This window comes from Microtus oregoni, unplaced genomic scaffold (genome assembly GCF_018167655.1).
Source record: "Microtus oregoni isolate MIOR12 unplaced genomic scaffold, Mior012 000109F_ref0000275, whole genome shotgun sequence".
NCBI lineage: Eukaryota > Metazoa > Chordata > Mammalia > Rodentia > Cricetidae > Microtus > Microtus oregoni.
Genome location: NW_024544727.1, coordinates 2,960,307 through 3,028,162, shown reverse-complemented (window position 1 = coordinate 3,028,162; position 67,856 = coordinate 2,960,307). Strand labels below are relative to the sequence as shown.

General features: G+C 50.0%; 5 protein-coding genes across 8 annotated transcripts; 3 read left to right on the top strand and 2 right to left on the bottom strand.

Moving 5' to 3' along the window:
• Positions 1–9,541: 9,541 nt before the first annotated feature.
• Positions 9,542–26,010, top strand: LOC121443576 (sterile alpha motif domain-containing protein 11-like). 2 transcript variants are annotated; one of them, XM_041645389.1, is made up of 14 exons: positions 9,542–10,449; positions 11,482–11,573; positions 14,464–14,645; positions 15,236–15,286; positions 18,691–18,815; positions 21,728–21,817; positions 21,982–22,098; positions 23,272–23,434; positions 24,241–24,356; positions 24,452–24,530; positions 24,608–25,119; positions 25,275–25,393; positions 25,540–25,650; positions 25,754–26,010. In XM_041645389.1, exons 1-14 carry the CDS (start codon positions 9,933–9,935, stop codon positions 25,994–25,996), a joined length of 2,517 nt encoding a protein of 838 aa, XP_041501323.1. In that variant the 5' UTR covers positions 9,542–9,932; the 3' UTR covers positions 25,997–26,010. The 2 variants fall into 2 exon arrangements, with proteins under 2 accessions (XP_041501323.1, XP_041501322.1); XM_041645388.1 differs by having other exon boundaries at positions 21,964–22,098.
• Positions 26,011–26,193: 183 nt separating this feature from the next.
• LOC121443577 (nucleolar complex protein 2 homolog) lies at positions 26,194–38,337 on the bottom strand. Its single transcript, XM_041645390.1, has 19 exons — positions 38,181–38,337; positions 37,912–38,070; positions 36,903–37,080; positions 36,692–36,820; positions 34,825–34,945; positions 34,648–34,738; positions 34,350–34,428; positions 33,987–34,097; positions 33,428–33,541; positions 32,415–32,603; positions 32,105–32,244; positions 31,061–31,172; positions 29,984–30,097; positions 29,265–29,366; positions 28,110–28,253; positions 27,888–28,001; positions 27,537–27,672; positions 26,738–26,827; positions 26,194–26,490 (listed from the first exon to the last, which is right to left on the bottom strand). The coding sequence occupies exons 1-19, from the start codon at positions 38,204–38,206 to the stop codon at positions 26,390–26,392; spliced, it is 2,250 nt and encodes a 749-aa protein (XP_041501324.1). The 5' UTR covers positions 38,207–38,337; the 3' UTR covers positions 26,194–26,389.
• Positions 38,338–40,329: 1,992 nt separating this feature from the next.
• Positions 40,330–45,848, top strand: LOC121443556 (kelch-like protein 17). 3 transcript variants are annotated; one of them, XM_041645342.1, is made up of 12 exons: positions 40,330–40,600; positions 41,134–41,393; positions 41,482–41,603; positions 41,749–41,970; positions 42,458–42,574; positions 42,795–43,008; positions 43,254–43,398; positions 43,483–43,650; positions 44,046–44,134; positions 44,248–44,321; positions 44,534–44,715; positions 44,952–45,848. In XM_041645342.1, exons 1-12 carry the CDS (start codon positions 40,500–40,502, stop codon positions 45,178–45,180), a joined length of 1,923 nt encoding a protein of 640 aa, XP_041501276.1. In that variant the 5' UTR covers positions 40,330–40,499; the 3' UTR covers positions 45,181–45,848. The 3 variants fall into 3 exon arrangements, with proteins under 3 accessions (XP_041501276.1, XP_041501274.1, XP_041501277.1); XM_041645340.1 differs by having other exon boundaries at positions 44,534–45,144; XM_041645343.1 differs by lacking the exon at positions 42,458–42,574 and having other exon boundaries at positions 44,534–45,144.
• Positions 45,849–46,640: 792 nt separating this feature from the next.
• Positions 46,641–54,168, top strand: LOC121443522 (probable pleckstrin homology domain-containing family N member 1). Its single transcript, XM_041645272.1, has 16 exons — positions 46,641–46,832; positions 46,925–47,024; positions 49,682–49,828; positions 49,931–50,011; positions 50,091–50,163; positions 50,287–50,414; positions 50,495–50,608; positions 50,713–50,793; positions 51,438–51,513; positions 51,653–51,801; positions 51,886–52,026; positions 52,403–52,549; positions 52,695–52,835; positions 52,989–53,216; positions 53,423–53,471; positions 53,556–54,168. Exons 1-16 carry the CDS (start codon positions 46,750–46,752, stop codon positions 53,657–53,659), a joined length of 1,842 nt encoding a protein of 613 aa, XP_041501206.1. The 5' UTR covers positions 46,641–46,749; the 3' UTR covers positions 53,660–54,168.
• Positions 54,150–58,704, bottom strand: LOC121443521 (PGC-1 and ERR-induced regulator in muscle protein 1-like). The gene is made up of 3 exons (XM_041645271.1): positions 56,298–58,704; positions 55,638–55,763; positions 54,150–55,397 (listed from the first exon to the last, which is right to left on the bottom strand). Exons 1-3 carry the CDS (start codon positions 58,423–58,425, stop codon positions 55,285–55,287), a joined length of 2,367 nt encoding a protein of 788 aa, XP_041501205.1. The 5' UTR covers positions 58,426–58,704; the 3' UTR covers positions 54,150–55,284.
• Between the last annotated feature and the right edge of the window lie 9,152 nt (positions 58,705–67,856).

The following is a 67,856-nucleotide window of genomic DNA, read 5'->3' as shown; positions in this document are numbered from 1 at the left end:
ACTCATGACACGCTCCTCTGGGATCCTATCAGGGAGGCCAGGTCTATGTCTTCTCTCTCCCCCATGTCCAAAGCCTTGCCAACCACCATATTGAAACTCTTTCTCCTCATCCTCCCTCTCTTGTTTCATTGTCTTCCCTCTGTACAAGTCAGGAGGCCCCCCCTCTGAGCATCCCTCTTAAAGAGAGAGGTAGCCAGGCAATCATCTGCCCTGGCTCCCTCATCTATCACCCTGAAGTGTGTTTCATGATAAAATTACTCATACTCAGTCAGTGATAAATGAAATCAGACTCAAGGCTACCACACAGAGTGAGTGTGAGTGGAAACTCCCTAGTCAGGATCTCCAAGATAAGCGAGGGAAATCCAGGTGAACTGTTTTTGTGTTAATGCACAATCAGGGTCATATTAATGGATCTGTATATAAGTGCCCTTTATGGTCTTCTGGGATGTGTGTATGTTTGTGAGGGCTGGGGGTTCAACCCTGGAAGAAAATCCATATAAGATACTTGGGTATGGGGACTGGAGAGATGGCTCAGCAGTTAAGGGCATTGACTGCTCTTCCAGAGGACACAGGTTCAAATTCCCAGCACCCACATGGCAGTTCCGAAGTATCTACAAATCCAGTTCCTGGGCAACCTGACACCTTCACACCATTGCACATAAAATAAGATTGAATAAATCATAAAGAAAGACTTTTTAAAATCTTTTAAAATTAAAAAAAAAGATATATGGGTATGGTAGTCATGGAGGGGCTAGACAGGGTGAAAAGTGAAAAGGTTGACTATGCAGAGAGGAGGCTGAATCATCCAAAGAAGAGGGTCAAGCCACAAAGCAAGACTAGCACTCTAAAAGCCCCAGCTGGTATCCAGGGAGAAAAGAAGGCAACTCTCAGGCACCTAGATGGGTAGCAAAGACCCGAGTCTTTGGGTAAACAAGCAGACAGAGGAATCCTTAAAAGTTAAGAGGGCCCTTGCGTTCCATTTGGAGCCTGTGGACCTCGGAGTTCTGAGATCAGGAACCCTTGGTGCCCAATAGACCTTGTGTGTCACAGATCCCCTACTTCTGCTTTCAGTCAAGGGATCAGAAGAAGTCCATTGGAGTGTCAACAAGCCTAGAACAAAACTGAGACTGTATTAGGTTAGTGAGAAACAGCAGGGCCCGAGAAGGGCTGATCAATCAGTAAGTAGGGGAGATGGAACAGGAACTTTCTTTGATAAGCAGTGACATCTCAGAGAGGACTCCTGTATGCAGCACACTTCGAAGACAATGACTGGAAGGCAAGGAACCCAAGGAACCAACAAGGACTCCTGGTTACATTTAAAGATAGGACCCTGGTCCAGGGCCAACAGGAGTCTGCTGCTTTCATTATGAAGCAGTCTCAGCCCCAATCATGGTTAGTATGCTTCAGCAAACATGCTCCTTCTGGTTCGGCAATAAAACCAAACCCTCATCAGGTCAACCTGAACGTGCCAAGATGAGGCACCACAGGCGCTGTCCCTGACAGTGGAGTCCGTCTGACCCACTCCTTGGATGAGACTTGGGTAAGATTTGCCTAACCAAGAGACAACTAGACAGCTGATGAGCTAGCGATCTGCTGCACCACACATTCCAGGAAGCATAGGAATTACCCACGTAGTATAAGCAGGTACTTTCCAAGAAGCTCCTTTGTGTCAGGTTGTACTCTTGGTATATAGTGACATTAGAAATAACATGCAGGAAGAACAAGGAGCTCAAGAAGGAATACAAATGTTGAGCCCTGACTCAAAAGTCTCTGGATTGTAGTACCAAAAGAAAGACCCAGAATAGTTTAGAAGGTCTCTCAAGGGGCAAGACACAGAACTGGGAGCCCCACTACCATCAACAAGTCAAGATCAGAGATGGCAACACAAAAGGCCCAGAGACAATCAAACATAAGAATAAAAAAGAGTCCTGTCAGGAACTACGCAGCTTCCACAGACAATCTGTAGAACTTTATCCCACAAAAAGGACAAAGCAGGCCCTTAACAAAGTGATGTGGGACTATCACTGTGAACTAGATGTTCATCCTAGATGAAATACCCTTCTGAACTCCCAGCAAGACTTTAAAAGCAAAATACAACAGAATCAAATGGTTTCCAAGTAACTTCTTAATCTCCAGAGCAAAGTAAAAATTTATTTTTTAAAAAAATAGTACACACTAAACAAAATCCATAGCTCCTATTTCCCAATCAAAACTCACCAGGCAGATGAGGCAACAGGCAAACACAAATCAAAAGGAGAAGGAAAATCAGTCAATGGGAGATGAACCAGAAACAATAAAAATGGTAAGGATTGTAGACACACAAGTTACAAGAGTCCTTGGCACTGTATTCAAACAGCTAGGTACTTGGCCAGGGCTTGATGGAATGTGACAGGTAGGAGCATTCTGAAGCTGAGCTGTGAGAAATGAGAACTCTCGTGGCCCAGAGGGTATTCCTGAGCTGTCTACACACCCCGGAATATCTGAGACCTGTACACCAAACACCAGGTTTGCCTCCTTTGATAGCCAGTCCCATTTTACAGATAGAACTCAGGGTTAGGCTTGCATGTCTTTCTAAAGCCACACAACCAGAAAGTGGAAGACAAACAGCCCTGGGCATGTTAACTCCAGGCCCCTGTGCCGTGCAACACTGGCCACCAGATATCACCATTCTTACCAATGCAAGGCAGAGCTTGGGTGACTCCCAGCACCGGTAATAAAAGACGGAGACAGAGAGGGGTTTAGATCTAACAACATTCCCCGGTAGGAAGTTGAGGTTATCACCATCCTTTCTTTCTCCATAGCCACTTCTGGCTTTTCAATCTTGTTTCAGCCCCCTCCTTCCATAGTTTGAAGGTGGAAACAAAGATTAACCCCAGGCAAGCTGGGATCCTGCCCCACCACACTTTTGTCATGTCCTAGGCTAGAGCTCTCTGATCTATAACATTTGAGTTCAGCCTCACCCATCTCAGCCCCTGCAACTCAAAACACAAACAAAAAGCCTAGGAATAGAACTCTTGAAAGGTACCAGAACCACAAAAGGCTATTTGAACCTGCTCTTCGTGGGTGACTAAGTCCCTCAAACAGCACCAATCCCAGGGTGGGCAGACTTCTCAATGCCCCCAGACCAGGAAGGCGGACAAACATTACCTGCATTAAGTACAGGTGCTCTGAGCCACCACCAAGTCGCCTGCCCCCTCCCCCAGTGTGAAGTCACATAGCTGGACAACTTGGACAGAGGCGGTCTGTGAGCTTCTCTAATGAAAACATGGTGACAAAATACTGTCTTTTTCAGAACAGGTGTGTACCTGGGTTTGGGGTTTCACAAATGAAAGGTTTGTTTTCACTTAGCAAGGGTTGGAGGTTTAGGGAACAAGCCCCACCCCATAGTAGCCACAGCCTCTAACTCTGGGGTCACAGCTTGGGGCACTAAGGTGTTGGCTGAAGTGACAAAGGGCACTGTTCTGAGATTCCAGTACTAGCAGTTGCTCAGAGCAGACTCTGAGTAGGACCTCTCCCAACCCCCATCAGACCATGGCAGCATGAGCTATGGCAGCCCAAGCGATAAGAAACTAATAATTTATGTTTCCAGCTCCCACTGCTGGCGCCAAGGGACGGCTGAGCCACAGCCTCCCCCTCTCTGGAACAGCCTCAATCCTTTATTGCACAAATTATTAACGACCAGAAAATGAATGACTGTAATCAGATCAGGGCTGCCAGCACTCTTTATTTCATTTATTTGTATAAATCCTGCAGTCAGGGTCTGCCAAAAGCTCAAAGCCCCAGCCAGCCTCCTAATGGCTAGGCACCCATGACAGGGCCATCTCTCTACAACCCTCACCTAGTGGCAGAGGGCATAAAAAGTCAGGAGAGCTAACCTGAACCCACAGCAATCTCATTTGAAAATGAATGCTGAGAATCTGAAGGATATTGAAGCCTGATCTCTAAGTTAGAGCTACCTGTAGGAGGGAGGTATGAGACAAAAAGGATGGGCTTCCCAGCCCAGAGTGATAGACAGCCTCAGCACCATTGTCATCTTCATCTTTAACATGAATGGTTATCACTCTAAACAGGGACAGTCTAGGTCAGCTCTCTTCCTTTTCATCCTTTTCTGTACACACCTTTCCAACAGAACCTTACCTGTCCTTCCCAGTGTCTTCCAGCCAGGCCATCACTCCCTTTGAGCAGGAGTCAGGATCTGAAGATTTCTGTGCAGTATTACAGAGGAAGCCTTCAATGGTCCACTTTCAATCTCATTGACCTCTTGTTATATTATGGTGTGTAAATTTAGATTTGGAGATCTTATGTTCTATCATAAATTGGGCTGGCAGACTTCCGATCGACAAGATAAAGCTGTCTCCTTTGAGGTGAGTGTTTTATTAGTCTTAAACTCAGTGCTGCAGCAGGGGCTTAGGTGGGGAGTGGAATCTCTGCTCTGGAGTTCTCCTGCATTGTTAAGGGGCTAAATGGTGCTCAGAATAAAATGGGCATAGGTAGCTCCAGACTGGGCACTACTGTATTCAAGGTTAGGGTTACCCAAAAACGTCACCTTGGCATCAGAGAAACTTTACTCCCAAAGAAAGTAGCCATGCCAGGCCTCAGGATGAGAACCCAAGGGAGCCTCATGGGAAATAGTCTTAATTTAAAACCATGGCCATGTCGACATCTGAGCATGTGCTGTGAACATGTATGCCTTTCCGCCCATAGTAAACTGGTGGAAACCAGACCACAGGCTTCTGTGTACATTTTGTGCAGGGCATTCACACACTCATTTCTGAGGCTACTAACAAAAGTTACAGTGAATGACTCCAGAGTTACATAGCACAGACTCTCTTTTCCATTCTTATCCAACAGTATCAAGGGATTGCCTATTGTGACCCCTTGGCACAACTCAGGAAAAGAAATGAACCCAAGTGACTTGGTTCTGACGCCCACATAGTCCTCACAGAACACCAAGACATCAGTGCACTCCAAAAGTACCCATTGTCAGTGGGAGCCCACCAGTATCCCTAGATGCTCCCACCATCATTCCAGGTACTATATGTAAGGTAGTATGTTCAATGTCATGCCATGTTACATATCCTGACTCCATTACTGTTCTGCAATATGTTTTTTCCACACACTGCTGATCTATATCATGTGACTAAATCTTGCCCCATGACATATGCCACACTGAGGCAAGGGCATGTGACACACAGGGTGAACTTGGTTGTTCTGGAATCTGCCCCTGGGATATTGCACATTGATCATTATATCAGGCTCTCTGAGCTGGTATTGCCTTCCTGCAGGTAGCTATCAGTTTCTTCCTGCTCAGTGGACATTACTCAGCCAATGTTGTTACCAGGCAACTCTAGCTGGTTTTATGTCTTGAGGTTCCATTGTTTCCCTTGTACCAAGTTCTGTTTTCTAGAGACCCAGAAAACAAAACTGCCACACAAACTTAGGGCACACAGGAAGCCTGAATAGATGAAACTTTGTCAGCATCGAGAGACTTAAGTCAAGCACCTAGAACTTGAGATGCAGAAATCTTAGGCCAACCTGATTTGCCCCTAGCCACATTCTTGCATGCCTACGTACCACCTTGTTAAGGCCCTCCGATAAGAGCACCACACACCCCCAGACTACCAATCTAGGTAGTTTCTGATAATGGCAATAATGTCAACCCTGACTATTCTAGAATTTTCTCTCAGGTATATCTTTTTGATGAAAAGGGTACCTATAACCAAACTCTAATAATATTTTGGAGATAAGAAGATACCTAAAATCCCACCAGGACAAGTGGCAGAAGAAGGGAACAGGTAAGCAATGGAGCTACCACAACAATGGGAAAGCTGCCATAAGGCAGGGACCAACCCATCCCTGTGATGGCCAGCTATCTCTGTGCTGCTCAAGGGCTGAGCATGCAGGCCAAATGGTAACAGAAAATCCCTGCAAATGATACCAGACCAGACTCTAGGAGTTGTGTTGGAGTCACTGCATGACAGTTTGAGACCTGGTAAGGCAGTGCGGCCCACACATCCATAGGAGTGGTACCAGTCTAAACTCAGGCTCATCTCCATTTCTTTAGTGAAAAGGGTTAGGGTCAGTCGACAGTCCAGCCTCAGAAATGTCTTCCTTTCTCCTGAGAGACATAACATGGCCTATCGCCAGCTCATAGCAAGCCCCAAGCCAGGCGTGTCCCAGCAGGGCAGCTCCTCTGTATCTGACCAGGACCAGAAACAGATACATTCCTGGAGGGTCTGACTCTTTGCAAAACTGTCTGAAGGAGCCCTAGATAATTTACCACTAACCTCTGACCCTGAAAGTTAACTCTACTGAGGAAGTCCAACAGCACTACCAACTAGACACTTGGACCAACTATGCCGACCTAGCGGAAGAACATGTGGAACAGAGTCTGTCTGGTACTAGTGACTGCAGGTCCAGTATTTTGTGTACAGGTTTTGGTCTATCTGTGGGCTGTCTGCACTGTTTGTGGTGAAAGTGCCTGCTTTGTATGGACACTTGAGGGCATTCCTATACTTTGTGCACCATCCTACATATTCAAGTTCAGGAACTTCAGAGTCAGTAATGTAGATGCAGATTGCAATCCACCTATGTCTACTTTGTGCTTCGAGCATGCATACATTTCCTGGTGTCCACTGAGGATTGAGCCTACAACTGTAAACCTATAGCTCTGTACTCTGGGAGGGAAGAGGATGCGTGGCATGCAGCCCATTACCATAAGCAGGCAGACAGCCTAAGGGATGGACTAAGACTGTTCAAAGTACCTCCTCTAATCACATCTGTGGTCTCACACATTTCTCTTCCAAGAGATTCTACCACATCTGGGCTTAGTAAACAGATTATTGATGGAGAAATGAATAAAGGGACTCTAAGAGCAATCTAAATTGACAGGCAAGCCTTCACGGGACAGAGGGGTCTGCGACCAGACCAAGCCCCTCCTATATATCTCAGGTCAAAACCACTAGAGTTATTTATGACTCTCCTCCCCCTCCTGCAGTGGCACTCTAGTCTCAGCCTGAAGCAGAGGGCCCCCAAACAGGGGGCCCAGGAGCAGCGACCAGGCCATGCCAAAGCCAGAGGGTGGAGCCTCCTGAGTGGAGGAGGGGCTGAAGTATAGGTGTAGGCAGCCTGGATGATTCTAGTGCAAAAATGATTTCCCTCTAGCCTCTGTTCCAGTCTAAGAAATACAGAGAACAGTGTGGCCAAGGAGTTTCAGCCTAGGATACAGGTATAGCAAGTATAATATCCCCAAAGAGGAAGCCTGATCTCTGGACAGTGATCTTCATCTCAGGATAAGGAATAATTGTAATGAGACTTCCTTGCCAAACCCTGGAATGGCACAATGGACAAAGGGAAGGGTCTTCCAGCCTTGGACCTAAACCAGGGTCTTTCTTTTCAGGAAGAGATCCTAGTACTTCAGGTATGACCAAACTGGCATGAAGTTAGGCTGGGTATTTTGGGCAGCCCTCTGCTCTTCCTGATCTGAGGCCCTTGACTTCTTCTGAATGGTTTCTATGTATAAGTATGATAAGAGATGGTAAGCAGGGCTAGAAGCGACGCATGGGCAAACACACACACACAGTAGTGGCCTTCTCAGATACAAGCCCATGCTTCCCAATTCCACAGAAGGTCTTGAAGCCAAAAGCTCTGCACACAGATGCAGATTAACATAAGAAACCCTAGGTTGAGGGAACGTCTTTGGAGGCAAGATTGGGGTTATGCTCAGGTAGTGAACACATGAGGTCCAACCTTTGACCTTAATCAGAAGCCCTAATGTTCTCTCCATGTGTGCCACAACTACTCACCAACATGATGGCCTCTTCAAGGTAAAGAATTACAGGCAGCACCTATATGCATTAGACATGGAGGCATCATACCTTAGACAAGACACAGGCCATAGAGAGAGAGAAGAAGAAGCACTATTGTCTGTCAGGGACATACTAGTATCCAGGATCTGGGCAAGGTAATGGAGCCAATGTTGGTGAAGAAAGAAGTGGTCACCCACTTCCGTCTATCTCCTTAGGCACCGACAGACCATTATATGGAGAATAGTATTATTAAAGAGAGTGCAAAGGCTGGGTGGTGGTGGTGCATGCTTTTAATCACAGACCTCAGGAGGCAGAGGCAGGCAGATCTCTGTGAGTTTGAGGACAGCCTGGTCTACAGAACGAGTTCTAGGACAGCCAGTGTTACACACAGAGAAACCCTGTCTTGAAAAAACAAAAGAAAAAAAAAGAAAAAACTAAAGAGTGCAAGGGCTGTCCAGACTCCTAGCACATTCCTCACACAAGCAGAGCATGTGCAGAGCTCACTCTCCAAGTCAACCTGGGAAAGGATCATGGACGAAGTGGGCCATACCAGCTAGTGCTGGGTCACTAGGGGAGGTGGCAAGAGGCAGCTTCCTCACTCCTCAGCCCTACCTTGAAGAAGGAAGGTTATTTGTACAGAAAAACTTGTGACCCAACTCAGCCCCCCAGGACAAAGTCAGAGAATGCCAGGTGTGTTTCAGAAAACTGGGGAGCCCGGAATGGCCCACTTTCTAGTGTACCCAACATGTCACACAACAGATACACCCCTCTCACAAGCTAATACCAAAGTCACAAGATATCTCAGTTTCTCTTCACTCTGATCTTGATTCCATACAAACATGAAGGAGGGGGTCGGAAACCAGACACGAAGCTAATCTGCTCCCTCCAAGGCATCAAGGTGAACAGAGATGTGACAGGTCCCTCTCTCCCAGACTTGCAGCTCTTGGGGATAGAAATGTGTTGGTGTGCACATTTGTTAAGCCAACTGTCATCATCCCCTACTCCCACCCTGATTCTATGAATGCCTCCTTGTTCCATTCCGTGGCTCTGACTCTTCTTGCCCTGGGAGTAGGCATCATAGTAAAAACAGCTGTGTGTCACTCAAAAACTGTTCAACCTGTCTCAGGTTCTCATCTACAAAGTGAGAATATGCAATAAGTGATCCAATGTATCAACTCGGTGAGAGATGGGTAGTGAGAGAAAACTGACAGAGAACTGCTATTCTTACTTACGAAGAGAACTCAAACACTCCACAATCCACAACCCAGCCCCTGCAGATACATAGAGGCCATCTGAGGGGAAGGAGAGCAGGCTCACACTCAAGGGGGAAATGAGATCATACCAGCTCCATTTCAGCAGAAACCCACTCACCTATCCTGCAGATTACCCTACATTCCTTTAGACCACAGTTGGGGTCTTGCACTCAGCACTCACACCCCAGGGTCTCCTTTCATTTTCTCCACTGTGAAGAAGTCAGGGCTGTAGCCTTGTCCCGCGACCTCCGTGTCTTCGGAGTCCAGTCGGCCTTCACGCACCCCCCACCGGAGCCCGAGCCCGCCCGCCGCGCCAGGGCGGTTTAAATGGGCCAAGTTGTGGCGGCGGCTGCGGCGACGGCGGCGGCGACGGAGGCGGCGGCGGCGGCGGCGGGTCTTCCAAGTCCTCCAACAAACGCAGTGTGCGGCGGGGCAGCTGGGGGGCGGGGAAAGGCGGGGCTGAGGCTAAGAATCCCAGGCTGGACTACGAACAGGACAGGCGACTCTGCAACTTCTCACTGCCGGGATCAGTCCAGCTCTGGTTAGTGTTGAGGAAAGGACTGGCCCTGGACACGAATGTAGTTAGACTTCTGCCGCTCTGCAGAGACCTAGGACCCAGGAGCTGCAGCCCAAGATCTTAGGCAGTTCCAGGAGCACCATGCCTCAGGCGATCGAGGCCCAGCTAAACGTCCAGACAACTGTCCAGGGAGGCCTGGCGGTCAGCAAGAGGGCTGCATCTGCTGCGAACACTGAGGCATAGTAGCCCGCCGAGTGAGTGCGTAGTCAGGCTCTATCCAGGACTTCCCGGCCCAAGACCCAACTCCAACCAAAATAAATCGCGCAGGCAACAAAAAGCCTTCATCTGAGTGCCATGCCAGCAGTGAAAAAGGAGCTCCCGGGCCGCGAGGACCTGGCCCTGGCCCTGGCCACCTTTCACCCGACCCTGGCCACACTGCCGCTGCCACCACTGCCCGCCTACTTGGCGCCTCTGCCCGCTGCAGCAGCCCTGCCCCCGGCCGCCTCTCTGCCCGCCTCAGCTTCGGGCTACGAGGCGCTGCTGGCTCCTTCACTCCGCCCCTCGCGCCCTTACCTTAACCTGCACGAGGCCGCGCCTCATCTCTACTTGCCCCGAGACCCGCTGGCCTTCGAGCGCTTCTCAGCTACTGCAGCGGCGGCACCGGATTTCCAGCCGCTGCTAGACAACGGCGAGCCGTGTATCGAGGTGGAGTGCGGCGCCAACCGCGCGCTGCTCTACGTACGCAAACTCTGCCAGGGCAGCAAGGGCCCGTCCATCCGACACCGGGGCGAGTGGCTCACACCCAACGAGTTCCAGTTCGTCAGCGGCCGCGAGACCGCCAAGGACTGGAAGCGCAGCATCCGCCACAAAGGTGCGGTCACGGTGGGGGCTCGAGCCGCTTGTCCCTCTTCTGTGCCCCAGGTTCCTCATTCTGCCACCTGGGACACCTAGCATTAGCCCAGAGGGGGCGCTGTGGCTCCAGGGCTAGTGCTGGGGATACCCTTCTCTTTCCACCACCACCCCTCGCCAGCCCCTTCTGTCCACCCACCCACGCACGAGCGACTTAGTGGACACAGCAAAGGTTTCTCAGCCTCCCTGATCTCTTCAGCCCAGGTCAAAGGGTTCTGGGTCTGCGAGCCGTGAAGGCAGGGGAAGTTTACGGGAACTCGGGAGAGGCCAGTGGGAGGGGAGCCTCTTCCCCACAGGCGCCCAGCCAGCGGTTCTTGACAGGAGTGGTGGGGTGCACTTGAGGCAAGGGTAGGAGTGCGCATTTAGTGGATGCTGTGTCAGCAGGTGGGGGCAGCGGAACCTGACAACGTTGACGATACTGCCGGCCAAAGCCTGTTTGGATACGATATGGAGGCTCCTGAGCCGGGTTCAATAAGCGCTAGCGCTGCGCGGGGAGTTAAAAAGTTAGAGACCTGAATGCGTAAGGTTTAGGGGGTCACGCCTCCCATTAGCTATCTCTTCCTGCGAGGAAGGGAATGCAGAAGCAGGCCTGATTCCCTTCTCACCTCTCACCTCATCTGCCTTTGTCATGAGTTCCCTTGGGACCGGTTTGGAAAGGGTGGAGCTCTAGAGAAGGGCAACGAAAATGGGGACGGGGGGGGGGGGGGGGGGGGAGTAATCCCTTGGTCAGGCAGGGGCACTCGCTCAGAATTTGAGTTTTAGAGACCCTGCATTTCCCGCATTTCCCAAGCAGCTGCCACAAAGGTGAGAGAGAATTTCAGATGAGAAGTTGGGCACGGTGGGTTTAAGAGATCATTGTGAATTTCGTGCACAATTTCATGAATTTTTGCGGGGAAGAGGGAAATCTGGCCTTGCAGCTATACCCCCTGAAAAGCATGCTAATGCTAAATGCACCTGGCCTCTCCCTCACGTGTTCTGCTTGGTCTCCTGGCAGGGAAAAGCCTGAAGACGCTTATGTCCAAGGGGATCCTGCAAGTGCACCCCCCGATCTGCGATTGTCCAGGCTGTAGAATATCCTCGCCCGTGGTGAGATATGAGATAAGCTGGAGATTGTTGGGCAGAAGGGCTGGGTTTCAGCTTCAAAAGTGGTGGCTATGTTGTCTGGGAATGAACATCCTAACCTCAACCCTGCTGGTGTGCTAGAGGAACCTGAGAAAAGTAAATAGGTCAGTAGGTTCCTTGGCACCCTCCCAGACTGTAGCTGGGAAAGAAAAGGAATCCCGGGTTGGATACAGGGTGAGCTGTTGTTTAAGAATTATTTTTGTTTTATGTGTGTGTCTGTTTCATGCATGCCTGGTGCCTATGAAGCCAGAGAGACCCTGGAACTAGAATTGAGTATGGTATTAAGCCGCCATGTGAATACTTAGAACAAAACCCAGGTCCTTTGCAAGAGCAGCAATTGTTGTTGTGGTTTTGGTTTTGGTTCTGGTTTTGGTTTTTTGAGACAGGCTTTCTCTCTGTAACCACCTTGACTGTCCTGGAACTCATTCTATAGACCAGGCTGACCTCAAACTCACAGCAAGTGAGTTACCTCTTTCCAATTCTTCCATCATCGGAACTGTTGTTACTCAAATCGTGGGAATAATGCATAGCCTTATTCCTGGATCATGTCATTCCTCTTGGCCTAGATCTGAAGGTCACCAAATTATCTGGAACACCTGGGAGTGATGCTGATTGTGGGACTGGGCTCATTCTGAGGCATGGCAGTACTGACTTGCTTTGACTGTGATCTGGGATAGTCCCAGGCTTGAGGGTGAGCAACCTGTGTCTCTGGGGTGCTGAGTTGGAATCCTGCCTAGTATATGACTAAATGTCTGAGTGTCCTGATGGGATAGCCTAGTCAGAGCAGGCTGTATAAGCATCTAGTGAGCTAAAGTTGGGGACTGGTTACAGAATCCCACCAAAGGTAGACAATGTATCTGAGTACTTAAAGAACAAGAGAGATTAGGGATCAAGCATGCATGCCCTTATGCAAGAAGGGTTTGACAGATTCATTTGAAAAAAGAGATTACCTCAGGAGAGGGAATAAGAGCACCTGGGGGAGAGCAATAAGTGTCTTGATGTTGAACTAGAGCTGTACCTGGCTTCACCCAACATCCTGTCTGCCGGGGCAGAGTGAGGCAGAGAGATGCCACGATAGGACCCAATTGTCCACCTTAAATTTGTTTCATTTGGGCTTGTGGTGGAGCATCCTTATTGGTTCCTTATGGGCCCTGAGGGCCATGCTGGGAAACCACAAACTCATGCATTTGGGGCAGATGAATGGAACCACATGCAGAGCCTGCCAGATCTAATGCAGGCCAACATACGAGGTTCACAAAACATGTAGGTGAATACAGGCATCATTCCACTAACTGCTGGAACCAGAGGTCAAAGTCTGCAGGTAGCTGGTGGGAGAGGGGTCCTCATTAGATTTACAGAGTTCTATTTTCTGTTTGGATGGGAGGAGTCATGCTGCTTACAAACCAAAGCACGTTGAGCACCCCCACAAGCCTGGGGGACAAGTAGCTCAGTGCCTCCCTCACTTCAAGTGGGAAATCTGCAGCTCAGAAAGGAATGGGCCTGCTGTTTATCTAGACCTCCCAATCCCTACCATGGGTGGGAGACAACTCAGGGCTGAGGCCAACTTTCCTACTCCTGGTTCCTTTTTAGAAAGACTTCCCCACCTTTCCCACCGTACCCCACAATCAGGATCACAAGTATGAATCAGTATCACAGATATTCCAGTACTTGAAAACAGTGTGCACATAAGTCAGAGGCCCTGAGTGACGGCACCCCTCCCACTGTATGAGCAGGCTAGCTCTTGGTTAGGTTTTCAGATGTTTTCAAATATGTTAAGCTGTAGGGCTGGCTGACATTTTCAGCACACAAAGGAAGGTATATTCTCAGTTCTTGGGTATTATCGGGACAGCCCTCTGGGTCCTTTGTACCATTTCTCATGGGTCATCCCCCAGGTACCACCCAAGACCCAACTCCTGGTACTCTTAGGGTGTGGAAGGTGCAAGTAGGTCCCTGTGCCTACTGTTTGTGTCGTGGGGTTGAGGCTGGCAATAGCCAACTGGCTCTGGCTCTTTCCAAGTGACAATCTCATGGCCCCTGTGTCCCATTGTATGTAAGAAAGAAAAAAAACTTGTTTCTGTTATCGAGAGACAAGCAAGCGCTCATAGAAATGATTCCCCAAGCCTGTGGGATGACAGAGGCCTGGGACACAAGCCTTGTAGGTATAACATCTGTAGAATAAATCCCAAGTGTAAGAAAGGGCTTTACCCTTTCAGCCTAACCTTCACTCTGCTGTCCCTAGAACAGTGAAGGACAAAAGTCAAGTAGATCTTAAAGGGAACCATAGAAATAACCCTCTTGTCCTGGGGCCTGTCTTCAAACCGTAGTGATTCACACCACTGACTTGGTACTACAGAGTCCTTATTACCTACTCTGAAAAGTAACCAAATGTAGGCCCCAGAAGACTCCTGATGGCATATGCAGCAGAGACTATGGCTCCCAGAACCCAGAGTGGGACACTGTTCAGACTGCAGAGCTCTTGCCTAGCATGCCCAGTATCTCAGAAGTGGGGGCTGGGGTGGAGAGAAAGAAATTAAAAAAAAAAAAAAAGACAGTTCATTGATGTTTCTGTCTGACAGTGGATAGCGAGAATGGGGCTAGAACTCTGCCCCGCTCCAGTCCCATGAAATGAACTGGGGTTGAGAGGCATTCTCTAGGATGTGGAAGGTGGGACTTACCATGTAAGATGAGCCATCACTGAGGCTGTGCCTACAGAGAAGAACTGGACTGGAGCCTGTGGGTCCCACACTATCATCCTTGTGTGCTGGTCTATAGCAATGGGGCTTCTGCACCTTGGTCTGAACTCTGGAGGCTGAAGGCCTGACCTAACCTAACCCTCCTCTTCCCACCTTCTCAGAACCGGGGACGTTTGGCCGACAAGAGAACAGTCACTCTGCCCCCTACACATGCCCTAAAGAAAGAAAGAACCCCCAGTTTCTCAGCCAGTGACGGTGACAGTGATGGAAGTGGCCCAGCTTGTAGGCAGCAGCCAGGCCTGAAGCAGGAGGATGATCCACACGTCCATATCATGAAGAGAAGGTACTGATTCCACAGCCAGGCTAGGAGGCTACTATGGGGGTGGGGGTGGGACAGCACAGTCAAGGTCTGCAAACACTGTGAGTATCAGGCACAGGCAGGAACCTTTCTTGACATCTCATCCAGGCACTTTGATTCTCTGCAGGGGTCACTTTTAGGAAATGGGTTGGTAGCAGTGAGACCCAGAAGCCTATACCAACCTGGGCTCATGATCTACGTCTCCTTCAAGTGACTGCTGTGAGGTTCTTCTTGTGTGATCTCACACTGGCTGAAACAGCCCCGGCAACTAGAAATTTGATTTCAGTAGAATACCATGTATAGGAAGACTCCGGACACTATATTCCCTCACCGACTATGCAGCCAAGCTACTTTAGGTGCCCAAAGTGAAGTGAGGTCAGGACTGTTGTAAATCCAGAAGCTGACTCTCACCTGGCGAGTGGGAGCTGAAGCACATTTAACTTGGCATGGGGCATTGCCTCTTAGCCACTGCCCTAACTACTGGTACAACAGGATGCCAAAATCAGATTCATGTATATCCTTCTGCCCAGGTATATTCCCGGAGCCATGCTGACCCTCTATTTTTCCCTTTTCAGAGTCCACACCCACTGGGATGTGAATATCTCCTTCAGAGAAACATCCTGCAGGTAGGAGTCCAAGTCTGTGAGGCTCTACACACACATCACAGGCAGCAGGGAGTTTTATTGCTGTGCTTCCCCTCGGGCCCTGCTTATGCTATGCCGCCTGCCTCTTCTCCCTCTTCTGCTGATGGACCTGTCTTGTTCATTTTCTGACCAATATAAACCAATGTGAGCTGAGTATCCACCAGGTTTTCTATGTCTTTTTGCACAACCCGGGTTGTGGCAAACTGGGTGGCAGGATCCCACCTTAACCAAGCACATCCCACATGTCAAGTAGCACAGGCAGAGGTTCTGAGAAGAGAGGTTCTAGAGTCTGCGTATATGCTGTCCCTGATGGGACTGTCCATTTGTATCCATCTGCTCAGAGATGAGGCTATAATATTCTCTGCTTAACCTACCAGAAATGGACCAGGAGATGAGAATGGTGATATATGAGTGACGTCTTGGAGGATATATGAGAGTTCACTGGGGCAAAGGGATTCTGCAAAGTTGTGTTAGAATGAGATATGAGAGGCCAGTTTGGCCAGGTGGACGCTAAAGATCTGGGCCTTGAATGCTGGACCTATTGGGTTTTATCTTCAAGAAAGAAGGCACAGAAAGATTTTCGCCAAGTAAGCATGTTTTGAAAGGATCCTTCTGGAGAAACCCTCGCCCATCAGGTCATGGGTTTTCTTAGGAACACATAGATTCATAATATGGAAGCATGATGGGGGCTGCAAATACAGATGTCGCAAGAAGATGAAAATGAAGTCACCATATAAGGAAGCTGGAGTGTTGGGAAGATCCAGTCTCCCTGTTTCTGAGGAGCAAGGAATAGGTCTGTGAGCATGCCCCGCTGTCTTACCCCAGGACCTACAGGGCATACATCAGGAAAAGTCCAACTGTGGAATGTGGCCTCGGGAAGAGACTAGCCTTCTGTGGCCAGGCTCCAGGCCAGTCACATTTGAATGTCTGTCCTGGCTTCTTTCAGATGTGTTATTATTTGTGTGATTGACAAAGCCTGCATCCTGGGGTTGCATTGCAATAAAAAAAAATCTTTAAACTTATTTCTACCTAATTTTGAAGTTACCAGCTCCACTGATCATTTGTATGACCCATCATGAACACTGATGACATTTCATGAACTTTTTACTATACATGCTGCAGGATAGATTTGTCAGCAAGACCAGTAGGGAAGCTGGTGCTTATGCCTCTCCTCCAGGAGTTCTTACCTCCTGTGACCCTCCTCACATTCCCAAGGCTTTAGTGAGGATGTGTCCATACAAGTTCATCACAGTGTCAACAACTGCAGCCTGGTGCCCCTCAAGAAGTCCCTTAGTTCCAAGAGTCAGGATTCTATCGGAAGGGGTAAGAAGGCAGGAGTACTGACAGCCTTCAACTTACCTACTGGTGGATCCAGTGTCTAGACAGGAAGGGGCACAGGTGGCCAAGACCAGCTGCTTGTGCTACCCCCACCTGGCCCTTTGTTTTGCCTTGTTGGCTTGCCTACTCGTTCTTCTGTCTCTAGTTCCCTGTCTATGAATCCATTTCTGTGGTCACTCTCCACTTGTCTTTTCACTTGTTTCCGCTAATCCATCGTCCATCTGTCTTTGGTCCTCTGACAAACCATGTAGGGAACCACCTGTCTGCTTGGATCAAGCAAGAATCATAACTCACCCAAATGCCTGTGAAGCCTTTAGCAGCATAGCCTCTGAACCCTCAGGGTTCCTAAACTGACAGGGAGGGGAACAAGTCTGGATTTCATGATAAGACCAAAGGAACAGGATGGAGACCCCAGAAGGTGTGCTAGGCCAATCTTTTTCTCTTTCTGGCCTCCTCATGATCCTCCCCCCGCAGTGTTCTGGCTCTACCAGGACCATCCATCTCTTCATCCATGCCTCAACCTCCTGAGGTACTCCAGGGCTTGGTCCATAACATGTAGTAGAATGCAGTGGGAAGCAGAGGGTGAGTTGTGGCTTCAAGAACCTCATACCATGACGCTAAGAGCATAATTAATGCATTTCGGCCATGTATGCATGGAATTTTTCAGTGTATAAAATCAGCATAATTTGTTCAGTGAATGACCAAGCTATAGGAACTGGTTTTCAGAACTGCATCATCTTTGAGAACACAGAACAAACTACCAAGGCAGAATGGGAGGTGGATGCTAAATTCAAGTCCTGTTCTGACCTGCTATCACTCCATGGAATCATGCTATCCAGTACCTAGTGACTCTGAAATTGTCACCAGACTTTTCCAGATACAGGTCCAGGCAGGAAACCTCACTTTCCTTCTGTGGGCCAGGCTGTGCTCAAAGAGAACAGACTTCTGCCCACTCCCTGGAGCTCCTAGAAACTGATTTACCTCCTAACTAGAAGGAAATCCTCATGGGGACCAGTCTGTAGCTGTTCCAGTCTGTGCCTAGTCAGCCCACAACCCCCCCCCATGCTGAGATAGCAATTCTCTCTGACACCCCCACACTGATGAGGATGCAGGGGATGAGCTTCATGCCAATTAATCCTATAACGTACTTACACCCCCACCTGCCCTCTGGGTCTGCAGTGCTGAGATGGGAAGAACACATCTGGGCCTCTAGGCTGGGGCCCTCTTGGGTGTCTGCTGATGAAACTGATCTGCTTAGGTGCCAGCCCTGGATTAGCCCAGCTACAGTCACCATGGTCAGGGGCTGGGAGCTATTTAATGAGGTTCAGAGTTGATTCCTAGGTCACTTTGTAGAGGCACTGCCAGGATCTGAGGCTGCTCTGTAACAGGTGAGCCATGGAGGGCTGAGCACTGGACACCACTGCTCCTGCCCTGACTTTGGCTTCCTGTGTCTTCCTTCTCTACTGATGCTTACAGAACTCCAGGGTAAGGAATTCCTACTTATATATCCTCTCCTCTATGGGGCTCTGTGGATGAGGACTCAGCTGACTCAGCAGGAATGACAAACACAGTTAAATGCTGTTATACCGAGTCAAAAGATCCTGTGTAGAAGTTCCGGACCTACCCACGCCTGGTGGTGGCTCTCTGCTAATGAGCTCTGGTCAGAACTTCAGTTTCCTTATTTAAAAGAACTAGGAACTAGGGAGTATGTTCCATGTTCTTGCTGCCAGAGCTGGCGGTATATATGGCAGCTTACTCTCTCTTCAGGCTGCTCTCCAGGGCAAATCAGGACACACTTTTCTCTGCAAGAAGGATAGCTGAAGGGGTTGTCTTAGAACTGCAATTAGGTCTAAGTACCAGGTCCTGACTTCCCTTTGGTCTGCTTAGAGGGTATACACGTGTGCTGTCAGTGGTCTCACACAGGAGTGTGCAGCTGGCTTTGCATACTTAGTGCATACTGTCCACAAGTCATGTACCCTCATACCGACAATGCCAGATTTCCAACTAATGAAGCAGCTCATAGCTTGGTCTGTCTTGCTCTTCTGCAGCCAAGACAACGATCTCCCCACCCTTATATCCAGCGTACATCAAAGCCACCACCTTGTTATGCCTGAGCATCCAAGCCACTGTGACTTCCAGAGAGGCAACGTGGAGATTGGCCTTGGACCTGCAGGTGAGGAATCCAAGAGATCCCAATGGTAGAGTGGGGCTCTGGGGCCACAGCTATCCTGACTAGAGACTGTCCTCCCCAAGTCTCTAATCAGCAGCTCTGGGCCCTGAGCACTTTGGCTGGCAGCCAGAGGCCAGCAAGGGGGGTGGGTTGTGAGACTGGCTTTCCCCTGGGGCTACATGTGATGGTAATTGTGTTAATCCCAGACAGCCAGGCAGACATGGCTACAGCAGAGACTGCTCCATTATTGCTTTTGGTGGAGTGGGTTTCGAGTGGCCAAGACCCACCAACCCTTCCTCAAAGGGGCAGATACCATGTAAGCCTCTCCTAAGCTCAGAACTGCCCACTGTAGAATGACTCGTGTGTCAGAAGAATGCTCACTTCTCCTACCCACAGAGCATGTACAACCCGAGTTCTGCCTTCCAGGGGTGCTGAACCTGAGCAAGGTGAGCAAAGAATGCTAGGGTTCCCAGAACCACCATGAAAACTGACTACTGGAAGCCACAGGAGTTCAGAGAGGCAACTGGCAGAGATCGTGGTACTCCTCAGAAAAGCAGGCCATAAGGCTGCAGTGAGGACACACCTGAGATTCAGGGGCTTTGAGGGACCTTTCTCTCCTGGCTCCTAGGAAAGTGTCTGGTGTGGCTGCAGTGCTTGGAAAGACTGCGTGGGTGGGTGGGTGTGGTCCACCATAGTGGACATCTTTATCAAAGCCCCGTGTGCTTGAATGGTTTTGTGGGCTGGTAGGGGGCTGCTTCTGGAACAGCTGGGGACCTGATGGAGGCCCAGCCGGGTGGAAACAGCTGAGCAAGCGCCTTATAAAATCTAATTGCCCCATTGATTGGGGTAAAGTCAAAGAAGTCTATAATGATTGTGATGTTCTGAGCTCACAGGTCCTCCCCTGTTCCTGCACATAGAGAGAGACCTCCTTGGGTGTGGGTGTGGGTGTGCACATGCACACACTTCCTCCCAGCCAGGGCCATCATAATACTTGTTGTGGTGTCTGTGTACTACATATATATATATATATATATATATATATATATATATATATATATATGTCTGTGATTTTACTCATCTGTCTGGCCACTCTTCCTTTTGCACTGCACACAGGGGCTCATAGTGGCACAACTATGTGAGTGTGTATTGCTTCACTTAGGCATTCTCTTAGGGTCTTGTCCCTATTTCCTAGGTGCTTTCTTTCTCTGTAGGGGTTCACTCTCCCACTGCCTCCTGGACAAGAGAGGACTATAGGGGTTGCAGGAAGTTATATGTCTTTGTGCATCTTCCCACAGTTATACTGCTGTGTTAGCAGCACCCTGGTGTGCTGGGAGTGAATGTGACTTCATTAAGTCTGCCACGGGACTGGGTCTTATTTGAGATGCCTTTACTCCATGATCGTCTCCACCAGGTTATTATCCAAACTTCAGGAATAGAAAGACACACACACACACACACACTCCTCTCTCTCTCTCTGTCTCTCTGAGCTTTGCAGGTAGCCATTGTTAAAGTAGGGACAGAATGCTGTGAAAAGAGCCCTTGCCTGACCCTTAAGGGGATGTGTGGGTTGGCATAAGAACAACATGTACAGAGTGAGTGAGACCAGGCCACACAGACCTAAGTGACCCTCCTCCCTGCCTAGATCAGCTGCTGCCTCTCCTGCCCACTGGTCTCTGATACATTATTGGTGGCCCCAAGTGCAGCCAGATACCCTTCATCTGCCTGCTGGATCCATCTGTCTTGAGAGATTATGGATGGAACTCTTGTTCAAACAATGGGTGCTGTCCCTGTCTTTGAGGAAGAGCCTGGGATGGCCAGCTACACCAGTGACAGTGAGGTAGTTGAGATCAATAAGTTATTAGCACCATTCTGTCAGCCATAATGTAATGATTGATTGGCATTTTTTGCTGCCACACTTCCCCAGTTTGATAAGAATGACAGATTTAGGAAATTTTTAAAACTGGAATTCAGCTCTGGTGCTAATGCTTAGAGCTTTGGGGAAGGGTGGGCACACGTGGAAACAGCACTTGCTGGGCATCATGGAGATTTTTGGATCACCCAAGGAATTGTTCCTCCACATTCCTCTAGCTGGTGAGGATAAGGAGGGCAAAGACAGCAACATTTAACCTGGAACCAAGATGGCATGGGCTGTTCAGCAAATACCCTAGCCTTAGGGCAGGAGCTCAGGAGGAACCTGGGTAGTAGTGTTTAGAATGGTCTGGAATTGGGTCAACTAATGCCTAAGGTTTGGCAAGTTGGGTATGATCTCTGGATCCTACAGGGGATACTGGAAGCCGAGGCTGGGCCTAGCCTGGTGCAGACATAGCACATATAGGCTATGTACTATGGGGTGAGTTGTTCAGGAGTCCCTCAAGAGCCCAGAGCCTGGATGAGTAGGCGTGCACATACTGCCAAGGAGAGACAACGGCTTCCTTTCTGTGTCAATAAGTGTAGTAGAGAGGTTACTAGAGAAAGAAATGGAGTTTCTGGTGGAGGGCTGGGAAGACCCAGAATAAAGTAGGCTGAGATTTGAAGCATGACTTCTGTACTTGCCTCCCCTACACCTGCACAGTATCCAACCCTATCCAAAGCAGCAAAGGCAAGCCACTCAGTTCCCCCAAGGTGGGGCTGAGGAAGAACATGAACTTACAGGAGACTGCCTGGTGAAATATTGGTGTGAACTTCTCATTACTTCTATCTACATGCCCAGGGCAAGCATCAGAACTGCTTTGTGTCTTTGCTATGCTCCACATCCACCTGTCATGGTGTCCTCTGGCCTGCGATACCAGGTTGGGCAAGGTCTTAACTGCCAGGGAGAACGTGGTAGTGGTTGGGGTTCCAAGCTGAGCTAAGGTTCAGGTGGCTTTCCCTCCAAGTCATGAGGCACTGGGTGGGGCTCACTCCATCCTCTACAGGTGAACTGTTGGGCAAGAGACTGGGCTGCTCCTCCTACATTACTAGTGACTGTTCTTCAGAGAAGAAGGTGCGAAGCAAGTCCCCACAAGGTGAGAGTCTAACTCCGGAAAAGGAGGCAGGTCATAGAAAGGGGAGGGAGCTATGAGTTCCTGCGTCCTGAAGGGTTTGCCAGACCTTGGGTAGAAACCAAGAGAGGAGGCCTTGACTTGCACTCACCATGTGCTCCTTTCAATAGAGACTCTGCTGCTTCCAGAGCTGGAGTCTACAATGGCCCCTGAGGATCACTATCATCGGCTCATGTCAGCCCTGAGTGAGGCTGGCCCCTTTGAGGAAACTCAACGTCTCTACCACCTGGGTATCCCCAGCCATGGTATGTGCCACCACCACCCTCAGCATTCCCACCTCGAATATGCCAACCCTCCACTGTTCATCCCTGAGTGGGAGAGGAAGGCACAGGTGAGGGAGGGACATAGGAGAGATGTGGGTTCTGTGGCATATGCTAGGTTCTCCTCCACTCCAAGTAGTCAGTGCAATACCATGAATCTGTGGTCAAACTGTCTCAAGGCTGCTGTTGTTGTGGGGCAGGCATGGCAGGAAGGAGGGGGTTCTCACAGGTGGGATATGGTCACTAGTGCTCAGATTGCTTGAAAGAAGCCAAGCCTGAGGCACTACTCCTGCTACCTAGGAATAGTAAGACACCCTATTCAGCTGCAACACCGGAGAATCTTTTCTGGCAGAAGTGGCTGGGGGCTCAGGGAAGGGAGCAGAATTTCCTATTCTTACAGAAGGTACTGTCCCCCAGGGCAACTCAGGCACCAAGAACCTAAATAATTCACTAAATGTTAATAATTTAAAAATCCTTCTTTTTAATTGCTTTTCCCAACTCTGCTGCTGGCCTGTGCAGGAGAGGGTGTATAGGCAAGCTGGTTGTCAATCACCACTGTACAGAGGATGGCGGGGGCGTGGATGGGGGGGTGGCTTATTGGGCTCTGGAGCTGGCTTCAGGCCCGGTAATTTATAAACAGGTAGCAGGGGAGCAGCAGAGAAGTAGAGCTTGAACTAGGGGGACTAAATGGGCTAGGAGTGCCCCCACATTTAATAGTCGTCTACCATCATGGCCATGTGTACTATTATTGCTTAATGGGAGTGACAAGTTCTTCCTACCTAGGCAGCCTTCTGTTTGAGGTCCCCTCCCAACTTTTCTCCCACTGACCTGGAACAGCCTTGTGTCCTTAAACTCTGACCTTTGCACAGACCATCTTTGTGATAGAGACTAGAGCATATACTCAAAACACCAAGCTATCTAGCTCAGAGCTCTTCTCCCCCAACTCATTTTGACTTGCCCAGCTGCACCACATAGTCCTGGAGCAAACTGTGTCCCTGCTGATCCTCCTCCAGCCCCAGTGACACAAAACAGAGCTCAGGACATGAGAGACTCCTCCTCCCGTTCTGTTCTAGGCTTCACTGGGTCAATGCCCCATAACCAAGGGGGACTCCTGGGGGAGCTTAGCATCTGAGTTACTGCTGTTGCCTCCCTTCCCAGATCTGCTAAGGGTTCGGCAAGAAGTGGCAGCAGCAACTCTGAGGAGTCCTAGCAGCTTGGAAGTACACCTGCCCTCATCTGCAACAGGTCATCGTCGGAAGCAAGGCCTATTTCAGCACCGGGAGGGAACAGTTCCAGCTACTGCCCCGTCCTTCTCTGAAAGGTACTAAGGTGGTGTTTCAGCAAGGCCCCATAGTCTCTAGGCTGGTTAGTTGAGGTCAAGGCCACATCCTGGACCTTATCACATATGTGTGGGTACCGTGTTCAAGGTCCAGTGCAGGAGACTCCTAACACCAGCTGTTGTGAGCAAGAAAATATTTCTGGGGAAGAATATACAGAAAGGACCGTTCCAATTTCCTTGTTGAGCAATTGGGGACCAGCCTAGTAAAGGTGCCCTAGGATAGTGGTGATGTCTTGAGGAAGGCAAAGAGTAAGCCATTTACTATCTGGAATTTGAAGAGCTAAGTGCAGAGGGGGCTGGGGTTACAACTCTAGAGACATCAGAGCTGTTCAAAGTACATACTACCTCCACAGCGGACTAGTGGAACCAAGGAGAGCTCTGGGCAGGAGCCCCAGGTTTTCTAAACACTCCCCATTCCACCCCACTGGCCACAGACCGCAGCATTTGCGGCTGCCTTCCGTCTCAGGACTGTGGCTAATTACCCCATCGTGTGCCCCTCCCGCCTGCGCAGGACGGCTCAGGATGAGAGGTGCTCCCCCACCCAGTAATTACCGCTGCAGCCGCCTCCGCCCACAGGGTCAGGGCCTCTGCGCCGCCGGGGAGATTAATTGGCGCCGCCAGCTTGGACGGGGGGCAGTGCACGACCCGAAGCCAAAACCAGGGACTCAACGACCGTGGGGTCGGCAATTAGAGGCGGCGGCAGGGAGTGCACCCGGAGGCGGTTACACTAAAGGGGGAGGGGTGCACAGTCGGAACTGGGCCTGTGTTTACTATTCTGCTGTCCACAGGGAGCTGTCACAGCCACCCCCTTTGCTGTCACCCCAGAATGCCTCCCACATCGCCCTGGGCTCGCATCTCCGACCACCATTTTTTGGGGTGCCCACAGCTCTGTGTCAGACCCCAGGTGAGAAAAAGGCGGATATGAAGCCCTTCGTGTCGCTGTAGAGCCCTCTTTAGGTGCAGAGGGTCCAGCAAGAATGGCCTGTTCTTTTCTCCCAGGTTACAGCTTCCTGCCCTCTGCCCAGACTGAGATTTTAGCTCGGCAGCAGGAGCTTCTACGGAAACAGAGCTTAGCTCGGTAAGAACCTTGAAGACCAGTGAGAGTCATTTTAAGCATGCCCATGCTGACTCCTGCTGTCTGCCCTTTTGGTCCAGGCTGGAGATGTCGGAGTTGCTTAGGCAGAAAGAACTGGGCAGCTCTCACCGCCCACAACAGCTGGCGACAGAGGTGGCCTTGCATATCCCTGAGGGTCCAGAGGAGCTCCAGCGACGTGGCTCCATGCTGGTTTTGAAACACAGCTCAGCACCACTACTGGCCCTGCCACCCCAGGGACCCCCAGGCCCAGGCCCCCCTACCCCAACCAAGGACTCTGCCCAAAACCAGCCTCAAAAGGGGAGTCTTGGTGCTGCCTCAGCCCAGCTCAGTGAACCCAAGGAGAGGACAGGGGCTGGCCTCTGGGCTCAAGATGTCTCCGAGGAGCCATCCAAGGATTCAGATGGAGAGGACCTTGAGATAGCAGCTGCCAGAGGCGAGGCCTCTACTCCCAGACAAGTCCCAACAGGAGGGACCAGAGCAGAAGGAAAGAGGCCTCTCTCAGGGTCAATGATGCCCCCTCCACTGCCCCTGGGATTCCCCTGTGGGGCAGTCAGCCCCTACTTCCACACAGGTGGGCAACCCTAGCCACCCACTAATAGGGGGTACCACGGGGAGAAAAATCCTTTGTCACTGAACCAAGAGCTTTAAAAAATTAAGAGAAAGGTCAGGTCATGGGGGGATGCAAGGGAAAAGCCCAGGCCCTAGTAACATCCTTTCCATCTCCAGGCACCATGGGGGGACTCTACAATGATGAAACCACAGCCCCTGAGGATGTCAACAAATGGACTGTAGACGATGTCTGCAACTTCGTGGGGGGCCTGTCTGGCTGTGGCGAGTATGCCAGGGTGAGGGGAGCGGCAGGTCCCTGGAACTAGGCCAGGAGGCCCTGTCCCGAGCAATGTCCCATAAAGAACATGAAAGAACCAATCCTTTTGCTGAGTCATTTGTCATGCAAGACATACTCTATTCTGTGGGCTTTTCTTGTCCCCAGGTATTCAGAGAACAAGGAATAGATGGAGAGACTTTGCCTCTACTGACAGAAGAACACCTTCTGAACACTATGGGACTGAAGCTAGGGCCTGCCCTTAAGATCAGAGCACAAGTAAGTGTTCTCATAGAGAGGGCGGAAGGGTTCTTTGTGACTGGAGATGGTCTCCCAGTCCCCTTTATCTGGCAGGTATTGACCCAGCTTCATCTCTTTGTAGGTTGCCAAGCGCCTGGGCCGTGTCTTCTACATGGCCAGTTTCCCTGTGGCCCTTCCGTTGCAGTCAACAAGCCTGCAAGCCCCTGAGCTCAGCCCAGGACAGCAACTCCTGTCTCCAGCAACCACCACATCTCCATATGAGGGGGCCCACCTGCCCACAGGCCGAGCCTCACCCAAGCAGGAGAATGGGTCAGGGACCACAGCTCTGCTCCCAGGGGCCCCAGATCCTTCTCAGCTTCTCTAATGATCTAGCAGGCAACCATTATACACTCCCTGATGCCCATCCTCCAGGGTACTTTTTCTTTTGGTTTTAGATGCAAAAAACACCAAGAATATTTTAAAAGGAAAACATGTGGCTTAAGAAGAAAGAAATGAATTTACAAAGACCTTCTAGGAGTAACTGTAGAGGTCTGCAGACAAACCAAAGACAGATAAAGTAAAGAGGCCATGGAGCCTCCCCCCCCCCCCCCTCTGAACTGGGACTACTCTGCAGGTCAGGGTCAGCCTCCTGCTGGGGCAACAGAAGGTTATGCAGAACCAGTTCCCTTTCAGGGTCTAAATGTGTGCTTAGCACACTTGTTCTGTTGTGCTGCGACAATAAAGCCCTGTCTACTGCCCTTCTTGCTGCACAAGGCCCTCAGTCCTCTTCCGAAAGCTGAAGATCCTCCAGCTCATCCTGTGGTCCCTGAGCCAGCTGCCACAGTTCACTTGGGTCCACCCCTGTGTCCGGGTCTCCATCTACAGAGAAAGAAGAAGTATGTACATTCTGCTATATCATGATGAAGCCAGCCTTAGTAATTACTTATTCATTACTAATTAAATTAATTAATTAAATTTATCAGTGTGCTATAGCTTGCTGTCAGAGTCTTTTGAGTATAGAATAACTGGTACCCCAGGGAGGGGCACAGACCTGGCTTAGGTCTTCTCAGGCTTCACTTCCAGACAGACGGTAGGGCCAGTCTGTTTCACAACAGAAACAACTTACCCTCTGAACTGCTGGCACCCACTTCTTCGTCATCTTCCTCCTGGTCTTCCTCTTCCACTCCTTGGTGAGCTCCCAGGAGCCCGGGTATTCCTGTAGATAAAGAATCATGTGCACACACACAACAGACACCCACTAGGGCCACAGGTCTCAGCAGCAGCAAGAGGACCACTAGCCCTTTCTGTTACCCATATGGAGGCCCCAGCATGGTGGCAATTACCAATAATGAATCCCCAGCTCAAACAGAAGGAAGGCACCAATGAGTGGTATAAGAAACAGGTGTAGATAGGACAGTGGTGGTGCACGCCTTGAATCCCAGCACTTGGGAGGCAGAGACAGGCAGATCTCTGTGAGTTCAATGCTAGTCTGGACTACAGCACAAGTTCCAGGATAGCCAAGACTACACAGAGAAACCCTGACTCAAATTTTATATGTGTGTGTGTGAGAGAGAGAGAGATAGAGATAGAGATAGAGATAGAGAGAGAGAGAGAGAGAAGAAAAAGAAACAGGTATGAAGGCTAGAGAGACAGCTCATTGGTTTAAAGACCTGGGTTTGACTCCCAGCACCCACATGGTGGCTCACAACTGTGTCTAACTCCAGTCCCAGAGGATCTAACACTTTCTTCTGACCTCCATGGGCACCAGGCACACATGTTATACACAGACATACATGTAAGCAAAACACACATAGACATAAAAATTTAAAACAAAACAAAATAACAAAAAACAGTGTGCCAGCCAGCCAGCCATGAAATACCTCCACTGACCCACAGCTCTTAAGGACTCCCACCTCAGGCCTTACCTCTCTGAGAGAAGTCTGTGCTGTCCTCTCCCTCAGAACTGTCCAACTCAAACAGGTCTTTTAATTCCTTCCTATCTTCATCCTTCCTGTCTTCCACTCTCCGCCTCTTGATCTCTGGGAAGTTCAGGTCTTCTAGCTTCAAGGATCAGAAACAGAAAAACAGATTGGGGAGGGAGAAGCACAGAGAACTGAGCAGAGCTTAACTCACATCAGCACCCCCTTGGGTGCCACCCACAGCCAGGCTGTACTCAAACTCACTGTCCCAAACTTCACTCCTTCAGCCTAGACCCCTTTACAAGTAACCTGCCTGGCCACTTTCTACTAGGCCAACTTCCCAGATCCCAGCCATACCCGTTCTTTGCCACTGATCTCCAGCTGGATCTCACGGTCCCTCAGCTTCCTCCAGTGGCTGTAGTACCTGGTGAGAGGGGTCCCCTCTTCGCGGGCCTGCTTCTCCCAAGCATCCTAAGGATTGGGTAAATTCAAGGCCATGCTCATCTTGGAAAATCCTCAAACATCTACCACACCCTAACTGGTGACCTCAGGCAGTCCAGATGCCAAGTCCCAACCCACCACTGCCAGGTGGTCAGAAACACTGAAGGTCACTCTCTGGCGAAGGCTTCGGATATGTTCTGCGTTCTCTTGCACCTTCTCCAGCAGCTGGCGCACCTGCCGGCAGTAGTTAGCTACTTTGCACTCCCGGAGAAAAGATTTCAGCTGCAGAAAGGAAGGGTGAAGTTCAGCTCCAGCGACAGGACTTCTCCCCACCCCAGAAGGGGTCCAGACAGTGGAAAAGCCATGTGGCAATCACAAGGAGACTTGAGGGCCTACTGCCAATCTTCTAACTAGGTCTCACAGGCATAAGGCCTTGCTCCTTTACTCATGTACTCTTGCAGCAGCCTGAGAAGAGCTGTGAGAAGACAAAACCATAAATTGTTTTGCTATTTGGATCTTAACTGAAAAACATCTGCTGAACCCGACCATATACCTACGACCTTTAGCACAAAAATAAAGGTATCCTGACTACCTGACATCACCAGCAAAGACAACATGGGGGAGGCCACTGCCACATTATACAACCAACAGTAACCAAGCACATGTATACAGCTGTACATGTAACTTCTGCCTTCACACATGTACCCGTGTCTATAGGAGCCTGAGCCAGGTATAGCTCAGTATAAGCAGCACACCACCCCAACAAGCCCATGAGTAATAGAGCTAATCCCCTGCCAGCAACAGCTCCCTCCTATGAGAAATGCCTAAGATGGAAACAGCTGAGCAGAGAACAAACAAGACTCTCATGAGGGGCACAAAAAGAGCTGAAAAGAGGGAGAACTACATTTTACCCCCAGACCAACCCAGGCTTTAGACTTCCACAGGTAGCCCTGGACCACGATAGGCTCCAGGCAGGCTGGAGGAGGGCCTATAAATTCTTGAGATCCTGGTTAAGTTACCCAGGTCTGGCCCAATCCTTCACAAACAAGTTAACTCCACAGTCCCCAGAGAGAACCTCTTCAAACTACCAAGCCAAATGACCATTTTCCCTTGTAATGACCCCGATGGATCTGGCTGCCAGGCAGCTGGATAAGCATGATTTTGTTTCTGGTCTTGTAGAACTAGAACAAGGAAGCATCCCTTTTGTTCTTCTATACAATGAAGACAAAGCTACTAAGAGATTGTCCAATTTAGCCACAAAGAGGATGTGGGAGTCAGGTGTTGAGCACATACCTGTAGGACAGTGGGCAGCACCAACTCTGGGAAGGCAATGCAATGGGCCTGGCTGTGCAGATATTCCAGGATAAGGTCATATAGCTGTTCCAGAAGGCCATCCTGAGGGGGTGGCACAATTTCATCAGATGGTGGAACCCTGAAGTCCATGATCTTATATTTCACCCTGCTCAATCTCTAAGATGGGAGCTATAAAACGGTACTCAGAGCCTTCCCAAGACACACTCAGATTCACAGGGCCTAGGATTACAGAACCATTGATCTATGACTACAGAAACCCCTCAATCCCCATTCTTTTTTTTTTTTTAATATTTATTTATTTATTTTGTATACAATATCCTTTGTGCGTGTATGCCTGATCGCTAGAAGAGGGCACCAGACCTCATTACAGATGGTTGTGAGCCACCATGTGGTTGCTGGGAATTGAACTCAGGACCTTTGGAAGAGCAGGCAATGCTCTTAACCACTGAGCCATCTCTCCAGCCCCCTCAATCCCCATTCTTGAGAGGTGGATCTCTCTGAGTCCAAGGCCAGCCTAATCTATATAGTAAGTTCCAGGAAGACAAGGACTACATAATAGAGAGATCCTGTCTCAAAAGAAATCACAAATGCTGCACAATGGTAACCCCTTCCTTGTACTTCAGTAGCTTCTAAAGTCCTTGTGAGCCAACTAAAAGAAAGCCTCGGGCCTTTCCCAGAAGTCCTTCAGCCAGCCTCACCCGGTATGCCTTCTCCTGCAGGTTGGTACTGGACAGTTTCAAGATCACAGAGAAGTTGATGGGCTTGGAGCTCATGCGGCCTGGACGCCTATTGAAGTCCACCTGCTGGAAAATCTATCCACAGGTTTCAGTCCAACACAATGAAATCCCTCAAGACAAGGATGTACAACTAAAGACAGCCTCAAAGCCCACAGGTGCCTCCAGACCCTGTCCACTTTCCAGAGCCCTGAGCCTCTTGACAGGCAACCATAGGACTCCTATGTACACTGAACCACCTTTGGAGGTAGTGGGTATACAGGCCTGGGCCTGAAGTAGCTGCATGCCAGGCACTGTGGGTACAACTAGCAACAAAGAGATACAGAAACAGGTCTCAGGGGAGGGACTGTGTATCCCACACCTCACTAGTCTTTGTAGGCTATGGACTTTGACCTTCCCAAGAAAGGAGGATAGTGGGAACCTAGCATGGCCTCTTGAGCCAAAGATACCTCCCCAGTTACTAGGAGACCCCACACGCAGAGCAGGTAAATCAAGAAGGCACAAGGTACATGAAAAAGCATACAGAGAGAAAGTTCTAAAGCCCCTGACAAGAGAACTCGTACAACAGAATGCTGCTGGCAGCTGAATCAGCTACACATAATGACAACTGGGGGTGGGAAATGCCGGTTCTCTAATCTGAGCAAAAGGTGCTGACTAATATATAGGGCTGGTCTCGATACCCCCTTTTATCCTACCCACAAGGTAAAGAACAGACAGTGATACCCTGAGGGCAGAGAGCTTGATTTCAACCTTTGTGGTTCACTTTCTCAGGAAACCTGCATCTAGTGTGAAGAGCCCAAAGCCAGGTACAGTGAACCAAAGTAGAGGTCAGAATGAGGGCTATCCAGGAAAACAAGAAAGGCGTCATGTAAGTCTGAGACTCTGATGGACTAAATGCAGGAGATCTGCAATGACTGCCAAGGCAAAGGGACCACAGGGTTACAGTCGAAATCTGTACTGGCACAACTGGCAGACTCAGAGGAGAAATGGTTTCCAAGAAACATTTGTGAACCCAACCCAAGTCGTGCCTAGCACAGTCACCTCGAGAATGAAGGGCAGAACAGGGATAAAGGTGCCGATGGCCTGGGACAGCAGCGTCAGGGCACGCACACAATGCATGCGCAATGGATAGAAACGGGCAGTGGGCAACAACCTGAAACAACAAAGAGCAGGATCCTAGTCACCAGCATCGGCTGCCCACCGCTTCTGATCGCTCCCTATTCACAAGCTCCAAATACAGGAGGGTCACAGTCACCCCTCCAGGGTAAGTACTCAGGGTAGTATCCATGAGGAATAATAATTTTTAGTCACCAAACCCCGCAAAATGCTTGGACTTGGGTACTGCCCCACTGCTCAGCTAAGGGACTGAGAGACACCACCAGCTTTAACTTAGTTTCATTCACCCCTGCCTCCGTTTCTTCTCCACCCTCTGCTTGAGTTTCTTTTTTTGCAGAGGGTTTCTTTTTTTGCACCACCTTCCCCTTTCCCTTCCTAGCCTGGTCTTCAGTGTCCAGAAGAAAGTTCAAGAGGACACAGAGGCCCCCTCCTGGCCAGAGCAGTATACAGCATATTCACAGCATACCAAAAGCTCTAAGAAATAGATCTGAACGCACAGGAGCCCAAGCAGGCCTGGGAATACATGGGTGTTGCATTGTGGGCAGCTAACCTACTTACCTAAGTGAAGGTTGACTGCCTAAAATCTACAACCAGTTCATCTTTTCAGACCCTTCCACAGAAATCACCAAAACCTGCCAGGTGGTGGTGGCACACACCTTTAATCCCAGTACTCGGGAGGCAGAGGCAGGCGGATCTCTGTGAATTTGAGGCTAGCCTGGGCTACAAGAGCTAGTTCCAGGACAGGCTCCAGAGCGACAGAGAAACCCTGTCTCAGGAAAAAAAAAAAAGGAGAAGAAACCACCAAAACCCAGACACAAAGGCTCTAATATTTAAGGTCTGCCTGCCCCCAAAAAATTCTTTGTATAATGTGACCCACTGAAGCTGACCAATTAGAAACCTCTACCCTATACCAAGAGCACTGCTCCCAACCCCCAGGACAATCTAACACAGACCCGCCCTTGAACTCACTTGATGCAGCCAATGATGATCTGTGAGAGCGGGTAGATTAGGGGCTGTAGAACCTCGCTGGAACCAAGGGTACTCAGGACTCGGCACCATAAGTAGAGGCAGTGCACATACTGCCAGTTGTACACAGACTGGTATGTCTCCTGGTGAAAATGGAGTCCAACTTTAAGGCCCATTCCAACTTTAAGGCCCATTCTTCCCTGCCAGAATCACCCAAAGCATCTCCCCAGATGAGATGAACTATTTACCTCATAGAAGGTGGCATCCAGCGTACCCCAGGGGGCTACTAGTTTGGAAGGGCCTGACTATGTACCTTCTTGCCTGTGGTCATGGCATTACGCAAGTGGACTGCAAGCTGGCGAATGTAAAGAAAGGCGTGTTGATAGGAGACGCTGGGGTCCAGGGCAAGCAGTTCGGTCAGTGTCCGCTGCATGAAGCTTATGAGGGGCAGGGTACTAGGAGACGTGAACTTGCAGTTTCTCACATACATGATGTACATTTGCTGACAGACAAACCAAAGACAAGACACACTTGAGCAACCACTGCTCCGACTTTCCACCAGAACTGCTATCCCAAACAGCCTGACCACTTAGCTGCAGACTCCTTTCCTGTATGTTCCCAGCACTCCCAGACTCTGATGTTTCTCAGCATACACCCTTGCACCCACCAGCCTCAGGAATATAAACTAAGATATTCAGAAGAGAGGAAGGTGTGTAAGAGAGAAGTAAGCTGAGGAATAGGCAAGAACAGGACTAAAGACCTAGGAAATAGCCGGGCGGTGGTGGCGCACGCCTTTAATCCCAGCACTCGGGAGGCAGAGGCAGGCGGATCTCTGTGAGTTCGAGGCCAGCCTGGTCTACAAGAGCTAGTTCCAGGACAGGAACCAAAAGCTACGGAGAAACCCTGTCTCGAAAAATCAAAAAAAAAAAAAAAAAAAGACCTAGGAAATAGAGGATATGTTCTGCTTCATGCTAAGTCTGTACACTGGGGACTTCACGGGATCTCCATGTGCAGGAGGGCCACCCTGGTCTTTGAGCTGGACAGCAGGGTCTGATTCTGGTCAGATCTAATCCTATTTTCCAGCTACAACTATCTCATCTCTGGGGGAAAAAAGTCCCCCTGCCTCTCCTAATGCTCCCAGTTAGTGTATCAGAGTCCAGGCGGAACCCAAAAGACCTTCAATTCCTGTTCCCATCACCATTCTATTTTCTTGGTAAGAAAGCTGTGATCAGCCCAGAGTCTGGTGTCAGGTTTAAGACTGTCTGCCAGGCACTCAGGCTTATTCCCTACACAGACCTTAATGAACAGATAGAAGACCCACTCTACCTTCAGGATGGGACCAAGGAAGGATTCCTTCTTGTGCCGGCAAACTCTAATGAGTACCAGGAAGGCCAGGACCCGCAGAGATTCTTCACCCGTGCTCCACAGAACCACCATCCTCTGAAAAAGAGATACACCATCGCCTTTCCTGGCCTAGGACCCTCCATTACTAGCTGGCATGCCTCAGTGGAGCCTAGTCTCACATTACTAAGGTATGCTGCCCTGACCCTTGGTGGGGTATAAAGAAAACAGCAGGAGGGGGCTGGAGAGATGGCTCAGAGGTTAAGAGCATTGCTTGCTCTTCCAAAGGTCCTGAGTTCAATTCCCAGCAACCACATGGTGGCTCACAATCATCTGTAATGGGGTCTGGTGCCCTCTTCTGGCCTGCAGGCATACACACAGAATATTGTATACATAATAAATAAATATAAAAAAAAAAAGAAAAAGAAAACAGCAGGAACAAGTATAGGCATAAATGCTGTCTCTCCTCTAGCCAAAGTAGAACAAGAAAGGCAGCCATATGCACCCCCTAGCTACAACAACACAGCAGGATGGGCTAACACACCTTGAGTAACATTCGGCACTGCTTAGGGAAAGTCAGGTAGTAAGGAACCAAGCTGCTGACATGCTGCAGGACAGCTGCAGACACCGTGGCTTCAGTCAAACAGGCTACCAGCTGAAAAAGCAGAAGAAAACGGTGAGGCCCAAACTCCTTCAAATTGCCAGGCATGACCAAGCCTCGGAGGATTCTGTTCTTTTTCCCCTTGGTTTTTTGAGACAGAGCTTCTCTGTGTAGCATTGCTCTGTGACCAGGCTGGCCTCAAACTCACTAAGCTCCACCTATCTCTGCCTCCCAAGTGCTGGGATTAAAAATGTGCACCACCACCACCCAGCTCCTCCTGAGATTCTTTACCCACCAGAACAGTACCTGTACAACTGCACTCAGGTATGTTTTGACATCCAAACGGAGCTTCCCCCAGAGTGGGCTACTAGATGGCAGCAGCATCCTGTAGGGGCCACACCCACCCCATTACTGCAATCAGACACAAGTCTGCCCAGGTACAGGGCATATAACTTGGTCCCATACACAAAAGCTGAGACACTCCTTACAGCTGGTAGATGCAGGGACTTACCAGGACTTTCTTGAGCACAGCCCAGACAGACACCTGCAAGCAACACCCGCCCCTAGAAAAGGCTGCCAGCTTGGCCAGAGTTCACCCCCTCACCTGTTGCTATCCTTTGGTGCCTTTCCAAACAGCAGCTTCTGAAGGCAACCAAAGAGGTCTCTAATGCAGAAAGTAACCAGAGCGTTGAACACTGAAAGGAACAAAAGTATCATTCACCCATCTAACAAACAAAGGTGCTACAATGGAGCCCAAGACAGTGCCCTCGCCCCAGCTCACCAGCACTATCTGTGACCTGGAACCTGCAAATCTCAGTAACTTCCTGCTCTCCTTGGGTGGTGGCTACAGCTGCTCGGAATGCCTGCACAACTTCATGGAACAGCTTGGGAGTAAGGTGGTGCTGAAGGGGCAAGAGATGGAGATCACTAGGAGAGCAGCACACAGTACCTGGCTCCAGGAACCTGTTCCAAGTTGAAAAGGTGTTCCTAACCGATAATCCCAGGCCAAGGGCAATAGTGGGGCTAAGACCACTGAACCACAAGCCAACAACAAAAAGGAATTGAAATATAACCCCCTTGAATAGGCAGTCTGTCTCCTGTATTACAGATCTGCTCAAGACAGTATATGGGAATTCTCCCTTTCCACTCCCGTCCCCAGAGAAACCAACATGAGAGCAAGCATGATAGCTCATATTTATACCAGCACTGGAAAAACAAAGGCATGAAGATTACTGCAAGTTTAAGGCCAAACTGTTCAAAGTCAGCCACCAGGGTTACAAAGAGATATCTTAGCCGGGTGGTGGTGGCACACGCCTTTAATTCCAGCACTCAGGAGGCAGAGGCAGGCGGATCTCTGTGAGTTCAAGGCTAGCCTGGTCTATAAGAGCCAGGACAGGCTCTAGAACTACAGCGAAACCCTGGGGGGGAAGGGGGGGAGAACGACACACACGACCACAAAGAGATATCTTGTTGAAAAAAACCCAAAAGCTCTAAATTAAATGTGAAATTATTGAAAGGACACTGACATCATTTCCTATTTCCCAGTGAACAAATAATGCTAAAAGTCCAACCATGTCCCTAAAAGCTCACGTAGTAGAAATTTAATATCCAAATTTATATGGTGGTATTTGGAAGTACATGAAATGATGGGCTTCAGGACTCTACAATGGCATTAGTAGGCTTTTAAGACAAACATAGGAGACAAGTGTGGTGGTGCACACCTTTAATCCCCATGCTCAGAAGACAGTGACAGATCTACATAGCTCCAGGTCAGCCAGAACTGCATAATGAGATCCTGTCTCAAAAACCAAAAACAAAACAACAAAAAAGACAGGAATTGGGAGTGGTGGTGGGTCTTTAATCCCAGTACTTGGGAGGCAAAGTCAGGTGAGTTCGAACTCTGTGAGTTTGAGGCCAGCCTGGTCTACAAAGAGAGTTCCAGGACAGTCAGGGCTGTTATAGAGAAACCCTGTCTCTAAAAATAAAAAAGACACAGGGCTCACGATAGCACACTGGCCTAGAATGTACAAGTTCCTAAGCTTGATATCTAACAACCCAGAACACAGATATCGGAATAAGTATCACAGCACGAGGCCTTTACCAAAGACCATCACCATGCTCAGACCTGTAACCCTCCAGCAATGTGAGCCAATTAAGTTTCCTTACAAATTACCCAGTCTGGGGCTGGAGAGATGGTTTGGCAGTTAAGAGTACTGACTGTTCTTTCAGATGACCGAGGTTCAATTTCCAGCACCCACATGGTAGTTCACAACCATGTGTTATCTATCCATGTGGTACACCAACATATATGCAGGTGAAATACACATTAAGTAAATAAAAATTACAACAACAAAAATTGCCCAGTATGTGATATCCCATTACAACAACAGAAAAGGAAAGGAAACAAACTCTATGCCCACCCCACAATGGCCAGGATTCTAACAGAGAGATCAAAAAGAAGAAAGGGGGCAGGACTATGCACTGTAACTAAGAAGATGCAGCTGGAAGACCCTGGCACTCAGAAAGACCTTTACTGTCTAGTTCCCAGAAACACACTCTTTTCATCTACACAATGATACCTCAAACGAGGCAAGGACAGAGACGCCTGCCTGTGGAAATCCAGCCACCCAGCTTATATTGCCTCTCACCATGGCCCCCTGCTTCCACTTCTCCACCATTGCAAGGGTCACCGGTACAGGCTCATTCTTCTTCCTTTGCAGTTCTCTGGGGGATGTGTCACCGTCCTCTTCTCCATCCTCCTCAGTTTCACTTGCTTCCTGTACCAGATACAAGAAGACAGATTTGGAGCAGGGTACAGAAGTCACAGGTGCCCCACCGCCCAGGTCTGCCAGGTTTCACCTCCAGCATGTCTGGCAGGGAGTGGAATTGTTCCTCCTCCTCCTCCTCAGAACTGTCTGAGTCATTGAACTCCAGTAGACTCCGGTCATTCTCCTGCAGGAACTTGTAAAACTCAGGGTCTCTGTCCTTCAGTCGAGAGAGCTGATCTTTGTGTTCAGAAGCACACCCCTTATGTGAGCTAAGAAAGTGGGTGTCAGTAAGGCCAGTGAAAAACCAAACGGAAGGAGTTTTTTGTCCTTCCACATAGCCAGCTTGCTTGCTGCCTCAATGAGACCATATTAGTATGTTCCCTTCACAGTAGATACCAATGACAAGCAGGAGAATTTTCCTAAGATAAATCATCAGGTTCATCTGTCTTCCATACTAACACACACAGCACCTCTGACAGTGTTTTGACACAATCATTTCAAATTCAGCATAGAATCAGGGCTCTCCCAATCTAGCCGCGAACCCACCACGCTCACCCCATTGTTGTAAACTGTCATTAGCTCCCCTACAGTAACACCTCCAAACCATGTGTGCACTTCCGGGCAACCCACAACAACCCGAGATCCCCTTTTGTACTGTGACGAATTTCATTTCACTGCTCAACCCTGAGACAGCTTCCCATTTTACTAAGAGATCTTACAGAATCAGGTCCCCTCGCTGTCACTCTGAGCTCATCGCTGGCTACTTTCCAGGGTCTGCTGTTCTGCCACAGCCACGCTCTAATTCCTCAAAGGCTGTCCATTTTAAGTCCTTTGCAGTTTAATATCAAGTTCTGTCCCCAACTCCTGCAAACACGTCCTGCTACATCCGGTTTTCCCTTCCACTCATAGCACGTTTTCTCCAACACATGATAACCACTGGCTTATCCAGTACCAAGTGTTTTTCTTGGTTTAAAAAAAAAAGAAAGCCTTCAACACTGTCGGTCAACGCACGTCGGCGTAGAGACGGCTGACCCACAGTTCTGCTAACAGTGCGGAACCAAAGACCGCCGTGGCGAGGCCGGGGTGGGGCAGGTTCTCACCTGGATGGGGTGCGCGTGTCCTGCTGCTCCCGGGTAGGGAGAGCTCTTCGCCTTTTCGTCTCCCGCGCCGCAACCTCCCTGACGTCCTCCGGCTCCGACTCGGACTCGGACTCAAAGCCAGAAGCCAAGAACTCGTCTACTGTCAGCTCCTCAAGTCGCCTGCGGGTTATATCAGGTCACCACCTCTGCCAGCTCTCCAGCCTCACTTAGGAACAGAACCCTAGGAGCGAGCGCCTGCCGGGGTCCGGCAGCCCAGTTACTCAACTCACCTCTTGGGAGCACGCGACGTAGCCATGTTGTTCAAAGCAGCATGCGTCTCTCTTCCGGGCCCAGAATGCCGCGCGCCGCCACACTTCCTCTCGCGAGCCCCGCCCGCCTCACCATGCTGTTGGCTTTAGGGTTCTCGTGTGGTGCTGCTGGCATCTCCAGGCGGGAGGCTGCCTTCGTCCTCTCGGCGCAGCAGGTGTGCTAAACTTCTGCACAAATCCACGGAGTGCAGGCTGACCGGCACTCACAGCGCAATTCCTTCCATAAAACGCAGTAACATTGGTTCCCACTCGGGAAACAAAAAGCTGGAAATTCGGACAGCCCTGCCTTCAGCTTATTTGTACTGTGTGTGCAGTGCAGTGCCTCTGACAGCAGGGCTTACAAACGGTGCTTAGAAATCAATAACAAAAGCTGTTGGTCCGGAGGCAATGAGCTCCGAGCTCACTGACTCCGGACCAACAGCTGGGGAACCTGCTTAGAACTGAAAATGTGGGTGACAGTCCTGCGCCTTGGGCAGTTTGTGGGGCCGCTGGCAGTGGGACCAGTATTTGTCCCTAGTGCATGAACTGACTTTTTGGAGCCCGTTTCCTATGAAGGGATACTTTGCTCAGCCTACATACAGGAGGGAGGGCCTTGGTCCTGCCTCGATGAAATGTGACTGACTTTGTTGACTGCCCATGGGAGGCCTCACCCTCTCTGAAGAGTGGATGAGGGTGGAGGAAGCAGGAGGAGGGGAGAGGGGAGGAAATGGGATTATTATGTAAAAAGTTTAAAAATTATTTAAAAAAAAAAGAAGTGTCTCTAGTGAGATTAAAAACAAAGGCGGGCATAAAAGGCAACACAGACACAGTCAGTTCATCAGAAATCAGAAGAGGGGCTGGAGAGATGGCTCAGCAATTAAGAGCCATGGCTACTTCTGCAGAGGACCCAGGTTCGATTTCCAGCACCCACGTGGTGGCTCACAACTACCTACAGCTCCAGTTTAAAGAAACCTGATGATGTCCTCTTCTGGCCTCCATAAATACTGTATAGGAATGATGTATTTAAAATCACAATCTCTCCCTCCCACCCACCCCGTCTACACACACACACACACACACACACAAATAAATATTTGTTTTTTCTAGACAGGGTTTCTCTGTGTGGCCCAGCCCCCGCCTCCAATTTTTTTTTTTTTTTAATTTTAATCCAGGGGATGGCGGGGCAATGGTGGTGCGCGCCTTTAATCTCAGCACTCAGGAGGCAAAGGCAGGTGAATCTCTGAATTCGAGGCCAGCCTGGTCTACAGAGCGAGTTCTAGGACAGCCAGAGCTACACAAAGAGACCGTCTCGAATAAATAAACAAACAAATGAGGGGCTGGAGAGATGGCTCGGACTTAAGAGCACTAGACCGCTCTTTCAGAGGACCCAGGTTCAATTCCCAGCATCCACAGGGTGGTTCACAACTGTCTGTGACAGAGTACAAGATCTGATGCTCTCTTCTGGTCTCCGTAGGCATTGCACGCACATAGTTTATATAATATACAAACAAGCAAAACACCCATACACATAAATTATTATTTTTTAAGTCAGAGGACACCTAATTTCTTGGCGAGCCTAAGTGTGACAAGAAAGAATGCTGTGGGGGCTGGAGAGATGGCTCAGAGGTTAAGAGCATTGTCTGCTCTTCCAAAGGTCCTGAGTTCAATTCCCAGCAACCACATGATGGCTCACAACCATCTGTAATGGGGTCTGGTGCCCTCTTCTGGCCTGCAGGCATACACACAGACAGAATATTGTATACATAATAAATAAATAAATAAATAAATAAATAAATGAAAATTTAAAAAAGAATGCTGTATCCATCTCGATGGATATAACACAACACCTAGCAGACCCTGGCAGACCCCGTTCATCTAACGCTCAAATATGTATGTGTAGGAACGCTGAAGCATGAAAGAAGTTACCTTTCCGCACGCTTGTGAAAGGGAAGCCTGACCTTAAGACTCGAGGGCTTGAATCCAGCGCGACAACAATATCGAGCAAGTGAGTGCTGGGATACCGGAACTTGAAGCTAACCCAGGCGCCAGACGCCGGTTGGGAGCTCCTTAGAGTGGGGCTCCTTAGTGGAGGGAGGTTGGCTGCGCAACGCTGACATCTACAGGGGGGTTGTGGGGGGCAGGTCCTGCAACCTTGCTTGAAGCAGGGCGGGCGGCGCCGAGAAACAGGGGCTGCGGAGCCGGGCGGGCGCCAGAGTGGACGCTGCGGCCAAGGAGTCTTCCTGCGGTCCGAATCAGTCACACTGCGTTCAGTAGTCCGCCGAGGGTTTGGCTGCTGAAGTTATGCAGCCCCGTGGGGAGCGGCCTGCTGGCAGGACGCAGAGCCCAGAGCACAGCAGCCCGGGGCCCGGGCCTGAGGCGCCCCCGCCGCCCCAGCCGCCGGCGTGAGTGGGGTGGAAGGATGGAGGGAGGGATGGCGACCGGCAAGCAAATTTGCAGAATGGGGCAGAAGGGGCTGCTCCCAGGGCCGGGTGAGGTCAACCTGGTGAGTGGGACCCGAGGATTCACTTCCGAGGGACAGCGTTGGCCAACTACTCTTCCAGCGCCTACTGCGCTCACCATGAGTGCTGAGGACACGCTCCCTGGGAAATGCCTGCTTCTCTGGGGAACTAGAAGAGGAGCATGGAGCCCTAGGAGAGGTAGTGAGCAGAGGAAGAGGGGCAAGCGCCAGTTGGGAGCAGGCTTATGTTTAGAAAAGTATCTGTTCTGGCTCTAGGGAGGTTCCTTGACAGGAGAGAGAACTTGAGCCCTGGAAGGTGTCAGTGAGTGACAGGATGGTCCTTGATGGACTACTGGTCCCTGGTGACTGGATTGCTGGGGATAGACTGCAGCTACCTTGGCTGTGCCCCAAGTTCTCAAGGGTGGGTGAGTGGCTCCTCACAGTGCTTAAACACTGACCTAGCCCTGCGGCCTGCAGCCCTGAGGCAGAGAGAGCTCGGCCCAGGCAGGCCCGGCCTGCAGCCCCCATGGAAGGTGCGATGCAGCTCCTGAGCCGAGAGGGTCACAGTGTGGCACACAACTCGAAGCGGCACTACCATGACGCTTTTGTGGCTATGAGTCGCATGCGGCAGCGTGGCCTCTTGTGTGACATCGTCCTGCATGTGGCAGCCAAGGAGATCCGTGCTCATAAGGTGGTGTTGGCCTCCTGCAGCCCCTACTTCCACGCTATGTTCACAAGCAAGTACCACATACCTCAGTCTGGGCAGCCTTAGGGGGCTCTCTGCACATCTCCCAGGGCAGGCTGCCTGACTCACTGTCCTCACAGATGAAATGAGTGAGAGCCGCCAGACACATGTGACGCTGCATGACATTGACCCGCAGGCCTTAGACCAACTGGTGCAGTTTGCATACACAGCTGAGATCGTGGTGGGCGAGGGGAATGTACAGGTGAGGCATGCCATTCCCACACCCATACACTTCTGGGGTTTCCAGCCCTAGATCTGTGTAGCCTGGCCTCCCCATGCCTCTCCTCGATCTCCAGTTACTCTGTGCTCCTCTGGCCCCTCCTGCCTGACCCATCTTCGTGCCCCAGACTCTGCTCCCAGCTGCCAGCCTTCTACAGTTGAATGGTGTTCGAGATGCCTGCTGCAAGTTCCTCCTGAGCCAGCTTGACCCCTCCAACTGCTTGGGCATCCGAGGATTTGCAGACACGCATTCATGCAGTGACCTGCTCAAGGCAGCGCACAGGTACGTGCTGCAGCACTTCGTGGATGTGGCCAAGACTGAGGAGTTCATGCTGTTGCCACTGAAGCAGGTAACCACTGACGCAGGTAACATGCCAGTTTGGGCCCAGCCCATACCCTGCATTGCCCCAGCCCAGACCCTAGCAGCCAGTGTTCTGCAAGCCTTATTCTCAAGTTTCTGGTGGAAGTTTCACCCTATGATCCATTCCCTGCCCATCTCCCCACAACCCTCTCGCCATCTTCTGACTCCACCCAATTATTTGCCTTAGATTCCTGTTTTTACTACACCCCAGGACCATAATTCCCCAGTCTCTGATTCTACGTACCTGAGTCTACTCAGGGCCTAGGACACCCCTCACCCCTCTACCCATCACCACCACTACTGGAACCAAAAATCTGCGAATCTTGATTCTGCTTGGTCCTCTGCTCTAAGAACACTAAGTGCGTGTGTTGTGGGTGCACATGCACATGCCCACTGTCTGATACTCTCGAACACTTTCATGGTTTTCTGGGCCCTCTCCTACCCAGATGTCAGGTCTGAGGACCTTTCACCCCTAGGTCCTGGAATTGGTCTCTAGTGATAGCCTGAACGTGCCCTCAGAGGAAGATGTCTATCGTGCAGTCCTGAGCTGGGTCAAACATGATGTAGACACTCGGAGGCAGCATGTACCAAGGGTGAGGCCAGGTCCTGAAGCTCCCATGGTGTCTAGGAGGGAATGCAGGTGGCTAAGGTGTAATCATATTTCCTTCCATCTTCCATTCAGGGGCTCCTTTGGGGTGATAATAGGCACCTGTCTCATACTAATCATACAAGTGCTATAGGCACTTGAGTGGGTCTTAGCCCTGGGACAAGTATTCCCTAGGGTCTTGCCTTACCTGGCACCTCCTGCCCTAGCTGATGAAGTGTGTACGGCTGCCTCTGCTGAGCCGAGACTTCCTATTGGGCCACGTCGATGCTGAAAGCCTTGTGAGGCATCATCCTGACTGCAAGGATCTGCTCATTGAGGCTCTTAAGTTCCACCTGCTGCCTGAGCAGAGGGGTATTCTGGGTACTAGCCGCACAAGACCCCGTCGCTGTGAGGGTGCTGGTCCTGTGCTCTTTGCCGTTGGTATGCTGAACCCCTTCTCCTTCCCATTCTTGCCCTAGGTCATCTACCCCAACTCTGAACAAACAAAATCCATTACACTTATGACCTGTGTGTGTTAAAGACCCTATTGTATGGGGTGCACCAGTGTGACCCAGTACCCCTCTCCTCCCACCCCTGGAGCCTTCATGGCTTTGCACTTGGGTTGCACTAGAGCCCCTTGCCCTGCCTTCCTGAGCCCCTTTTCTTACTCTGCCACCCACTTCCAGGTGGTGGGAGCCTGTTTGCCATCCATGGAGACTGCGAAGCGTATGACACTCGAACTGACCGCTGGCACGTGGTGGCCTCCATGTCCACACGGCGGGCCCGAGTAGGAGTCGCCGCTATTGGGAACCGACTGTATGCTGTGGGCGGGTAAGCACAGAGGCTGGACATGGGTCAAGGGTTTGTCACATGCCTGCCAGGCCATCCTTGATCAGTAGCGGGTTCTTCTCCTAGCTATGATGGAACCTCAGACCTGGCGACAGTGGAGTCCTATGACCCTGTGACAAACACATGGCAGCCCGAGGTGTCCATGGGCACAAGGCGAAGCTGCCTGGGTGTAGCTGCCCTGCATGGGCTTCTGTATGCAGCCGGCGGCTATGATGGGGCTTCCTGCCTCAACAGGTAGTAGTTTGGGTTAGGGCCCCAGTGGCCTTGAAGGGTTGGCTCAGCAGCAGCAGATGAGGCTGACTTCACTGAAGTCACATCTGACCAAGAGAGTGAGGTCCTGCCTAATCTAGGCTACCTGGTCCCCAAGGCCTCTTCACCTCAGACCACAGCATCAGTAGGGCCTTGGTATTATTCTGTTCCTTTGACTCTCTGTGTCCGTCCCTTCAAGTCCAAGCAGCCAGTAGCCTGTGCCCACCCAGCACACCTTGCTATCCATTCATAGTCTGTGATGCCCAGCACAGGATTTCAACCACAGCCTGGGTGGGGGAGGGGGGTGATGGCAGGGGGACAAGTCCTGGGAAAGGGTCACTTTGCTGTGGTTGAACATAGCATCATTCTGGTGCCCACAGTGCTGAACGGTATGACCCACTGACGGGAACGTGGACATCCATTGCTGCCATGAGCACCCGGAGACGATATGTGCGTGTGGCCACACTTGGTGGGTGACAGGACCTGCTTCCTGTGGTTCCCACTTTCCTGCCTACCCCTTCCCACTCACCCCCAAAGCCCCTACACCTGCAGGAGCTCCGTGGGTCTATTGCCTTCCCACAGATGGGAACCTGTACGCCGTGGGTGGTTATGACAGCTCATCACACCTGGCCACCGTGGAGAAGTACGAGCCCCAGGTGCATAACGCACCCCTATCCCAGTTTCCTCCTCTCAAATGCTGGGTGGCGAGGGCCATAATCCCATCTTCTGGTCACCTGTTCCATCCAAGGTTCTACTTTCTATACCCTACCCCTGACCCTCAGATACCCAGCCAAGGGTAGAGTCTGTGTTGTGGCAGGGGTGGGTGCTTTGTTGGGTCTGCCTCCAGCCTGTCCCTTTGTCTCTACAGGTGAATTCATGGACACCTGTGGCCTCCATGCTGAGCCGCCGCAGCTCTGCAGGAGTGGCAGTGCTGGAGGGTGCCCTATATGTGGCAGGGGGCAATGATGGCACAAGCTGCCTCAACTCAGTGGAGAGATATAGCACCAAGGCTGGTGCCTGGGAGAGTGTGGCACCCATGAATATCCGCAGGTGTATAAGGCCAGGGGTGGGTGGTTCTGCCACTATGTCTGGTTTATTCCAGGAGCCTTGCTCCAGGGGTGGAGTACACAGCACCTCAGCAGTGCAGCAGGTCCATGGGTTCCTCCTGGGCACCTGGGGCTCCTTTCCTAGCCCTGTCCCCGTGGTTCCTCCATTTGCACCCCACTCATTTGGTTTGTCTCTTACGACCTGCCTCTTGGGCTTACTCTTGCCTACCCAACCCCCAGGAGCACACATGACCTGGTGGCCATGGACGGATGGCTCTACGCTGTAGGGGGCAATGATGGCAGCTCCAGCCTCAACTCCATAGAGAAGTACAACCCAAGGACCAACAAGTGGGTGGCGGCATCCTGCATGTTCACAAGACGCAGCAGTGTGGGTGTGGCAGTGCTGGAGCTGCTCAACTTCCCACCGCCGTCCTCACCCACGCTGTCTGTGTCCTCCACCAGCCTCTGACACACGTCAGACTGCGCAGAGGTCCTGCAGCGTCCCACATGCCTTAAACCCTATGGGGTAGCCCTTCCACCTCTGTCTCCTCCACCAAGTGTTAGGGCAGATCACATACCCCACCAGGGATTTCCTGTTTCTCCTGTCTTGGTTTCTGTATTCACCGTCATTGTTCATTTATTTGTGTGTGCTGTTTGTTTACTCACTAATTTATTGGTTCACTATTTATTGATGGATGAGAAGTGCTGCAGCTACCAGTTCACACATTTACTCTCACGTGTCAGCTCTCCTGCATGTGGGGACCAAGAAGCCCTTTGGAGTCCTCTTTCCTGGCTCCCTTCCTGGAGCAGCAGGGAACGCTGGGGGAGGACGAACAGCATAGCTGGGCTTACAAACAGTAGGGGGCAGAGCAGCTGTCCCAACAGGAGAAGAGGCCAGGGCTTTCTAAGAAGATGCAGCCCCTGGCCGACGCTTTGCACATAGCACTTATCTGTCTCTACCAGGCACTGTTCCTGAAGGGCACAAAGCAGACATCTTCCCCGTGTCTTGTGTATACAGTGTGATGTCTTTTCTGGATCTTCTGTGGAACTGGGCACACAACATGCACTTAGATCCCACACAGCAATATGAGCCAACTTGAACAATAAACATGTTTTTTTGGGCTCCATGGGCCTGAGACTGAATGTCCATCTCTGGCCCCTTTTGTATCCTCCGCTTGTGGGCCCGCTATACACCTTTAGCTTTTGTCTGGACAGCAAGACAAAGGTCTATAGGCAAGTGTGCAGCCAGACTCAGAAGCTACATTAATGTCTGGGGCTGCACAATGGCACTTTTTCATCCAAATGGAGCAGAGACGGGTGTCTCTGTTTGTTGATAGAGACAGTCTGTTTACCCTAGTTCTGAGGCTCCTATGCCCTAGGGCTATGGGGTGCATGAGAAAGATGGACCCCTTTATCTTATCTGTCTTGAGAACCTGGGAGGCATGTGGCCCCTTTCCTGCATTTGGTTAAGCTTTAGGAACCCTGACTTGGGTCTGGGTGGGGGTTGGCCCAGGCAGGAGAGAAGCTGGGGGGAGGGTTCTGGCCTCCCTTTATATGGAGTAGCTGAAAGTGAGCACACTCCCCCTACAGTCACCAGTGACTCAGACCAGCTGGGATTCATGTGGAAACAGGATGTATATGCCCTGGCAGGGGCGGGGCAACTGAGAGGAAGGATCCCTGTGCTTATAGAATTCCATCATCCAGGCACTAACAGTCTGAACACAGGTAGACGGCGTGTATACAGACCAGGCCCTCCTAGCCAGGCCTACACAGACTGTTGAGATTAGGGTCCTAGTCCAGTCAGGAAATGACTGCCCCACACCAATCTGCCTACCTAGGGCCTAGAAAGCCTGGGCCCTCATTGTAAGGTTTCCTTCAGAAAGGGCCCAACCTGAGCCCAGAGAGAAGACTCCTCCTGCCCCAGGGTAGGGGCGAGACGTCTTATGGTCACGCCCACTGGCGGGAGGTGTTAGCAGACAGGACCGAGGACTCACTCAGACCTGTCGACCTGCGCAGCCCAAGCTAGCAGCTGCCATCCATGGGGAACAGCCACTGCGTCCCTCAGACTCCCAGGAGGCTACGAGCCTCATTTTCCAGAAAGCCCTCGCTCAAGGGAAACAGGTGAGAGGTGTGGCCTGGCCTCAAGGGAACAGGGTCTCCCTGGACCTGCTACCTGCGCCAAGCCTTGAGCCTCCGGTTTCCCTTGTTCCCAGAGAGGACAGCTCCAGGAAGCTGGCCGGCCTGTTTGGCACCGAGGCTAGGCCCGATGGGGACACCGCGGCTAACAAGATCTTCCACTACATCCCCGGGACGGTGAGCGGAGGGGCGTGTCTGGCAGGAGCGGTATGGCACTGGGCCTGAAGTCTGAGTACAACTTTGTGCTTCTTCTGTATGAGTGTGTGTGCCACAGTGTGAGTGATAATGTGAGAATCGCATCTTCCAGCAACTCAGGGTCCTCCCTGGCCAGTTTGGAGGGATTCAGATACAAAACAAGATGAGGAAGTTGACACTGCCCCTCCCTGGGAAGCTCACTCAAAAGTCTAGGCTGAGAGTGAAACCAAGACGGGCACTGAGTCAGTGGTGAGCAGGCAGAGCCTGCCGGGGCTGTTGTCCATCCAGGGGCACAGGGGCCACCCTCAACCTTCCCTACCCCAACCTGGGTCTTGGTGGGCCCAACAATTGTGCGGGGGCTCCTGGTAAATATCATACTTGAGGCCTCAGTTCCCAAGGGTTACCCACCCCTAGCTGTTTCTGGTTATCTACAGCCTACAGCTACCACGTTGCCATATAGGCAGGCACCCATCCCCATACAGCAGTGAACCAGCTACCGATAGACCTCTTCCTCAGAGGGCTAACCATTCTGTGGGTCTGCTTAGAAAAGATACCTTTCCCCTCCCCTTTTCCCAACTCTCTGGCAATCCTTGGGAGGAGCCTGGGCTGCAGGTCTGACAGGAACACATCCTACTGTGCTGGTCTTGGAGAACCACACCCACCCCAGTGAGCCAGGCTCGATGTGCAGTCTCTACCAGGGCTGGAGCAAGTCTCCCATCCTGTATTCTCAGGTGCTGCAACTGATGTAAATTCCCAAAGCATACCTTTCTCACGGGCTCCCAGGAAGCTAGAAAAATTGTATCATAGCCCCTCCTGGTCCCTGAGGTTCCAGAGCTCTCTGCAAGCGTCACCTTTAGAAACCTTGCTGCCTCAAAGAGGTAGAGAGGAAGATGGAGCCTGAAGTGACCAAGAGTGGCATCCCTCCCTATGGCCACATCAAAGACCCTGACTCCCTCTAGTCAGACCCTCTTGGACAGAATTCTGGGATGGATAGTTGACCCTAGCCAGGACACAATAGCTAGAAAGGAGGTGGTAGAAGGGGAAGAAGTCCTGGCCAGGCATGGAACTACTCCTTTTGTACACTGTACCTAGGCTATGGACTCTAGGTAGATTCTGCATCTGAGTTAGAGCTGCCCCTGTCACAGCACCAAGCTAAGCCCTCCTGGGGGCAGAGTTCCAAGGCACCAGGGCCAGCTTCATAGCCCTTCCTATTCATGGCCTATTTCTCAGTGGTTTCCGCAGTGGGTGTAGATGCAGGAGGCCCCACCCAGAGTCAAGGAGGATGGAAGCTGTTTGTGTCTGTTCACATTCCTAGGCCGGCACTGGAGGTAGTTCAGCTTGGCCAGTGTGAAGCAGCCCGTGCAGGTGATCCTGGGCAGCTCCCAAAGGCAACATAAGCCCTCTCCTAAGCCTCTCTCCTGCCTCCCAGCACATCCCAGGGCATCTCCTAGGCTTTGTGGAATTAGCAGTAAACAAAATACAACGCTACTTCTGTCCTCACCTTTTTCCATTCCTATGTCAAAGTCAAACAAGAGAAGATAGAGTAAGCCAGACTAAGTCAGGTGGTGGTGGCGCACGCCTTTAATCCAGCACTTGGGAGGCAGAGGCAGGCGGATCTCTGTGAGTTCGAGGCCAGCTTGATCTACAAAGTGAGTTCCAGGACAGGATCCAAAGCTACGCAGAGAAACCCTGTCTCGAAAAACCAACCAAAAAAGAAAGAGGGAGGGAGGGAGGAAGGAAGGAAAGAAAGAAGGAAAAAAACAATAAGCCAGACTAAATCAGTATTAAATGAAAAACCCAAGGCTGAAATTTTAGGGCATTGAGAAAGAAGGTAAAACCTGAGCAAAGCCCTGCTGAAGGGAGTGGAATGAAGATTTAAGGTTGAGTAGTCACCACAGAGAATTACACATGCAAAGGTGAGACACACATGTGCCTTTTGTAATGGAAAAATGAAGGAAAGGACTGGTCCCCAAATTCAGTCCTCAGACCATTGTCAATGCTTTGCCCTCTTACTGTGAGATAGGTACTGTGTACATAGTAAGCTGGGGCATCAGCAAAGACTCACAAAAGCTGGCTAGTATCTCTTTCCAGTTCCAAGTTTACAGACCATCATGTTGACAACTCAATTTGGGCAGAATAGGGAATATTTACAGCAAAGAAACTAGCAAATACTACAAGCTAGAACTCTTGTTTGTTTGTTTGTTTTCATAGAACCAGGTAAAATAAAACATTGCCAGTTGTCACTGGACATTTGAGAAGGCTTTAAGCATTATCTCATCCTCATAATATACCTCAAACTCTTTGACAAATCCAGGGGTGTTGAATGACCAAAGTCAAGTTGCATAGCATAGGAGGTAACGAAGATAAGGATTGAACCCACTATGTACCAACCTCAGTCTGTACCACAGAGCAGATAGCTCTGACTGTGGGGAGTCATATGTATACGTGTGGTGTGTACACATTCCACTTTTCATGTGAAGAGGCTTAGGTGTGTATGGGATATGCATGTATGTGAATGTTCTTGATGAATGTATTCTGTGACCATGCATGGACAGATCAGAACTGTATGCAGCAGCCGTGTGTATATTGCCTGGGGATCTGGCCCCATCTGGTCCCTCTCCTAAGCCCTGCTCCTCTAGGACATCCCGGGCCTGGAAAATCAGCCAGAAAATCTGGAACAGCCATTCCTGAGTGTTTTCAAAAAGGGGTGGCGGAGGACACCCGTGAGGAACCTAGGCAAAGTTGTGCACTATTCCAAGGTTCAGCTGCGGTTCCAGCACAGCCAGGTAGGAGCCACAGCGGGTTGGGGAATGCTTGGGGAGCAACTTTCATACTACCCCAGGGCTATCCCCCCACCCTCTGAGACGAGTGGCCCCGCTCTCCCCTAGGACATCAGCGACTGCTATCTAGAGCTGTTCCCCTCCCACCTGTACTTCCAAGCCCATGGTTCTGAAGGACTTACATTCCAGGTGAGTGGTATAGACAGAGGGCGGTGCTGGCTCTGTTCTTAGGAGTCCCTGCAGTCCCTCCTATACTGTCCTCTGGCAGGGGCTGCTCCCACTGACAGAACTGAGCATCTGCAGGATTGATGGGTCCAGAGAGCATGCCTTCCAGATTACAGGTGTGTGGAGAGTGCTGGCCTGGCCCCCACTGGACCAGGACCCCTGGACCTGGGAGGAGACTACCTGGGGCTTCTGGGAGCTCTAAGCTTTGTCCCTATCCCGCTTGACTCTTCTGCCCCCAGGCCCACTGCCTGCCCCGCTCCTTGTCCTCTGCCACAGTGAAGCTGAGCTCAGCCACTGGCTTTACCATCTGGAAAAGCAAATGGCTCTCTTGGGGGGTCTGCAACGCTGCCACTCAAGCCCCCCACAGGTCAGTAGCAGGAAACTGTAAGCCCTTCCCCAGTTCAGACCCTCTGGCCCTCCTGTGACTTACTCCTTCCTCCTCCCCAGAGTTCCCTAGGGGATGAACTCCCCTGGACACGGCTGTGGAGAGTATCCGGGTGTGAATCCATGGGCAGCGCGATCTGTGCCTCAAGGGTCAAGCTACAGCATCTACCCTCTCAGGTGGGTGGGAAAAGACATGAGGTGCAATGAGAGGGAAGGATACAGGAGCAGAGAAGGCTGGACTCTTGGTGTCCAACCCCACTCTATCCTTTGACCCTTTACAGGAGCAGTGGGACCGGATTCTGGTACTATACCCAGCATCCCTGGCCATCTTCTCTGAGGACCCAGATGGACTTACCTTTAAGGTTGGCACTCTCCATATATACCTGTCCCGAAAGGTGCCCTTTGTGGGGTGGGAGTGAAGACTCAGAAACCTGTATTTCAGGGCTTGTTGGGACAGAGCACAGTGCTCCACCCATCTGGCCCCACTGCCCTGGTCAATCTGGTCTCTACTCTGGCACAGAAGAGGAGTCTCCACCCTCTACAGCCCTTCTCATCCTGGAGAGATATCACTAACCCTGGAGTGGGTGGAATGGAACATGCTACTTCTTGGAATTCATGGTGCATGCTTTCCCTTGTCTCTGAGCACCTTCTGTGCATTGTGCGGTGTGTGTGTGTGTGTGTGTGTGTGTGTGTGTGTGTGTGCGCGCGCGCACACACACAGGGGGTGGGGACCAAATCGTGACTGGTGTGTATTCACAGTCACTTAAAAACACACCAAGGGGACTTCCCTGACAGGTACTCATAGCTGACACAGGCTGGTGAAGAACCAACAGGAAGTAAAGTGGAGATGTCCCAGAACAAACAAAGCTGCCTAGCCTTTCTCAGAGTGGCATCCTCAGTGTTAGGTGGCCTGAGTTTCCAGCCCAGCTCTAGAGGGCAGGATGGAAGGATAGGGCCAGGAAGAGGCTGAGATGACACAGATAAATACCTGGTCCTCACGCTACAGGGGGAGCTTCCACTAAGTGCAATCCACATCAACCTAGAAGAGAAGGAAAAGGAGATCCGCTCCTTTCTCATCGAAGGTAGGGGCCTACCCAGAATCTTACCCACTGCCCGACTGGGCTTCTAGTAGGGGTGAGGATGGTAGATGCCTCAACTCTTTGCTGGGGTCTCTGTGGGGTAAGGTCCTGCCAGACCTTAGCTCACATGTCTGTGTGCTAGGCCGCCTCATCAACACCATCCGTGTGGTGTGTGCCAGTTACGAGGATTACAGTCAATGGCTGCTGTGCCTCCGGACTGTCTCGCACAGGGATGGGGCCCACCTGCTGCCTGGCCCAGAGAATTTCCCAGGACTACATGGACCCACTAAGGTGAGGGGTCAGTGAGAGGGAGGAAAAGGGTAGGTCCAAGATAAGGAGACAGATCCAGCCACTCATCTTACCTCTGCTGCTTAGGCCGTGAGTAGAGGCAGAGGTTCACTTTCTTCCAATGGACAGACCAGCTGGAAATTAGAGTGTCCAGTGCTCCCCACCAGCCAATCCCTCCCTGAATCCTCAGTGCCAACCACTATAGGCTTCCCTGCCCAGCCTGTACCTGTAAGTACCTAAAGGAATGACAGGGGATGGGGTTAAGAAAACACAGGCCCCACTGTCCCTCAGTGACCCTGGACCATAGTTCGGCAGGGAGGGCACTTGAACTGGAGGGACCTTCATACAGCTCATAGAAGAGTGTGTGGGGCCGGGCGGTGGTGGCGCACGCCTTTAATCCCAGCACTAGGGAGGCAGAGCAGGTGGATCTCTGTGATTTCGAGGCCAACCTAGTCTAGAAGAGCTAGTTCCAGGACAGGAACCAAAAAAAGCTACAGAGAAACCCTGTCTCGAAAATAAAAATAAAAAAAAAAAAAGAAGAAGAAGAAGAGTGTGTGGGAAAGAAGCCCTGGAGTTCTTTCTGGATGGTTCTTGGTATCCACAGAACCAAACCAACTCTAACTGTGTCAGCACTGGTCGAAAGAAGACAGAGCTGAGGCACAGTGGCAGTAGCCAGTCTCCCAGGGGCAAAGTTCGAAGGGAAGTATCTGGCTCAGCTGTCCCACTGCCCCTGCACCTGGACCTAACCAAGGTAAGCCCACTACGTACCCTGAACCCAGACCACTATCCCTTCTGCTTCTTCTTCCTTGCTTGTCCAGATGGACAAGACCTCATGTTCTGAAGACAGAAGTTCTTGCTGCATCTACTGAGGGAACACATGTATCTCCTTCTTGTAGGTGAGTGAGCTGTACTTAGACAGCAGCTCAGAGGCTCAGGACCACTCTTCAGATATTCCACAGTCCCCGCTCTATGCTGATCCCTACACACCACCAGCTACATCTCACCGCAAGATTATGGACCTCCAAGGCCTAGATGAGGTCAGTGCCCTACTAGGTGGATATGCTACAGTGAGATCAGGAGATGTCAGAAGCCTGAAGTCTATGAATGGGGGAGTGTTTCTGGGCAAGGGATCCCTAGGCTTCACAGTGGTCCCAGACCAGGGCTTCAGGAAACCCACATTTTCCCAGCAGTTCTTCTGTGCGATGCAGACATCTCCTGGACCTGAGCTATCAAGCCCGTTCCCCTCAGTCTCCGTGTCTGTGCCTGTCTCTGACTCCAGCTCTGGAATCTCCAGCTCTCCTAGGCCTCTGGGCTCCCATTTGCTCTCCAAGAAAGGTGCCCTGCAACCCAGAGCTTCCCAGAAACACCGGGGTTCCATCAAGAACAGAGGGCCACGGCCTTCAGACCCCCCTCAGCTTGTAAGTCACATCCTCCACTCTGGTGTGGGGGCCTCAGGATCAGGGGATGTTGGATAGAGGGTTCTAGGACTCCAAGGAGAAACCAGGGACAGAGACGGTGAGGTAGGACAAGAAGCTAGAAAGTAAGAGAAGAAAGTGGCAAGAGTCTGGCCGATCAAAGAGGATGATCTGTGCTGGCTTTAAGACTTGTGTTTTGGGGCTCCCAGGTCACCCCTGCCAGAGAAAGTACACCTAGTTCCCTGCCACCTCCCCCAGGTGAGTGAGGGTCTTCTCTCCTTCAGGGAAGGGGTGCTACTTCCTAAAGGCGGATCCCTGATTTGCCTCTGACATCCCTACTAGATGAAGAGGCTCCCAACTGGAACAAGACTTCCTCTCCCTCCCCCCAGAAGTGGCCACAACTCAGGAAGACTCCAGTGGAGATGGGACTCATTCAGTGGATCTAATGAGCCCCAGGTGGGCTGCTTCTCGGAAACATAACCAGCCAACGCCAACCTGGACAAGGGTATGCAGCCATACCAGTCCTGTGACCTACATTAGATCCACCAGGGCCTCACCCCAGCAGGATAAGAGAGTCTCTAGAACACTGAGGATAGAAGCACCTCTCACCAGGCTCTAACTCATCAGCTTTAGCAGCTAGAGCAACTAAGAGAACAAACCAGTGAGGGACATCAGTGAGATCCTGGATACCCCAGGGCTTATATCTATAGGGAAGAAAGAATGAAAGTACTAGAGCAGGTCTTATAACTGGGGAACTGCATGAGTGTGAAACACAGAGCACCAGAAACGTCAGGTTGTCAAACTCATCATGTGACGTCAGAGGACACGAGGGTCAGAGGTCAGGAGGGTGAGAGCCATCACAAGGAGCAGGAGTATCTAAAGACCTAGTACTGCTGGGTGTGTAGGGTAAGGCTGGTCAGAAAGATTAACACCATAAACAAGAAAAAGACTTTATTGGTTCTGTGTCCCTGCGTTTCCCTCCGAGCAGCCAGAGTACCCCACCATCCTAAAGACCTTCGTGTGCTGTCTTCACTGTGCCACCCCAGTTCCTTCACTTACACCCCCACTCTATAACTTCTCTCAGCCTTGGCATCATTCAAGCTCCTTGTAGTATCAGAAGACAATCCTTCCATAGGATACTATCAGATTCTGTGTATATCCTATCCAGGGCTCTTGGAGAAGATCCAGCCCTGCCCCACAGATCCCATATTGCAAGAGTCTCAGAAACCATCCCCGGAGGTATCCCCTAGAACAGTGGTTCTCCACCTGTGAGTTGCAATCCCCTTGGGAACCCTCTAGCTCCAAAAATATTTACATTACAATTCATAACAGTAGCAAAATTACAGGCATGAAGTCACAACAAAAATAGTTTTATGGTTGGGGGTCACCACAGCGTGAGGAGCTGTATTAAAGGGTCACAGCAGTAGGAAAGTTAAGAACCACTGTCCTAGAACCTAGTCATTGACTCAGGCCAGGCCTAGGCAAGCTGTGGCTGCAGTGCCTCAGGGATCAGGGCCTTGGAGGACCTTGCCAGCCAAGCCTGCCTTCAATAGGGCAAAGTTCTTGGACTGCTTCCCTCTAGCTTTGAAAGCACTTAGTAGCCTCTTGGCCCAGACCCAGAGGGGCCTTTCTGATTTTACACTTATTGTAGAGTCCCCTTCTGCTGCCCATCCCTTATTTATGACTAGACAAAAGATAGGATGCCCAATTAAGTTGGATTTCAGGTAACAACAAATAATTTCTTCATACAAGTACACCTCAAGAACTTCATGTAAATTCAAATATAGCTATGTGCCCTGTGGTTTTTACTTGCATATCTGGTGCCCTATTACCCAGATCCTGGCTCAGCCCATAGTTCTGAACCTCTACCCTCTCAGGTTTGGAAAATGGCCTTGGCCTTAGCCACTGGCTGGACCCTCAGGTTGAGTCCAAGTCAGTCAGCACCAAGGACACTGGCTCCTTCCTAGATGCCAAAGAAGACAGAGTTCAAAGGTGGGGAGAAGAACAACATCTTGTCCTCGTCACCTGGGTTCATCCCAGTGCCTCACACCTCACCAGGCCAGCCTGGCTCCTAGCAGCTTTGGCTTGAGTTGGAACTGGGTCTTGGTCTGCCATTACGCCCTCTCCCAACCTGGCGGCGGAAGTAGCGGATAGCAGAGATGGTGCCAATGTTGGCCAGCAAGACTGTAAGAGAGACACAAGATATCCTGAGTGCCAGCTCTGGCTTCTTGCTACCTTCTGCCTACATAACCTAGCCTTCAAAGGACAGTATGTTGGAAGTAGGTTAGCAATGACAAAAGCAAGGTCAAAGAGAGCCTGAACCTCCCAAGTACCCTTATCCCTGCTGGCCCAGCAGATGTGGTAAACAACTATAGCCCCTAGGTCTTCTAAACATCATACCCCCTGCCCCGAGAACCTCCAAACCTGTTTTCCAAGCATCTGGAGCATGTAGATCAGAGGTTCTCACAGCCCAAGTGGCAAAGGCAACAAACACTAGGCACATGTCATTCTGGCTGAATGTAAAGGAAGTAAGGGGATTCCGTAGCTCCCCTAGGAAAGAAAAGGACATTAGATGCTCCTCTCTGAGATACGTGTGACATAAAATACCATCTGTCCTAGAGAAATGCGTTGAGTCAGATCTTCCACATGACTTCTCTTATTTAAGGCACTGGATACTATGTATCATAGTTGAATCAGAACAATTTGGGTGCTTTGCCTTTAGGGTCTTCTGTTTTCTGGTTTGTGAAATAGTTTCCAGAGGGGAGAGGAGATATTTTTCCACAGTGCCTAATACAGCCTGGCCTGAGTGGGAATGTGCCCCTATTACCTGCGCCCGTAGGAGCTGGAGGAAGGTTCCTGATGGCACCTAGGTCTGAAGTGTCAAAGCCAAGCTGTCCCATCTGGACTGTGTCCTGGGGTAGCTTAGGAACTTAACCTTCCTCATGCAGATCCCAGAGCATGCAAGAGCATACATACAAACACATCCACACAGACAGGTGATCAGGATCATTCCTGCTTCTCTCCCATAGCCTCTTGGCCTAATTCCCTGGACAGTATGTTTCCAGGACCTGGATCAACACCTACCTGCTTCTCTGATTGCCAAGCTAAGATGTTCTTCCGTAGCTGGCACAGGCATGGAATATGCCTCAGGCCCTACTTCCCTGAAGAGCTCTGAGGTCTGCACTTGGACACGGGTGGCCGGTGCCTGACTGTTCCCAAATCCTTCCTCTGTAAAGAAGTGTTCATAGACCTCAGGAATGGAGATAGGCACTAAATCTCCAGGGGGAGCAGGTGCCACAGCCTCTGCCCTTGGGGGTGGGACTGGGGAGCGTCCCCTCTGACGACTTGACCTTTGGGTTCTGCTGTCCTGAAAAAAGAACTCGCATGAGTCAGGCCACTGGACGTCATCCAGGGCTTGGCTGGCTGCTGTCTCATTCTCTACATCTTCATCTTCCTCTTCAATGGTATCACAGAAAAAGAACTCATAGGCCTCAGGGAGAGTCACTGCATAGCATCTTCCAGGCTCAGGTTCTGCTGAGACAGAGGATGGAGGAGGAGGCAGGTGCTTGAGGATCCGAGGTTGGGGGAGTCGGGGCCCAACAGCCACAGCATCCCAGGCTGCAGACCCCCCACGGCTCCCTGCTGCTGTCCTAGGAGCTGAGGGCCAGTCTGGGGTTAAGAAGGGTGGGCCTGTAGGCTCAACTGATCCTGATTCTTCGTGAGTAGGTGCAGCCAAGGAGAATCGTACTTTCTTCTTCTTGGGGGCTTGGGCAGGACCTAGATGAGGCTCCCCTGAGGAATATTCTGAGGACCCTGTTGAGAGCTGCCCTACTGGCTTCTCAAAGTATCCTCCAGGAGACACAGTCACATCTGTATCCACCATGGCAGCTTCAGCCTGGGAAACAGAGGATAAGGAAGGCATAGCAGGGATAGACACACTCTCTTCAGACACAGTCTTTGAAACAGAATGAGGCAGATCTGTACAGACCACTGGGGCAGGCACAGAGGGATAAACTTCTGCCTTGATCTCTGAGCCTTCTGTGGATAGGTCCTCACGCAGTCCAGGTATGCAATCAGGGGCAGACTCAGTTTTGTCCGGTTGAAAGATGGAGGCAGGGGTGCACAGAGCCGTGTCAGGGGCAGAGGCAGGTGTAGACTGTTTTGTATTAGGTTGACATTTGGAGGCAAGTGTGGACAAAGTCATGTCAGGTGTGGAGACAGGTATGGACAAAACTATGTCAGATTGAGGCTTGGAAGCAGGTTTAGACAAAGCCGTGCAGGGTTGAGGCTTACAGGCATGTGTAGAGAGAGATGCATTTGGTGTGGCGATGGAGACATCTGACTGAGGCTTGGATGTCATGTGTAGCTCAGTGCTGGGTGTCTTTCTGGTCTGGTCTGTATCTTGTTCAGTTATTAGAACAGGTGTAGATGGATCCAAGCCTGACTCTTGTCTGGCCATCTGTTCAGGGATGCTAAAGCCAAGTTTAGAAGCACCTGCAGGGTCTGACTGTGGCTTATCCTGCTGGTCTTTTGCCATTAATGTCCCAGACACAAGAACCTCCTTGGGCCTGGTCTCCGTAAGTTGTGGGGAGCTCATCTGAGCAGCAGGAGAGCCCAGAGATCCAGAGCACTTGACCCCCTTGGTACCCACGGCACGCCTCTTCTTACGACCAGGGTTCCGCAATGGAGCTTCAAGGTTGTCTGTGGGACTCTGAGGGATGGCACTGTGGCCAGGGGACTCAGGACTGTGAGAGGGCTCACCAGGAGATCTGGGAGCAGGGCCCTGCAAAAGCCTCTGCATCTTGTCCCTGGAAATTGTTGACCCAGGGAAGGACGAGGCCTGGCCAGGACAGACGCTGTCTGAGCTGAGGAACAGTAGAGCTTCTGACTGTGTGGACGTGCTGGCTACCTGATGACTGGCTTCTAGAGCCAGGACAGGCTCACACTGAGACCTGCTGACCAGCTGCTGAGTAGCCACGTCCTCCAGTTCACAGCCCTGCTGTCCCCTCCCCTGGGGAGCCAGCTGCCCAGTGAAGAGGGGTGGGGGCCCAGGGGGGCTGCTTCCGCTGCTGTCCCCTTGGTCAATGTCACTGGACAAGAGCTCGTCACCAGAGGCCAGGCCAGCCTGCAAGAGGCCACACTCATCAGCAGTGGCAGAAAACTCAGCCCACTCTCGATCACTGAGCTGGACACTATACTGGAAGTTGTCCATTGCACATCAGCAGAGGTGCTGGAGTAACAGCAAGACTGTGGGCCAGGCAGGGTCTTCACAAATCCAGGCTCCATGCACTAAGTAGTACACACTGCTACCACCTTGCCTGACCTCGTAGGACCTGCCCCCGCCCTGGTAGTCCATTTCCGTCTGGAGGAACCCCAAGACAGACTCCGCTTCTTCCAGATTCTTCTAATTCATTCTTTGAGTTAGAAATCTACTTCAGTTTCCCCTATTTTCAATTCAACTCCAAATAACTTTACCATGACACATTGTCACAGTCCTAAAATGAAATGTTATTTTATTATATGTTATTATATTATATATTTAAGATATATTAGTGAAATAAACTAAAGACCAGTGTTAGTCGTGTTTGAATAGTGTTCCCCCACATCTCTGAGATCTTTCAATGGGATTGACTTCCCTTCTCAACTCTGTCACAGTGGTCTGCATCAAAGACCATCCATCAGAGATCAATTCCCTCTGATGGTCATTTCTAGCCTCCCCAGCCACCACTATTGGCAGCTAACCACAGAAGAGAATCTATAGTATCTGTAAGTGACTAGCCTTCTGGATGATGACCTTCCACCAGCCTTGGCTGGAACAGGTTTTCTGAGCCTACCAAGGTCATGTTGGTACTGGTCAGAACCTGCTCAAAAGTTTGTAAGAGGAGCCTAGGCCAGAGGTCACACAACTTATGTGAGCCCCTCTGAACCCCAGCAATCTGCTCTGGCAGTTCTCAGGGTCTGTACTCCCATCTAGTCCTGCCTGACTATCCAAAGCCCCATTTTGCTTATTTCAGTGAACCAAGATAACCAGAGCCAGCCAAGGCCTCCAGCCTCTGTCCCCTAAAGGGGCTACTCTTGGGGCCTTGGTCAGCAATATCTAGAATGAGGAGAGTGGGACAATTCCTGGACTATGACTGGAACAATCCTAAGTGAGAAAAAACACTGGGGACTTCCTAACTACCAGCCCTTCTCCCCTCTTAAGTTCCTGGAGAGGCCATGGCAAAGCTTTCCTGCCACTAGGACCCCTAGACAGAACCAAAGTGCTAAGTGTATCCTACCTGATTCTCGGCAGCCAGCTGGGGTAGTGGAAGTATGCATCTAGAGGCCTGTCCCCAGGCAGCATGGTGCTAGGCTTCTTAATGCAAGCCCCGCCCCTTCCGCTAAAAATAACCTGTCCCTGGGATCACTTATGACTCGTGCCAGTCTCAGAGCCAAGCCACAAATAGATGGCATTTGAGGGGCCTCCAGCAATAGGAAGGACATTTTCCTGGTGTAGGGCCTGCACTGAGGGCTGGCATCAGCTAAGATCACATCAGATTCCAACTAGAGACGACCAGCACAGCACAGGTCTCCCTTCCCAAGAAGATCTGTGCCTCCACCCCACGTACAACCCAGTGTCTCTAACACAACCTTGCAGACAATATTGCCAACCTAGATCTGACATCCAAGGCTCCTAAGTGTTGCTAAGCCTGCCAGTGAAACTAGAGGAAAATGGTGCATTCATTGCTCTTGTGAAGGGTTCCCCAGATTGGCATGGCTTCTTGGCCTCAAAAAAAGGTTGATCGGGGTCAAGGGAACAGAGTTTAGTCGGTGGAAAGAAAAAAGGGTATTTGGCCAGGTGGTGGGGGCGCACGCCTTTAATCCCAGCACTCGGGAGGCAGAGGCAAGCAGATCTCTGTGAGTTCGAGGCCAGCCTGGTCTACAAGAGCTAGTTCAGGACAGGCTCCAAAAGCTACAGAGAAACCCTGTCTGGGGGCGGGGGGGAAGAAGGATGTTTGGTAGGTAGTGCTAAGACAGGATGGCCATTCTACCTCAAGAAGATATGGGCAAGCCAGGCAGTGGTGGCGCATGCCTTCAATCACAGCATTTGGGAGGCAGAGGCAGGTGGATCTTTGTGAGGGTTCAAGGCCAGCCTGGTCTACAGAGCGAGTTTCAGGACAGTCAAGGCTACACAGAGAAACCTTGACTCAAAAAAAAAAAAAAAAGAACAGGTGGAGCAACCAGCCTCTCCTTGCTAGGCCCCTGAAAACAGTCACTAGAAGACCCTTCTTTCTGAAGGGCATGAGACACAGAGAAGGTAACTTCTACATAGCTAACACATAACAGCAAAGCTAGCATCAAATTTGCAATTTGTTTTTTGGGGTTTTTTTTTGTTTTTGTTTTTTTTATTTTTCGAGACAGGGTTTCTCCGTAGCTTTTGGTTCCTGTCCTGGAACTAGCTCTTGTAGACCAGGCTGGCCTCGAACTCACAGAGATCCTCCTGTCTCTGCTTCCCGAGTGCTGGGATTAAAGGCGTGCGCCACCACCGCCCAGCTTGCAATTTGTTTTTTGAGATGGGGTTTCTTTGTATAGCCTTGGCTGTCCTACAGCTAGCTCTGTAGACCAGGCTGGCCTCAAACTCACAGAGATTTATTTGTCTGCCTCTGCCTCCCAAGTGCTGGGATTAAAGTCTTAAATTTGCAATTCTTTTATGTCAGTTTCCAAATCTCTAGGGTTACAAGCATGTGCAGTACTATTCCTGGATACCTCCTATCCTCTTTAAAAAAATATATTGTTCGGGGGCTGGAGAGATGGTTCAGCAGTTAAAAGCCCTGCCTGCTCTTCCAGAAGTCATGAGTTCAATTCCCAGAAACCACATAGTAGCTCACAACCATCTGTAATGAGGTCTGGTGTCCTCTTCTGGCTCACACGCATACATAAAAACAGAACACTGTATATATAATAAATAAATCTAAAAAAAATTATTGTTCTAAATTGGGCATGGTGGTGCACACCTTTAATTCCAGCACTCCGGAGGCAGAAGCAAGCAGATCTCTGCGAGTTCAAGCTAGCCTGGTCTACAAAGTAAGTTCCAGGACAGCCAGAGCTGTCACACAGAGAAACTCTGTCTTGAAAATAAAATAATAATAATTATTATTATTAACATAAAATATTGCCCTAGATGAGGTTGTGCATACCAGCAATCCCACTAGACAAAGATCAGGAGTTCAAGGGAACCCTCAATTACGTACCAACTTCTAGGTCTACTTGGGCTACATAGGAACCTGTCTACAAAAAAAGGGAAAGACTTCTTTGCCTGATTCAAAACTCATGGAAATATGTTTGCCTTGCTTTCCCCAGACACTTGGTATTGGTGAGTCACAGCACATGTTTTGTTCCCACCTGGGACTAGGACACCCAGCATCGTGTCCTGCAAAGATAGCAGTGTTACCTCATAGTAGTTCAGGAGATGCACAAATCTGAGTGTGCCCAGAGAAATGGCAGTCAAGCATTACGTGGACTTCCTGAGAGAAGACAACTCTGGAGTACAGGATCACTAAAAGGTGAGTGTGGACAGTAGGACTAGGATAGAAAAGGGTCTTAGTGTGGGGCCAAGAAAACAGGGTTTGGGTAACAAGCTTCACTTGATTGACTCAGCCTTCAGAAAAAGCCCATTCCCAACCTGGCCAGGAAAGGCTCCAAAACTGCAGCAGAACCCTGTCTCAGAAAAAAAAGGGGAGGAAGGAAGGAAAGAAAAAGCCCATTCTTCCACTCACGCCTAACTGCAAACCTTCTTGGTGAGAGGGCGGGAACAGATATTTGTCGAAGGGAAAGGATCTGTAACTCATCTCATGCTAGGCAGGAAGATAACATGTTCACTACATAGCTATCTTGTAGATGCTGTAGTTATGTATAGTGACAGAAGCCCACTCAGTAGGCACAAGAGGTTAGTTGGCAAAAGGAAGGAGGGCCTTCAGGGTCTCTGTACAGGAAGAAAAAAGCTTCCTGCAGAAGACCAAACAGAAAAGGACAAAGCTTTGCCTGAAATGCCCCTATGGGCCACAAGAGGGCACCAAAATTCTACTCTAAACAAGACAGAAGGTTCTAGGGGCCTCATGGTCCCTAGTACTTTTCCCACTCTTCCGAGACAGAAATAGAGTAGGATAGGGGTTTCTCAGGGGTTTTCTAAAAGACTTTTTATGAAGCTACACAGCTTCTTTCAAGACATTGACTAGAAGACAGGTCTCAAAAGTAAGGGCTGGGCCTGCAAGATGGCTCAAGAGGTATTCGTTGCCAAGTTTTACAACCTGAGTTTGATTCCTGGGACACATGTGCACAAAGGGAAGATTCAGCTCCTTCCTGCAAGTTGTTGTCTTCTTGCCTACACACACACACACACACACACACACACACACACACACAAACACACACATGTGCGTGCACAAATAAAGAGATAAGCAAATAAATAAATGTGGTTTTGATTTTTTTTTTTTTTAAGATTTATTTTTGTGTGCATGTTCCCAAAGAAGCCAGAAGAGGTCACTGGCTCCTTACAGCTGGAGTCAAGGGCCTGCCCAAGTGGGTTCTGCTCAGGTCCTCTGGAAAACCACTGAGTCATTTCTCCAGTCTCTGCTTTTGTTGATGTTTTGGTTTCTCTTGATTTTTTTGTTTTGTTTGTTTGTTTGCTTTCAGACAGGGACTCTCTATGCAATCCAACCTGTCCTTGCCATTTAGACCAGATTGGCCTTGAAACCAGAGATCCTCTCACGTTTGCCCACAGAATGCTAAGACTAAAAGTACCAGATTGACTTCAAGACCCTGTACAGGCAAGGATATCTGCCTTTCTTTTTAAAATAGGTTTATGTAAATGTGTTTAATCCCAGCACTCAGGAGTCAGAGACAGGTGGATTTCTATGATTTTTGAGGTCAGTTTGGTCTACATAGCCAATTTCAGGCCAACCAAGGCTATACATAATGAGATCCTGTATCAAAAAAAATTTTTTTAATTAAGTTTTTAAAAATTACAATACATAATAAATTAAATAAAATAGTCTTACTAAGCTTAACACAGCATGTTTAAAGTATACGCTACTAGATTTTTACACAGGTATTCAGCTAAGATGTCAATCTCCCAGACAGCCAATAGCCTGTCACCCAGAGCTGATTTCTGCCCTAATGATTCTTCTCTCCCCTTCCCTCCCCTTAAGGCACCATTGCCAATTTTCTGTCACTATGAAGTGGGTCACCTTGTCCAGAATTTTATGTAAATGGAATCATACGTTGAGGTCATCTTTCTGGAATAAGCACTCTGTCATCAATGAAAGGAGAAGAGAGATGTACCCACCAGTAGACTGAAGCCGTGCTAGCTCCTGGAAAGTCTCCTATCAGTTTGCATTCACTCTTATTTTATAGTCTAAACCTGCAGCACAGGGCAAACAAGTAGGCAAAATTTCGTTTTGTTTCGTTTTTTGTTTGTTGTTGTTGTTTTGAGACAGGGTTATGTAGCTTTGGAGCCTGTCCTAGAACTTCCTCTGTAAACCAAGCTGGCCTCAAACTCACAGAGATCCACCTGCCTCTGCCTCCCAAGTACTGGAATTAAAGGCATGTGCCACCAATTGCCTGGCCAGCCACAAGCAAGATTTTACAGAAGCATACTGACGCCAGGTTGTTAAAGGCACAACAGTCTATTGCTTCGGCTGTTTCTTCAAGTCATTCTGTTCCAAGTGTCAAGTGAGGTCATTCTCGGCAAATACGCAGTACAGGCAGTGCTTTAAGTAAATCACTAGGTAAATCAGTAAGCTGGTAGCGGATAGCAGGTCTTTTATACCTTATTCTACTTCATATACAGTATATATGTGCTTGTACTGTGTGAAAGAGTAGGTAAATCAGTAAGCTGGTAGCGGATAGCAGGTCTTTTATACCTTATTCTACTTCATATACAGTATATATGTGTTTGTACTGTGTGAAAGAGTAGGTTTTGCTTGTTTTTAGGTTCGTCCACACTATTGCATTTATCAAAGTTGTTTTTGAGACAGGGTCTCACATTGTGGACAATAGCCTCAAACTCAAGGGAATCTTGCTGCCTCAGACTCTTGAGTTCTGAAATCACAAATGTGAACCCCTACAGTTGGTTTACATTTATCATGTTTAAAAATTGGGGACTAGTGTAGAGAGCTGCATGGAGCTGCACCTAAAAGATGGCGCGGGCTTCCACTCTCCGAGATCCCAAAAGTGCTCTCTAGGATAAACAACTCCTTATTTGGCTAAGGCCAGACCCTTGCGAACATCACCCACTGATCACAAGCTGCTTGCGTGAGTGTGGACCAATGAACGGCGCCCACGTGGCTATCTAGGGTTGGTAGCCAGGCCTACTTAAGGGCTGGGGGAGGTTTGCCCAGGGAGAGAGAGAGAGATTTCTTCGATTGTCAAAAGTCCTGAATAAAACTGCCTGTAAGAAGAGCTCCAGTGTCACGTCATCCTTGCTGGACGAGGCGGTCATGACAGACTAGGTATAATGGCCCAGCACTCAGAAGGCAGAGACAGGCAGATCTCTGTGATTTTTGAGGTCTGACTTGATCTACCTAACAAGTTCCAGGCCAGTCAGGGCTATACAGTGTCCCATATCTTTAAAAAAGAGTAAATAAAATTCTATAGTTCCTTTTTTATTATTATTTTATGTTCATTGGTGTTTTGCCTGCATTTGGGTCTGTGTGAGAGTGTCAGAAGCCTTGGAACTGGAGTTACAGACAGGTGTGAGCTGCCATGTGGGTATTGAACCTAGATTCTCTGGAAGAGCAGCAGAGCTCTTAACCACTGAGCCATCTCTCTAGCCCCAAATTCTATAGTTTCTAAAGAGAGGGTCTCAGGCTGGCGAATTCACAGAGATTTGCCTGCCTCTGCCTTCTGAATGCTGAGGTTAAATGTGGGTGTGCTACCATTATTCTGGCTCTATAGTTTCTAAAGAGAGGGTCTCAGGCTGGCGAATTCACAGAGATTTGCCTGCCTCTGCCTTCTGAATGCTGCGGTTAAATGTGGGTGTGCTACCATTATTCTGGCTCTATAGTTTCTAAAGAGAGGGTCTCAGGCTGGCGAATTCACAGAGATTTGCCTGCCTCTGCCTTCTGAATGCTGAGGTTAAATGTGGGTGTGCTACCATTATTCTGGCTCTATAGTTTCTAAAGAGAGGGTCTCAGGCTGGCGAATTCACAGAGATTTGCCTGCCTCTGCCTTCTGAATGCTGCGGTTAAATGTGGGTGTGCTACCATTATTCTGGCTCTATAGTTTCTAAAGAGAGGGTCTCAGGCTGGCGAATTCACAGAGATTTGCCTGCCTCTGCCTTCTAAATGCTGCGGTTAAATGTGGGTGTGCTACCATTATTCTGGCTCTATAGTTTCTAAAGAGAGAGTCTCAGGCTGGCGAATTCACAGAGATTTGCCTGCCTCTGCCTTCTGAATGCTGCGGTTAAATGTGGGTGTGCTACCATTATTCTGGCTCTATAGTTTCTAAAGAGAGGGTCTCAGGCTGGCGAATTCACAGAGATTTGCCTGCCTCTGCCTTCTGAATGCTGAGGTTAAATGTGGGTGTGCTACCATTATTCTGGCTCTATAGTTTCTAAAGAGAGGGTCTCAGGCTGGCGAATTCACAGAGATTTGCCTGCCTCTGCCTTCTGAATGCTGCGGTTAAATGTGGGTGTGCTACCATTATTCTGGCTCTATAGTTTCTAAAGAGAGGGTCTCAGGCTGGCGAATTCACAGAGATTTGCCTGCCTCTGCCTTCTGAATGCTGCGGTTAAATGTGGGTGTGCTACCATTATTCTGGCTCTATAGTTCTAAAGAGAGAGTCTCAGGCTGGCGAATTCACAGAGATTTGCCTGCCTCTGCCTTCTGAATGCTGCGGTTAAATGTGGATGTGCTACCATTATTCTGGCTCTATAGTTTCTAAAGAGAGAGTCTCAGGCTGGCGAATTCACAGAGATTTGCCTGCCTCTGCCTTCTGAATGCTGCGGTTAAATGTGGATGTGCTACCATTATTCTGGCTCTATAGTTTCTAAAGAGAGGGTCTCAGGCTGGCGAATTCACAGAGATTTGCCTGCCTCTGCCTTCTGAATGCTGCGGTTAAATGTGGGTGTGCTACCATTATTCTGGCTGGTCTTATGTCAGCTTGACACACAAACTGGAGTTATCTAAAAGGATGAAAACTGGATTGAGAAAATGCCTTCATTTCCTAATTAGTCATTGATCAGGGAGGGGCCAGCCCACATGGGTGGTTCCATCCTTGGCTGGTAGTCCTGGGTTCTATAGAAAAGGTTGTGCGCTTTCTCTGGCAGCACATATGCAAAAAAAGAAAAAGAAAAGGAAGGAAGGAAGGAAAGAAAAGGAAAAGAAAGAAAAAAAGAAAGCAGGTTGAACAAGCCAGCAAGCAGCTTGAGTAAACATTAAGAGGCGCCACCCCTGGCCTCTGCATCAGCTCCTGCCTCCAAGATCCTGCTCTATTTGAGCTCCTGTCCTGGCTTCCTTCAATGATGAAGCGCTGTGGAAGTGTAAGCTGAATAAACCCTTTCCCCCACAGCTTGTGTTTGGCCATGATGTTTTGTCACAGCAATGGAAACCCTGACTAAGATTTATTTATTATGTATACAGTGTTCTGCAGGTCAGAAGAGGGTATCAGATCTTATTACAGATGGTTGTGAGCCACCATGTGGTTGCTGGGAATTGAACTCAGGACCTCTGGAAGGGCAATTAGTGCTGTTAACCTCTGAGCCATCTCTCCAGCCCCATGCCCACAGTTTTTATGCTTATTTATTTTGTATGTATGTGTGGGCATGTACATGCCAGTGCATGCATGTGAATGGAAGTCAGAGGGAAACTCATGGGATTGGTTCCCTCTGACCATCTGGATGCCAGGGACGAAACTCAGGTCATCAGGCTTGGGGGCAATCATCCTTACCCACTGAGCTAACAAACTGGCCGTTGTAAGACAAAACTTTTCCTGGGGAGACACGACACACTTCTACTCACCCCAGATATGGAACCTGTGACAGACCAAAGTGCAGATACCACCAAAGTCCACCTTGGTGAATCAGTGAGTTTTATTGAGATCACTTACAGGAGCAGAAATGACTCAAAGACGTTAGCTGCATTAGCAAAGCCCACCCCCAGCATGAATGACAGCTCACAAAGCTAAGCACCTGGAGTATACTGCACACACAGCAGACAGCTCAACAATTTGGAGAGTGTCCTTTCCAGGTGCCTCAGATGACCTAAACCTCTTCCAAACAGCTTGGCTGACTTCTGCTTCTTCTCAGCAACTGGTTTGGTCTGAGAGACTTCTTTTGCAGCTCAGCTTGCTGAGCATCTTCTCTGCAGCTTGGCTCTACTACCTCTGAGGGGGACTCAACTTTGATTGCTTACTCTGGCCTAGTAAATCTGGTCAGTTTCAGGGACTTCCTAAAGCTATTTTGTGTAGACTGAGACTACACTTTTGTCTCCTGGCCACCCAGACCCAAATAATCTCACAGAAACTATATTAATTGCAACATTATTTGGCCAATGGCTCAGGCATATTCCTGGCTAGCTCTTACATCTTAAATTAAATTAACACATTTCTATTAATCTATATATTGCCGTGAGGTTGTGGCTTACTGGTAACGTTCTGGCACCTTTC

What these genes read in the sequence shown, in the direction of transcription:
- LOC121443521 (XM_041645271.1), bottom strand. Translation starts at nt 58,425, where the DNA reads ATGGACAACTTCCAGTATAGTGTCCAGCTCAGTGATCGAGAGTGGGCT. An exon ending in CTTGGCAATCAGAGAAGCAG is followed by an intron (nt 55,764 to 56,297) that starts GTAGGTGTTGAT and finishes TTTCTTTCCTAG; the next exon opens with GGGAGCTACGGAATCCCCTT. An exon ending in TCCAGATGCTTGGAAAACAG is followed by an intron (nt 55,398 to 55,637) that starts GTTTGGAGGTTC and finishes TCTCTCTTACAG; the next exon opens with TCTTGCTGGCCAACATTGGC.
- LOC121443577 (XM_041645390.1), bottom strand. Translation starts at nt 38,206, where the DNA reads ATGGCTACGTCGCGTGCTCCCAAGAG. An exon ending in GCACCAAAGGATAGCAACAG is followed by an intron (nt 34,429 to 34,647) that starts GTGAGGGGGTGA and finishes TGGCCCCTACAG; the next exon opens with GATGCTGCTGCCATCTAGTA. An exon ending in TCCTTGGTCCCATCCTGAAG is followed by an intron (nt 32,604 to 33,427) that starts GTAGAGTGGGTC and finishes TTTGTCTGTCAG; the next exon opens with CAAATGTACATCATGTATGT.
- LOC121443576 (XM_041645388.1), top strand. Translation starts at nt 9,933, where the DNA reads ATGCCAGCAGTGAAAAAGGAGCTCCCGGGCCGCGAGGACCTGGCCCTG. An exon ending in GTAGAATATCCTCGCCCGTG is followed by an intron (nt 11,574 to 14,463) that starts GTGAGATATGAG and finishes CCACCTTCTCAG; the next exon opens with AACCGGGGACGTTTGGCCGA. An exon ending in GATTGGCCTTGGACCTGCAG is followed by an intron (nt 18,816 to 21,727) that starts GTGAGGAATCCA and finishes CATCCTCTACAG; the next exon opens with GTGAACTGTTGGGCAAGAGA.
- LOC121443522 (XM_041645272.1), top strand. Translation starts at nt 46,750, where the DNA reads ATGGGGAACAGCCACTGCGTCCCTCAGACTCCCAGGAGGCTACGAGCC. An exon ending in TACAGCATCTACCCTCTCAG is followed by an intron (nt 50,609 to 50,712) that starts GTGGGTGGGAAA and finishes GACCCTTTACAG; the next exon opens with GAGCAGTGGGACCGGATTCT. An exon ending in CCGCTCCTTTCTCATCGAAG is followed by an intron (nt 51,514 to 51,652) that starts GTAGGGGCCTAC and finishes TCTGTGTGCTAG; the next exon opens with GCCGCCTCATCAACACCATC.
- LOC121443556 (XM_041645340.1), top strand. Translation starts at nt 40,500, where the DNA reads ATGCAGCCCCGTGGGGAGCGGCCTGCTGGCAGGACGCAGAGCCCAGAG. An exon ending in CTTCCACGCTATGTTCACAA is followed by an intron (nt 41,394 to 41,481) that starts GCAAGTACCACA and finishes CTGTCCTCACAG; the next exon opens with ATGAAATGAGTGAGAGCCGC. An exon ending in TGGAGAAGTACGAGCCCCAG is followed by an intron (nt 44,322 to 44,533) that starts GTGCATAACGCA and finishes TTGTCTCTACAG; the next exon opens with GTGAATTCATGGACACCTGT.